The following is a 72,089-nucleotide window of genomic DNA, read 5'->3' on the forward strand; positions in this document are numbered from 1 at the left end:
ATGTATACATATATCACCATATCCCCTCCATCTTGTGTATCCCTCCCACCCTCCCTATCCCATCCATCTAGATGTTCACAAAAGCACTGAGTTGATCTCCCTGCGCTATGCAGCTGCTTCCCACTAGCTATTTTACATTTGGTAGCATATATATGTCAATGCTAATCTCTCACTTCCTCCCAGTTTACCCTTCCCCCTCCCTGTGACCTCAAGTCCATTCTCTATGTTTTCATCTTTATTCCTGTCCTGCCCCTAGGTTCATCAGAACGATTTTTCTTTTTTTTAGATTTTATATATATATATATGTGTGTGTGTGTGTGTGTGTGTGTGTGTGTGTGTGTGTGTGTGTTAGCAAAAGGTATTTGTTTCTCTCTTTCTGACTTACTTCACTCTGCATGACAGAATCTAGGTCCATGCACCTCACTCCAAATACCTCAATGTCGTTTCTTTTAATGGCTGACAAATGTTCCATTGTATATATGTGCCACATCTTTATCCATTCATCTGTTGATGGACACTTAGATTGCTTCCATGTCCTTGCTACTGTAAATAGTGCTGCAATGAACATTGTGGTACATGACTCTTTTCGAATTATGGTTTTCTCAGCATATATGCCCAGGAGTGGGATTGCTGGGTCATAGATAGTTCTATTTTTAGTTTTTTAAGGAACCTCCATATTGTTCTCCATAATGGCCGCATCAATTTACACTCCCACCAACAGTGAAAGAGGGTTCCCTTTTCTCCACACCCTCTCTAGCATTTATTGTTTGTAGATTTTTTGATCATGGATATTCTGAGCGGTGTGACTTGATGCCTCATTGCAGTTTTGATTAGCATTTCTCTAATGATTAGTGATGTTGAGCGTTCTTTCATGTGTTTGTTGGCAATCAGTATATCTTCTTTGGAGAAATGTCTATGTATGTCTTCTGCCCATTTTTGGATTGGGTTGTTTCTTTTTTGGATATTGAGCTGCATGTGCTGCTTGTAACTTTTGGAGATTAATCCTTTGTCAGTTACTTCATCTTCAAATATTTTCTCCCCTTCTGAGGGTTCTCTTTTCATCTTGTTTATGGTTTCCTTTGCTGTGCAAAAGCTTTTAAGTTTCATTAGGTCCCATTTGCTTATTTTTGCTTTTATTTCCATTTCTCTAGGAGGTGGGTCGGAAAGGATCTTGCTGTGATTTATGTCAAAGCGTGTTCTTCCTATGTTTTCCTCTTAGAGTTTTATGGTGCCAGGCCTTATATTTAGGTCTTTAATCCATTTTGGGTTTATTTTTGTGTATGGTGTTAGGAAATGTTCTAATATCATTCTTTTACAAGTAGCTGTCCAGTTTCCCAGCTCCACTTATTAAAGAGGCTGTCTTTTCTCCACTGCATATTCCTGCCTACTTTATCAAAAATAAGGTGACCATATGTGCATGGGTTTATCTCTGGGCTTTCTATCCTGTTCCATTTATCTGTGGTTCTGTTTCTGTGCCAGACCATACTGTCTTGATTACTGGAGTTTGTAGTATAGTCTGCAGTCAGGGAGCCTGATTCCTCCAGCTCCATTTTTCTTTCTCAAGATTGCTTTGGCTATTCGAGGTCATTTGTGTTTCCATACAAATTGTGAATTTTTTGTTCTAGTTCTGTGAAAAATGCCAGTGGTAGTTTGATAGGGATTGCATTGAGTCCATAGATTGCTTTGGGTAGTAGAGTCATTTTCACAATATTGATTCTTCCAATCCAAGACCATGGTATATCTCTCCATCTCTTTGTATCATCTTTAATTTCTTCCATCAGTGTCTTATAGTTTTCTGCATACAGGTCTTTTATCTCCTTAGGTAGGTTTATTCCTAGGTATTTTATTATTTTTGTTGCAGTGGTAAATGGGAGTGTTTCCTTCATTTCTCTATCAGATTTTTCTTTGTTAGTGTACAGGAATGAAGGAGATTTCTGTGTATTAATTTTGTATCCTGCTCCTTTACCAAATTCATTGGTTGGCTCTAGAATTTTTCTGATAGCATCTTTTGGATTCTCTATGTATAGTATCATGTCATCTGCAAACAGTGACAGCTTTACTTCTTCTTTTCCAATTTGGATTCCTTTTATTTCTTTTTCTTCTCTGATTGCTGTGGTTAAAACTTCCAAAACTATGTTGAATAAGAGTGGTGAGAGTGGACAACTTTCTCTTGTTCCTCATCTTTAAGGAAATGGTTTTAGTTTTTCCCAATTGAGAATGATGTTAGCTATGGGTTTGTCATATATGGCTTTTATTATGTTGAGGTAACTTCCCTCTATGCCTATTTTCTGGAGAATTTTTATCATAAATGGGTGTTGAATTTTGTCAAAAGCTTTTTCTGCATCTACTGAGATTATCATATGTTTTTTATCCTTCAATTTGTTAATATGGTGTATCACATTGATTGATTTGCATATATTAAAGAATCCTTGCATTCCTGGGATAAACCCCACTTGATCATGGTATATGATTCTTTTAAGGTGCTGTTGGATTCTGTTTGCTAGAATTTTGTTTAGGATTTTTGCATCTATGTTCATCAGTGATATTGGCCTGTAGTTTTTTATTTTTGTGACATCTTGGTCTGGTTTCGGTATCAGGGTGATGATGGCCTCATAGAATTAGTTTGGGAGTGTTCCTCCCTCTGCTATAATTTTGAAGAGTTTGAGAAATATAGGTGTTAGCTCTTCTCTAAATTCTTGATTGAATTCACCTGGGAAGCCATTGGTCTGGGGCTTTTTTTTGTTGGAAGATTTTTAATCACAGTTTCAATTTCAGTGCTTGTGATTGGTCTGTTCATATTTTCTAATTCTTCCTGGTTCAGTCTCAGAAAGTTGTTCTTTTCTAAGGATTTGTCCATTTCTTCCAGGTTGTCCACTTTATTGGCATATAGTTGCTTGTCGTAATCTCTCATGATCCTTTGTATTTCTGCAGTGTCAATTGTTACGTCTCCTTTTTCATTTCCAATTCTGTTGATCTGAGTCTTCTCCCTTTTTTTCTTGATGAGTGTGGCTAATGGCTTATCAATTTTGTTTATCTTCTCAAAGAACGAGCTTTTAGTTTTATTGATCTTTGCTATAGTTTCCTTCATTTCTTTTTCATTTATTTCTGATCTGATCTTTATGATTTATTTCCTTCTGCTAACTATGTTTTTTTTTGTTGTTGTTGTTGTTCTTCTTCTTTCTCTGATGGTTATAGATGTATTTTTAGGTTTTTTATTTGAGATTTTTCTTGTTTCTTGAGGTAGGAATGGATTGCTATAAACTTCCCTCTTAGAACTGCTTTTGATGCATCCCATAGTTTTTGGGTCATCCAGTTTTAATTGTCATTTTTATCTAGGTAGTTTTTGATTTCCTCTTTTATTTCTTAGTGATCTGTTATTATTTAGTAGTGTATTGTTTAGCCTCCATGTGTTTGTATTTTTTACAGGGTTTTTTTTTCCTGTAATTGATTTGTAGTCTCATAGCTCTGTGGGCAGAAAAGGTACTTGAGATGATTTCAGTTTTCTTAAATTTACCAAGGCTTGATTTGTGAACCAAAATATGATCTATCCTGGAGAATGTTCCATGAGCATTTGAGAAGAAACTGTATTCTGTTGTTTTTGGATGAAATATCCTATAAATATCAATTAAGTCTATCATGTCTAATGTGTCATTTAAAGCTTGTGTCTCTTTATTTATTTTCATTTTGGATGATCTGTCCATTCATGAATGTAGAGTGTTAAAATCTGCTACTACTTTTGTGTTACTGTCAATCTCCCTTTTTATGGCTGTTAGAATTTGCCTTATGTACTGAGTTGCTCCTATGTTGGATGCCTAAATACTTACAATTGTTACATCTTCTTGGATTGATCCCTTGATCATTACCTAGTATCCTTCTTTGTCTCTTGTAATAGTCTTTATTTTAAAATCTATTTTGTCTGATATGAAAATTGCTACTCCAGCATTCTTTTGATTTCCATTTGCATGGAATATCTTTTTCCATCCCCTCATTTGCAGTCTGTTTATATCCCTAGGTCTTTAGTGAGTCTCTTGTAGACAGCATATATACAGGTCTTTTTTTGTTTCCTTTCAGCCAGCCTATGTCTTTTGATTGGAGCATTAATCCATTTACTTTTAAGGTAATTATCAATATGTATGGTCGTATTACCATTTTGTTAATTGTTTTGGATTTTGTTTTGTAGGTCATTTCTTTCTCTTGTGTTTCCTGCCTAGAGAAGTTCCTTTACCATTTGTTGTAAAGCTGGTTTGGTGGTGCTGAATTTCTTAGCTTTTGCTTGTCTGTAAAGGTTGTAATTTCTCCAATGAATCTGAATGAGATCTTTGCTAGGTAGACTAATCTTAGTTGTAGTTTTTTTTTCTTTCATCACTTTAAATATGTCCTGCAACTCCCTTCTGGCTTGCAGAGTTTCTGCTGAATGATCAGCTGTTAACCTTATGGGCATTCCCTTGTCTGTTATTTGTTGTTTATCCTTTGTTTCTTTTAATATTTTTTTCTTTGTATTTAACTCTTGATAGTTTGATTAACATGTGTTTTGGCATGTTTGTCCTGGGATTTATCCTGTATGGGACTCTCTATGCTTCCTGTAGTTGATTGACTATTTCCTTTCCCATATTAGGAAAATTTTCAACTATAATCTCTTCAAATATTTTTTCTTAGACCTTTTCTTTCTCTCTTCTTCTTCTGGGACCCCTATAATTTGAATGTTGGTGCAGTTAATGTTGTCCCAGAGGTCTCTGAAACTGTCCTCCTGTCTTTTCATTCTTTTTTCTTTATTCTGCTCTGTGGTAGTTATTTCCACTATTTTATCTTTCAGGTAACTTATCCATTCTTCTGCCTCAGTTATTCTGCTCCTGATTCCTTCTAGAGAATTTTTAATTTCATTTATTTTGTTGTTCATCATTGTTTGTTTGCTCTTTAGTTCTTCTAGATCCTTGTTAAAAATTTCTTGTATTTTCTCCATTCTATTTCCAAGATTTTGGATCATCTTTACTATCATTATTCTGAATTCTTTATCAGGTAGACTAAAAAGACTATTTCCTCTTCATTTGTTTGGCCTGGTGTGTTTTTACCTTGCTCCTTCATTTGCTGCATATTTCTCTGTCTTCTCATTTTGCTTAATTATTGTGTTTGGAGTCTCCTGTTCACCACCTGCTGGTTCATAGTTCCCATTGTTTTTGGTTTCTGCCCCCAGTGGGTGAGGTTGATTCAGTGGCTTGTGTAGGCTTCCCAGTGGATGGGACTGGTACCTGTTTTCTGGTGGGTGGGGCTGGGTCTTGTCTCTCTGGTGGGCAGGGCTATGTCCAGTGGTGTGCTTTGAGGTATCTGTGAACTTAGTATGATTTTAGGCAGCCTCTCCACTAATGGGCTGGGTTGTGTTTCTGTCTTACTAGTTGTTTGACATGGGACATCCAGAACTGGACCTTGCTGGCCCTTGGGTGGAGTTGGATCTTAGCACTGAGATGGAGATCTGTGGGTTAGCTCTCGCTGATTGATATTACATGGGGCCGGGAGGTCTTTGGTGGTCCAATGTTCTGATCACGGCTCTCCCACCTCAGAGGCTCAGGCTGGACACCAGACTAGAGCACCAAGAGCCTGTCATTGGCCTGGGTTTAAAACTGTGGCCATAAAACTTCCATACAATGTCATACAACTTCCATTTCCACTTACAATGTACTTTATTTAGTTTAATTTGCTCTACCATTTCATAAGCCTGAGTAGCACCTTGGAATTTAAAGATGTGCTAACTTTTTTTCCAGACTTTGTATTTATTCTTGTTATTTCAATTTCTATGTTATGTTCAGTTTATTTACTTATTTATTTATTTATTTATTTTTGGCTATGACACACAGCTTGTGGGATCTTTGTTCCCCAATCAGGAATCTAACATGGGCCCATGGCAGCAAAAGCACGGAGTCTTAATCACTGGAACACCAGGGAATTCTCTGTTCAGTTTATTTTTGTTAGTTTTTTAAAAAAATTATTCCTCATTCCATGGTAATAATTACATTTAGAATCAGCCCAGACCCACTTTTCAGTACCATTCCTCTCATGTAATTTTAGAGAATGCATGGGACCTTGCCTTGTGATGCAAATTTTGTGCTAGATTAAATCATCTTCCTGCTGCACAGAAGAGCTACTGATGTCCTGCCTAAACCTGGCTGAATCATTTTCATGTAGATTTAAGGATATATATCTTTGTATATATAATTATACATGTATCTTTGTATATGTTTGTGTGCCTAAATTGTGTGTTTAAAATATGAATATTTTACATACATTTTATATGTGTGTGTGTTTCTCATATGGGTTGTCACAGGTGGAATTTATTGTTGATTTTTCATTCTCACATACAACAGATAATGAGCCAATGTTTTAAAATTTATGGAAGAGAAATGATATAAATATGCTCCATTTTTTAACTTCAGAAGATACTAAGAGATATTATGTTTGGATGCTGCTATACATTATTAAACCAAACTTGTTGTTTTGCTACCTAATCTTTTCCTTCTTTCTTTCCATGACTCCATTTATTTTGAAGAATGAGTGAAGAAAACTGCTGCTCAGGCAGCCAGTTCAATTTATAAACTCTCAGGGAAAATTTCCTCTCAATTGTGTGAATAAGATCACAAAATGAGATTCACTATAAGCCTTATATTTATAATAATCTTAAATGGAACAGATGGCAGTTCATTCCTGTTACTTTATGTTGGGCATGTAGAATAATTTAATTTTTGTATCAGTCTTCCTATTTTAATGTAGAATCTGCTAAATTATTGATATAATTTGCCTAGTTTATTTATTTAAGTCCTCTCTTTACAATTATAAATTTGGTGTTTGAAATATAAAGCATATTTCATAATTTAAAAAATCTATTATGCTCATATATTTTCCATTAAATTTTATATGTAAAACTCAAATTCATTACCCATTGAGATAAACAACAAAATGTATTAGATTCTTCCAACCTATCATAAGTAATCATAAATGTAATCATAATGAGTCCTAATAAAAGATTGCCTGTATTAGTTCACTAATACAAATAATAAAATGAGAATCTAGATATTCCATAAAATGTATTCTTTTGGTTATATATTCACTTCTCCAAATCTATAATTTATATTATTTATATGTACAGTCATTTATATGTACAGATGTTGCAAAAGATAAATGTCAAGCAAAAGTACTGTTGAAATTAATCAAAACATCAATTTATTGCAATATTGGGTAAATTAAGTCACTTAAAGTGTTCCCAAAGGAGAATATAAGCAGGGTCAGTGAACTGTAGGAAGTATGCAGAATGAGAGAGCCTTTTTCCCCCAGGATCCAGTTATTGTTAGCCTTGTCACATCAAGAAAAGATATAGCTCTAAAATTAGGAGAAACTTCAGGTCTTTATAAACATGACTGAGAAATAGGATATTTTGTTTATGTTTCTTTCCAAGTATATCCAGCTTCCAATTGCTTCAGGCCACATACATTGCTGCCATCTGAATCTGAGCCACATCCATTGTCACTGGTATTATTGCAAAAGCCTCTCAGATTTTCCTGTCTCTTCACTTGCTCCCCTGTATGTTATTCTCATTACATAATCAGACAGATACTTTTAAAATGAAGGTCTAATCATGTCAATGCTGGGCTCAAATTTGTAAAATATTTACTCAAAGAAAAGACAGTCCTTACAGAAACCCACACTCTGTGATTCAGCCACCACTCACTCCCTCAAAGAACTTATCTCCTTATATATTTTCCTTTCACAGTGCACTACACCAATGCTGGTCCCCTCTGGGTCTTTCAGTGACCCAAACAACATCCCCACCTTATAGCATTTGCACTGGCTCTTCCCATGGTTAACTCACATATCCTAGCAATCTGCTCAAAAGTTGCCTTCACAATGAGGTCTATTTCTTTGAACTCCAATACTAAAGTTCCCGTTTCTAACTTGCCTCTTCATTGCCCTTTCCCAACTCTGTTTTATTTACATGAATAATCTTTAATGCTTGATATACTAGAAAACATATCTTATTTTTCATGTTTATTTTGTGTTCTATCTAGCTAGAATAAAACTCTGTCAGGGCAAAGATGCTTCTCATTTTTATTCATTCATCGGTCCCAAGTGCCTCAAAGAGTTTCTGGCATATAGTACGCGTATACCTCAAAATTATTGTATGTGGAAGAAATATTATAGAAAATACTTCTAAAACATGCTTTGAGAAAGTACTATATATATATATATATCTTTTAAAATAATTTAACTAGTACTGTATACAGATACAAAACTTTAATATGGAGGCAATTTGATATAGAAGCAGTTTAACACAGAGGTTATTTAATATACAGAAATGTTACAAAGTTGTTACTTTTATGTAAAAAGGAAAAGGGAGGAGTTTTTTTTTTTTTTTTTGAGAAGAAAGGAGGAACAAAAGGAATACCATGTTTATCCCAGCAGTTAAAGCAGCTGATACCCCCAGGGTGGAAGTCTCATGCCTACACTAGCTGCTGCATTTTGTATAGAGATGCAGAAGAGTTTCTATGTCAACTGAAGCTGGAATTGCCAAAATGTTGTGTTTGCTGGGCTGCTAGATTCCAGAATTACCCAACTGCTATTGCTGCTTCAGCAACTTTTAACAACTTCTAGCAACTGCCTTGATGTTTAAGGCAGAATTTGAAAGATGTTTTTTTCTATCCACCTCCCTATGTCATACTGACAGAACTGAACAGAAATTCTCTGGAAAGAGAGCTTAAAAAAGTATGATTTGTAGATTTCCTCATACAGCAGAGAAAGGTTGGCATGGAACTGAGAAATAATGGAAAATAGCCAACATAGCAACCAACTACTTTTAACAATTAAATCCAAGTCTCTTTTTTGGCACATACCAGGTCAATGAGTTATGGGGAATTTTGCATGTTAGTTATATTTTTTTCTCTGACTTTTTTTCTATTACATAAATATAAGTTGAGAAATAAATAACATGAAAAACATGGGCCGGTTTTGCCATGTGTAATGTCCAGCGTCATTTCACTGGTACCAAACAATGACTTTTCATTTTGGTTTCCTTCAATTTGTTACAAATTATAGTAGCTTTAACTAATCTCTCCATGACTACATTTTCTATTTTATAATGCTCTATTAACGTTAAATAACATGTTCCAGGCCACCAGATTTGATGATTTTTTAAAGAGATTAAATGTGTTTGATCACTTAGAATGGTTTCCAGAGATTTCATACCTTTGGTGGACACTTTTTTCTTCATGAATCACATTGTGAATTACACTTTCTAGGATAGTAAACATAGTTGGATATTTCCTGAGATGAGTAAAAGCAAGACAATTTTCTCACTAAGAAGAAGTAATATACACATGGAAACACTAACATGACAAAAATGCATACCAGAAAACAGATTTACGCATGATGAATATTTATAAACTTCATTATATGCAGTTTCCTTGCCAATCTTCTAATCCTCCCTACACAAACCAAAAACTTTCCATATTCTTTCCTTGAAAGAAATATAAAATCAAAAGTGAGAGTTGAAGATTTTGTCAAGAAATTGTCACCTTAAAAACAAAGAGATTATTAGTCAAATAATAATTCACAATCACAAAGTTCAAAGTCTTGAGCTAAACAAGGACATTTCAACAAGCAAATGTTACAATCAAGACTTTAATTTAACACTGGGCAGTCTCTCAGAAAATACAAATTTGTGAAACAGGAATCAAAACTAAATATTAAGATCATGAAGGAACTTATCAACTGTTATTATTTTTGGATATGATTCATTCTATACACTGTTGTTTTACCTTTAAAAATAGTTTAACATAACATTTTTTTAAAATTTTACAGGTAAATTGATTTGGTCACATTTAAAAATCAGTCTTAATATAAGTCTTCATGAAGAAACAAGGAAAGAAAAAATCAAAATAAAAGCAAAAAGAAAGCAGAAAAATAATGTCTTGACAAGAAAACAAAATTTCCCTAATATTCCAAGAGACAAGGCCACTTAATAGGCTTTTGCCAGAGTTATACTAACCCCGGCCTTGTTTGCCTGTTTCTGTGGTTCCCCAGGACCTGAGCTTCCTCCTGGCTTAGGCATCCATCAGGAGTTGGCTCAATCTGAATTCTTGTGACTATTTAGTAGCCAACTAAACCCCACCATGCCTAATAATATCATATCATTTGTCATCACCCAATATGTTTTCCTTCTGGCTATCCATCTCCTGTACTTCTAACCCCTGCTGTTCTGAGCCCTTTCCCCTGACCCAGATTGAAATGCTTCTTTCTGGAACACTTGATTTTCTGTGTTTGTTTAAACATTCTATATTCTAAACTATCTTTGAAGGCTTTCACCTTTAATTAAAAATGGATTGTCTTTTCATTATAACATGTCCCCTGCATCCTAGTCTATGCCCATTAACCCATATGCTATATTGTTGCATTGTTTATGTATGGGAGGAAAAGATTTTCTTCTACCCTTTTGAGTTCTTTAGCTAGTTAATAATTAAATTTACATAAAACAGATTAACAAGAGAAAAAATAATATAATTACTTATGTACAGGAGCCCCAAAGATACGGGACCCAAGGGCAATAGGGTAGCCGAAAATTATATGTTACGTTTTGCTAAGGAATGGGATGGGGACCCAGGGTTTCAAAGGGGCGAATGGTAACTCACAGGACAATAAGGAGAGCAGATGTTTGATAGTTAGATATTTGTCCTTCCATATAGGTAGGTCGTACAGATGAAAGTTATCTCTGGTAACTGCACTCTCTTGGAGCTACCCCTCTACATAAAATCTTTTAGGTAGTTAAGGGGAGGGTAAAAAGCTCTTCCTGGGTCTTCAGCTCAAAATAATCCACATGCCAAAGTGAATCATTTTGTGGGGTCTAGTTGTGAGCACCTTCACTTACCTCTTGCAAAAATACTTACGTTTTTGAAAAGTGTGGCTTTACTACTTCTCTTCCCTTTCTCTTCTCAGTTTTCTACTGACTTTTTACTGTCCCTGTTTATGTAGGAGTTAATTAGGTAGTTGTTATTTGTTTGTTTGTTTCTACTCCAAGTTATTTCAATCATCTTGATTATCCTAATTTACCTATTTACCATGTTGATAATCCAGCTATCTATTTAGATTTGTGTTATTGAAATTATGATTTCCAGTAAAAAAACTGTAATTGGTCCACAATGAGATAAGCACTGAAACTGAAAGTAAGACATTGGAGATCACAACATCCTTGCATATAATTATTTTTCTAATTTCATTTGTTTGGATTCTTTGTGAAAGCACTTCTATGTAACAAATTTGAAATTAAAAAAAAAATTCCTCTTCCTCTTTCACGGGCTTTGAAAAACACTGTTCTAGATTAATTATTTACCTCATCAATTTCAGAGACTTTAATATCAACCCTATTTCAAACTTTGAAGTCTGTGCACATCTCAAGGATTTATCAATAATTTTACAGGTTCAGCTTTTATAATATTATATTGAAATATCTTACTAATTCACTATAATCTACATTTTTGTTTCTTTCATTATAATTCCATCATTATACGTGCACTTGATGTAAAGATATCTAGTCCCTGAATCTCTTTATTTAAGCTGAGTGGCCTTCCTTACTGCTTAGCTATCTAGCTAATGTTTTCCATTCTTAATTTCAACTATTCTCTTGCAAATTTACCCCTTTGCAAAATTTTCCCTACAAGCATCTACAACTGAAAAGTTCAGCACTATCAGGAAAATAAGAAAATTTGCTAAATGATACTACTTACACTATCTTGGTTTCTAATCTGACTAGATATTGAATGATCCAAACAAATGTTTTTGTTTTTCCTTTTCTAGTCATCACTCTCTTATCTCTTCTCAGCATTACCACCCTTCTAATTCAGTGCATATCTTCACTTCCTACTTCACAAATGAATATAAAGAAATCATACTGACTTTAGAAAATGAACTGATTGTGTTGCAGGAAGGGAGATCTCTTCTAGAGCTGGAGAGTTGACTCTTGTCTAGCACTTGGAAATGAATTGTCCAGGGAGACACGTGTACTGACAAAGCAAAAAACTTTATTGGGAAGGGGCGCCTGGGCAGAGAGCAGAAAGGTAAGGGAACCCAAGAGAACTGCTCTGCTAAGTGGCTCGCAGCCTCAAGTTTTATGGTAATGGAGTTAGTTTCCGGGTAGTCTGTAGCCAATCACCTTGCTTGTCCCATATTTGGTCTGACTCACGCTCCTTCCTGGTGGTACATGCATCTTTCAGCCAATATGGATTCCAGTGTGAAGAATTTTGGGAAGTTGGGAGGACAATATTATGAGCTGGCATCTCCTTGCTCTTTCTGGCCCCCTCCCAAATGGGAACCTCTGTTGTGAAACAACTCATGCAAGTGGTTATCATCAAGCCTAGCCAAGGCAGGTGGTTTCAGTCAATCGTTCCCTAACAATCACGTTGCTGCGTTAGCATTTATTCTTTCATCTTCATTTACAATAGATTTATTTTTACTAGTTATTTCTAAACTCAATATTAATACCATTGTCTCTAATTTTATATATTTGTAGAAACTGATCCGATAAATATTCCTTCATTTTTAAAATATGGTCTACTTTGACCTAAAAACAAAACAAGGACTTCTCTGGTGGTGCAGTGGTTGAGAGTCCACCTGCCCATGCAGGGGACACGGGTTCGTGCCCCGGTCTGGGAAGATCCCATATGCCGCGGAGCAGCTGGGCCCTTGAGCCATGGCGGCTGAGCCTGCACGTCCGGAGCCTGTGCTCCGTAACGGGAGAGGCCACAGCAGTGAGAGGGCTACGTACCACAAAATAAATAAATAGATAAATAAATAAATAAAATAAACAAAACAAAACAGAAGGCAAAACCAAAAGCAGCAATATCCTGATATTCATGTTCTTCCTGTGACCACTAAATATCTACCATTTTAAATTAAATTGATAAATTAACTTAAAAGGAAATTTGTGATGATGAATAGTCCTATCTTAAGTTTTTTGCTTATTTCTATATTGTTAATTTTCATATGAATCATAATTTTATTTTATATAATAAATATGTATATATAACATTATATCTGTTCTTACATACTCTAACACACACAATTATGTATATAATATATATACACACTACATATATTTGTGTGTATGTATATTTATAGTTATATATATATATTTAAAATTTGATGTTAATGCATTTAGTAGTTGTACAACTTCATTTATTCGGTTATTTATTCTTTAACAAAAATTATTTAGCACGTGATATATTCCAGGGACACAATGGTAAAATCATATGTGGCTTCACCTATTGTGTGAATTTGTTTACAATTTATTAGTGAAAAGGCATTTGAAAAATAACCACCCAAATAACTATTCAAAGGCACATTTAATTCCTACTCTCACTGAGATTACAATCTAGGCACCAAGTTCGCTTTCCTTCTATTCCAAGTGGCAGAGTTTCCTTGTTTTTGATGATCTTAACAGTTTTGAGGAGTAATGGTCACATAAATATGGAACATCCCTAAACTGAGAGTCGTCATATTTTCTTTTTGCCATTTCTGCTTTCCTGACTGTAACTTGAATTATATATAAATTATAATTATGAATTTTGGGGAGCACAAGCATTCAGTCTATAACATAGCCTAACTTAAGACTAAAGAACCGACAGAATTAACCTACATAGAATATTTTATTCTTAATTGTAAATTAAGATCAGAAATTAATTATGTAGAAACAAATCTGAAATATAGAGAATTAAGAAAAAGACAATTTTTGGAAAGATAATTAAAGTTGACAAATCTTTAATAAGAATGCAACAGAAAAGAAGAAAATACATAAATATGCACTACAAAGAATACCAATGATATCATAAAAACAGAGAGAGCAGAGATAAATATATTTAATTATATGAATATCTATACAATACACATATCTGTCTATATCTATATCCACACATGCATACAGTCTACTCTTATAATTTATGTTCTGTAAATTGCCACAAACACTGAATTAACAAATACTTAACTCTTAGGGGAAAAAAAAACACGGTTAGGTTTCTGCAAATATCTGGTCAGAAAATTTCATCAATTGATCAGTGCAGACCCTTGCTTTACTTGTGTCTTTGTTTACAGTTTATTTAATAAATTGATATTTTGTTAATCTATGAATGTTAAATTCTTTGCCAACAGCATTATAACCCATGCCTCAACAGAGCTTATCTGACACATGTAATTTCTCCATAAGTTCCATCACACTGTTGCACTTAGAACACTAGACAACATTTCAAGCACTAAACTTGGGAGATATTTTAAAAAGTGACATCACCACCAAAAAGTACAAAACTGAACAACTTGGCACTTAATAAACCACAAAAAGGATGATTGTTTATAATAAGAGAGCTAAAACAAGAAGGCAGAGCATTGCCATGTCCAGTTTCACCTGGAGATGTGTGTATTATATCGGGCAACTCAAAATTTTAGCTCTTTGCACATGTACACAAAAGACCATGTAAGTGTCACAAATAGTTTTTAGATTCCAAACACATTTTAGCTAGTAGGTGAGTTTACAGATATGCAATCCTTGAATAATGAGGATTGATAGTATATATATATATATATATAGAGAGAGAGAGAGAGAGAGAGAGAGAGTATATATATATATATATATATATATATATATATAAAATACAGCATAAACATACCATACTTAGTGTATACACATCATATAATGATAAATATGTGTACATGTATATATATACATATGTATATACATATAGCTCAGAAAAAATGTCAATTATCAATGGTAGGATGAATTTAAGGATACATTCAGAATGTAAATAGAATAGATTGATTCCTAGGGAAGTCCTATCAGTCAATTGATACATAGCTCTAATAGCATACAAAACTATTCTAGTATATAAAAAAGTATAAAACACTACTGCAATCATTTTCCATGGCAAGCGTAACCTGAATACAAAAATGTGACAGGGATAATCTGAGAAAGGAAACTTCAGTACACTTATAGATTTTCATGCAGTGTTTTGTAGAAAATAATTTATCAACACAAATAAAGACATTTACCAATCACATTTTGTAAAACATCAGAATCGTTGGGTAAGTATTGCATTATTATCTGCAGCTTTATAAATTTATAGTCAATGTGCTGAATGATGATTGTACTTAAGCATATACATGTCTACAAATGGTAATATTAGATAAATTCCATTTTGCTCTAATAAAAATTGGAAAGACTTTTAGTGCATACCTTGATGAAATATTTAATCACAAATTCAGTAAGTAGGCTTGGTGCCTAATACAGCTCCAAGTCCAGTAGAAGAAACACTTATCATTATCTTATATTCTTATCTTTAATAAAATTAGTATTATTCAGCTTGATTATTAAACAAATAAAAATGCTATTTTGACATTTCACATATACACACAAACTTGCACTTAAAAATGCTGGTTTATTATCTTTTAAAAGGTTTCCTACATATAAATAGGTTCTGTTTTAAAGGTTTATTTTTGGCACTTGAACATTTTCTGCAAAGTCACAGTGATGACTGCTTAAGCAAATCAATAAAGCTACTTAATTTATAAGCTTAGTATAATAGTCTGTGCTTGAGATCTGTATCAGGACCAGAAGGTATTGTAAAGAGTTGAAGGAGATGGAAATGAGGAAAGTTCTTTGATTTTCTTTTTTTTCTGACACAGAATAGTTTTTTTGGGTACAAATGTCATTGAAATATTCTAACTCTGCTTTACCTTTCTCTGCATCAAAATAAGTGCTCACTGAGCTACTTTCTCTCTCTGGCCTAGCATTAAGACCTGCTCAAAAGTTCCATGCTCCAAACTGTCTTTATTTTATTCTTCCTAATCAAATATTCCATTTTTTATCAGAGCTTATTTGCTAATGAATATCAGAATTGTCACATTTAATATCAGTAAGACTATACAATTTCATTCAAATATATGATTATATGTTATATCTTTTCATGTTGAAGAACAAATTAGGTCAATATGGATAAAGGAAACATTTAAATGTTAATGGACTTAAAAAACCTTAAGTTTGAAAATACGTAGAATTCATGTGCATAACTTATCTAAAAACAGAGCAAATTTTGTAAGTATATAGGATAGAGGGGTCCCCTGGGAAAGAGAGCCGGGCATGATTTTCTTGACGTAAGAGAAGGCATTTTGGCCTAAGCCATTTTGTGATCTAAGCTTGGCCACAATGCTTGCCCTTGAGCAGGTCTCAGTAGTTCATGATCTTAAGGGAAGTGAGGGAATTCAGGAACAAAAGAAAAGCAGTCAAGAAACAAAAGTTCAGTGATAAAACAGAGTCCTAGTTGCTCCTCAAAGGATAAACATAACAATCTTTTTTTTGTTATTTTTTAATTTTTATAACTTTTTATTTTATATTGGAGTATAGCCAATTAACAATGTTGTGATAGTTTCAAATGCACAGCAAAGGGACTCAGCTATACATATGCATGTATCCATTCTCCCCCAAACTCCCCTCCAATCCAGGCTGCCACATAACATTGAGCGGAGTTCCCTGTGCTATACAGTAGGTCCTTGTTTGTTGTCCATTTTAAATATAGCAGTGCGTACATGTCAATCCCAATTTAAGTGTCAGAAGTCTAAAACAAATTGAAGTTGGGTGCTTTATGTCTAAGAATGATTTTCTTCTTATGTTACAGTGTACATTATTTTGTATGATTATGATATTTAATAAGACTGTTAAGATTCAGATAGAATTTTTTTCTACAGTAGGGCATTTAAGGTTATAAATTTTCTCACTCAACATAGGTTACTTATTTAATTGTTTTACTTGCTTAATCAATAATTTCAATAAAATATTTAAGATCACTTGAAAAGTCATTGTCTTGTGAATTTCTGTTCCTATTTTTATGGAAATCTTGAGAAACTACTGCCATTCTTTTATCTATCCTTCCTCTAATTTTTTTCTAGTTATTACTCTTCTATTCTCCACAAACAATACTGTTTAGATGAAGCAGAGTCCCAGGCATTGAGAAGCAGCACCTAGGTCTCTGCTTCATCTAAACAGTATTGTATCTCTGCTCTAACCCTTTTCACATTCCCCAGTGAGTCAGTTCCTGTCTACTTTTCCTTTATCCTTTTCCTACTTTTATTCCTATTAGTTCACCTTACCTTCTAACCAAAATGATCAAGGACTTGACTTTATCAGCTCTCCTTCTTTGATATTCTTCTGTTATGTTTTCAATCTGTCCTATTTTCCCATAAAAATAGCAGGAGTCATAATCCCAGATTGTAAGGCCTAATAACCTTGAAATTGCCAAATTGTTCTTGCATGGATAATTTTAAAGTTTTTATTCAAAAAATGGGAAATAAACGTAATCCCAAATTAGTTCTGTTTAAAGCAACTCTACAGATACTAACAAATTTACCTATCTAATATAGTTACCAGTAAATTTTAAGAATGTCCAAACCACCATGGTTTGGAAAAAAATTAAGTATAGAAACTAATTAACACTTAATTTTTCATAAAATTAAAGTTAAAAATAGTGTTTTTTTTTCTTGCAGACACTGATGTATTTCTATTATATGAATGAATGAGATAGTTCTTGGAAGTGTAAGATAACCTTTCTCCACCTTCCATTAATCTATCTCATTTCATGAAAATTAATGTTTTCTAACTATATTGGAAAATTTTGACTCAAATAAATCCCCTTCTTTGATACTCTCTAATAGTGTGCTAGGAAACTTGCAGCTTTGGGTGAGTAGTCATCTAGTGTTTAAGTTTGTATTGTTTTGAGTAATATGATTGAACATTTGACTTTCATCTCTGTGGTGTGTAGGTTTATGTTATTGTTTTATGTTTTGCTAATTGCTTGTTATTTCTCTTGTAGATTTTTATGGAAAATCTTATTTACTAAAAATTGTATTTCTGGTTGTATTCGTATGTTGCACACATGGAATAAAGTAGGAGCTTTAATTTTATTTTATTCAGAATGTGTTGTCAATTGTCCCAGTGCCATCAATAGCTTTTTATATATTAAATTCCAATATATGATCAGTTATATTACTACCGTCCTTATTATAGCTGGTCTTTTAGTCTGCTCCATTCTCTCATTATTTTTTTTGGTAATAGTAGTTTTTGAAAGAAATCTCATAAGTCTTTAGTTCTTAAAGTCTTTTTATCTTCTGGCTAAATATTATTGTAACTGAGCAGAACTTATGGGGCCTTCCTTGGACAGACACCCCCCACCCAATGTCCTCTGCCTGCCTCTTGTTTGTAGAAAAACTTAAGCCTCCTAGGCTTTCCCTGAGTTCCAAAGAATAAATTTAATCTGAGAAGTGCAGAAACAAAGGAAAACAGTCGAGCAAGCAAAAAAAAAGTTTAGCTATTAAAATCAAGGACCTTTAGTTCCTCCTCAAGAGCTGTAGATAATATTCTGAGTAATATCCTTTGAGTTATTTGCAGATACTGAAACAATCACGAGCTTGAAGTTAACTGTATGCTGTCCACAAGCATTTAGACTCCTGAACAGTTGGAATCAGAAGGTTAATGATGTTGACTCCTGGTTAGCTCACCACCAACCAATCAGAAGAATGTCTGGGAGCTGATAACACAGCCCACAACCCCCCTCCTTCACCCTGTCATTAAAAACCTTTCCTTGAAGGCCACTGGGGAGTTTGAGTATTTTAGGACTAGCTACCTGGACTCTTTGCTTGACACCTGCAATAAACTCTGAACTTTCCTTAACCACAGTATTTGGCTTTACTGTGTACAGAGGAGAAGACTCAAGTTTGGTTTGGTAATATTTTTGCAGGCTAATAAACAAGTTAAAAAGTTTATGTTTTGATTGATATTCTTTAGTTTACATAATAATTTGGCAAGAAATGAACTTCACTGAATATATTAATGTATTCTATACTTTCTCCCATACCAGGAAAATGAATTTATGTTACTATCTCCTTAGGTATTGTAGAGGAGAAAAATTGGAGATTCACAAGCTGAGATACAAGTTAGGAAACTATGACAAAGCAACACAAAAAATATAATGCTTTGGGTATTTGACATAATTTAGTAACACAAAGTAAATATTATAAAAAAATATTCTTTTTTTTTTTCTCTGATATGAATCCAAGTATAAATCTCCAGTGATGGAAATATAACTTACAAAACCATAGTCCTATGTTATTTCTCTCTTGTTGCTCTGCCATGTCCAGCAGAGGGCCCTGGTGGTTGTTTTTGGTCTCAACCTCATATCCACACTGTAGTCAGCTGGAAGGAAAAAGAAAAAGGTGGTGGTATGATCCTTTCTTTGACTGGTGAAACCTGACCATTGTAGACACAATTTCTATCCACTTATGAGGGTCAGAATCTAGACCTAAGTCTATATGTAGCTGGAAGAGAGGCTACATGTATTCAGCTGCTGAGTATGGGTCCAACCAAACTTCCATTAATAGATGTGTTTAGAATCCATATTTGTAGATAAATGGCAATTTCTGCCATAGTAATCATTGTTATATTCTAAATTTAAAAAACACATTAATTTGTAATTACCACTTAAACTAGGTTTTACTTAAGGGAGGTGGTCTGTTAGTTTTCCCTAACACTTTGTTTTTATTTCCTAGTTTTATTATATGTTGTCAGTATATTTTTTCCCTTTTGAGAATTTATTCAGAATTTCCACATGACCTAATACGTAATAAATGTATAGGTCCTTTGTGTCCTATTGGGGCTTTCATAGAAAATGCATTACCTTTTCTACAAGACACTTTTTACCTATAGCTATTATATCTGATTTTCAAAACTTCTGTATATTTTCTCTTGAATTGTTTTATGTATAAATTAAAAAATATATATTTATTTATTTATTTCACTAAGATAGTAATCATTAACCAAGAGGTAAGTTAATAATATTATCTGGAATTTGTACATAAAATTAATAAATAAATTTTAGTAAATATTGATGACTTTTTAGCAGATAAATTAATTCTGCTTCAAGAGCATAACATTTAAGCCTGCATATGCATATTTATATTCTTTGAAAACATATTTTCTTGTTATATAAGAGGAAAAAATCTATTATTTTAACTCTTCATTTTGCTTCATAAAATAGAAAGTAAATATTAAAAAAATCATAAAAGAGAAACTAAATGTGTGTGTGTGTGTGTGTGTGTGTGTGTGTGTGTGTGTGTGTGTGTGTATACAGAGAGAGAAATTCAAAAAAAACTTTAGTTCAAGGGATTTACAAAGAGATAATTCATTCAAACATGCCAGTGAGTTCTTAAAAAGAAAATCTTTTGTGTTCTAATTAAAATAGCAAACTTCACAACTTGAGTTACTCAGCTCATCTGTTTCCTGACTTCTTTATTTCAAGTTAAATACTTCCAAGGTAGGTCATATAATTCAGTGACCTTTAAAGTAAAATTGAAATATTTGATTTTACCGATTTTCTTTATCTCTTTTTCTTTCACCATGTGCAGCCTATAAATGCCAGTAGAATTAATTGCCTAATTAAAGGGAGTAAAAACATTGCCTTTTGAAAGGTTTCAAATTTGTATATCCTGCAGTGGAGATTTTGCTTGACTACCTGACCTATATAGTCTGCACTTCTTAAAGAAGGAAAATAAGAAGCCTACTTTGGAACACATTTCTGACTTGATAATGAGTGCAACAAGACTGCTCTATAATTTTATATTATTTTATATTTAAGTGCTTAATATAAGCTGTTTTACTGTTTAACATTTTACCATAACTATTATATATACTCTTTAATAAGATCCATTATATGTTTGTTTGTTTTTTTTGTTTTTTTCTGGATACAATTTAATAATATGGCACAAAAGTAGGAATAAAGAAAATACTAATCTTTGTTAGATTATAACTCAATGGCACACATTTCCCAACAAGAGGATTGGATGACTTTGATTTATAGGTTACACAAAGAAGCTGTATACCTAAACAACATACATAATTTCTTTTACCATATCACTTGAAGAAAAACAATATATATGTAGTTATATATGCTTCATATTAGTTTTACCTATTAGATAATCTTGTCTCTGAGAATCTTGGGTTTCAGGTATACATAGTATAGTCATGTCAACTTTATAAGGTCCTACTTTAAGCATTAGATAAAAAGACCTGGATATAATGGCAAGATTTCTAGGTTAAAAAGAGGTATTTTGTGACATTACAGGAAGACAGAAGCAAGAGATATTTTGTGATCAACCTGTGAAGGAAGAATGAACCTGTGACCTAAAATTTAGTTCAGATATCTAAACTGATGATGTCATGCATGAATCAAGGGGATATCAAAAGTTTTATTTCTTATATGGTGTGGATTTCTGGAGACAGTATGGCAGGCTTCCAGGCAGGTCTGAAAATGGCTTGTGAAAACCTGGAAAGATCACTAGCTTGCCTTTTATTGTAGTTACTGTTGCGGACAGGTCAAGGTTTCTTGTGAATTTGGTATAGGGTTTACATGACTTGAATTTCCAACTGGTACCAAGGTAAGGAACAAGATTGTATTATTGGCTTGACAAGATGTGGGACAGAAGAGGGAGGAGGAGTGGTGGGACATGAAAATAGTCAACAATTAAATAAAAATGCATTCAGATGCAATTACAACTTACCCCAAGGTTTGACTAAACTAAAATGTACCATGATTCATTTCATTGTGTTTGAACTTGTTAAAGTAAGCCATTATGATGTTCTGTGAGACTTTTAAGGAAGTAAGAGTTTTGATTGAATCCCTTGGTCATGGGCTGTGATGGTTAATTTCATGTATCAAGTTGATTTGGTCATGAAGTGTTTAGGTATTTGCTTAAGCATTATTCTGAGTGTTTCTAAGAGGGTGTTTGTGGATGAGATTAACATTTAAATTGGTAGATTGAGTAAGCAGACTATCCTGCTTATTGTGGGTAGGCCTCATCCAACTAGTTTCAGGTCTGAATAAAACAAAAACACTGATTTTTCCCAAATAAGGAGAATATTTTCAGCTTGATAGTCTACAAACTTGGACATTGACTTTTTTTCTTGCTTTCTAACTCAAACTGAAGCATCAGCTCTTCCTAGGGCTCGAGCCTGCTGACTTTCAGGCTGAAACTACACCATTGGCTCTTCTGATTCTTGAGCTTTTGAACTTAGACTAGAACTAAACTTTTGGCTCTGCTGGAGCTCTATCTTGCTGACTTATTCTTCAGATTTGAGACTTACCAAACTCCATAATCACCACTTATAATCATCTCTTTATATATATTATATATATAAATCTCTTTATATATATATATATATATATACATTTATATATATATATATATATATATATATATATATATATATATATATATATATATATATATATATATATACATCCTACTGGCTCTACTTCTCTGGAGAGCCCTGACAAATACATGAGTCCAGCATTGTGTATTTTGTGAAGTGAAATGAGTGTCTTGATCATTATCAATGATGTTTAGAGCTCCAAAAAGGGTAAGGAGTACCTTAATAAGAACACTTAGTGTGGCTTTGTTGTATGAAGAGGAATGTGAGAACTCGATTTATATTATGGGCATTTCTTTTGTTGGGGTTTTTTGTTTGTTTGTTTGTTTTAATTTATTGAATTTATTAATTTATTTTTTTGGCTGCACTACACAGCTTGCAGAATCTCAGATCCCCAACCAGGGATTGAACCCGGGCCGTGTCAGTGAAAGCCCGGAATGCTAACAACTACGCCACCAGGGAATCCCCTATCATGGGCATTTGTGGTTCACAAAATTCCCAGAAGTTCTTTTCCCCAAAGGGGGAAACCTTGGATATCAAAATTTTATTGTTGCTATCTGCCTGGCCAGATGACCAGATCATTGTCAGTGAACTAAGATTCTGTAAAAATATGCAGATGAAGCCAATAATTAGCTAAGACATTCAAATTTAAGATGACTGTGAAATCTGACTAGCTCAAATTCAATATCTATCAGGGACAATGGTTTGTATTTTTCTGAGTATTTTTGTCCAGCTTTGCTATCAGGGTGATGTTGGCCTTGTACAATAAGTTTAGAAGTGTTTCATCCTCTGTAATTTTTTAGAAGAGTTTGAGAATGACTGGCATTAATTTTTATTTAAATCCTTGGTAGAATTTACCTGTAAAGCCACCTGGTCCTGGGCTTTTCTTGGAAGCTTTTTGAATACTGATTCAAAATTTTTACTAGTTATAAGTCTGTTAAGATTTTTTACTTCTTTATGATTCAGCCTTGGTAGTTTGTATGTTTTTGAGAATTTATTCATCTCGTCTAGGTTATCTACTTTGTTGGTATATAATTATTCATAGTAGTCTCTTATAAACCTTTCATTTTAATTCATTTAATATTTGTAGTATTTCCTTTTTCATTGCTGATATTGAGTCATCTCTATTTTTTTTAGTTAATTTTGCCTAATGTTTATCAATTTTCTTAATCTTTTATAAAATCTAACTTATTTCATTCAATTATTAATTGTTTCCCTACCCTCTGTTTTATTTATTTCTGTTATAATGTTTATTTTCTTACCATTGCTAACTTTGGGCTTATTTCATTCTTCTTTTTCTACTTCCCTTAGGTGTACAGTTATTTTTTTGAGATTTTTTTGCTTTTTAATGTTCGCATTTATTACTACAAACTTCACTGTTAGTACTGCTTTTGCTGCATCTCACAAGTTTTGGTAAGTTGTAATTTTGTGTGTCTCAAGATATTTTCTAATTTCCCTTTTGATTTCTTCCTTGACCTATTGGTTTTTCAAGACAATATTCTTAATTTTTCATATATTTGTGAATTTTTCAGAAAAATATACTTGGTATGATTTAAATTATCCTAAATTTGTTAAGGTTTATTTTGTGATGTAACATTTGATTTATCCTGAAAGATGTTCCGATTATGCTTGACAAGACTGTGTATAGGCATACCTTAAAGATATTGTGGGTTTGGTTCCAAACCATGACAATAAAGCAAATGTCACAATAAAGCAAGTCACACAATTTTTTCTGGTTCCCCACTGCATATAAAATTTCTGTTTCTACTATACTGTAGTGTATTAAGTATGCAATAGCATTATGTCTAAAAAATGTACATACCTTAATTTAAAAAAATACTTCATTGCTAAAAATTGCTAGCAGTCATCTGAGCCTTCAGTGAGTCATAGTCTGTTTGCTGGTGGAGGGTCTTGCCTTGATGTTGATAGCTCCTGACTGAGCAAGGTGGTTGTTGCTGAAGGTTGAGGTGGCTGTGGTGATTTCATGAAATAAGACAACAATAAAATTTACTACATCAATTGACTCTTTCATGAACGATTTCTTTGTAGCAACCAGTGCTGGTTGATATATTTTATCCACAGTAGAATATTTTTTTCAAAATTGGAGTCAATTCTCTCAAATCCTGCAACTCCTTTATCAGCTCAGTTTATGTCATATTTTACATCCTTTGTTGTCATTTCAACAATCTTCACAGCATATTCACCAGTGATAGATTCCATCTCAATAAACCACTTTCTATGCTCATCCAGAAGGAACTCTTCATCCATCAAAATTTTACTATGAGATTGAAGCAGTTCAATCACATCTTCAGGCTCTACTTCTAATTCTAGTTCTCTTACTATTTCACCACATCTGCAGTAAATTCCTCCACTGAAGTCTTGAACCCCTGTAAGTCATCCATGGGGGTTGGAACAAACTTCTCCCACACTCCTTCTAATATTGAAATTTTGACTTCTTCCTATGAATCATGTTCCAAATGGCATCCAGAATGGTGAATCCTTTCTAGAGGTTTTCAGTGTACTTTGTCAGATCCATCAGAGGAATCACAATCTAGGGTAGCTTATAACCTTATGAAATGTATTTCTTAATTCATAAGACTTGAAAGTCAAAACTACTTCTTGATCCATGGACTGCAGAATGGATATTGTGTTAGCAAGTATGAAAACAACATTAGTCTCATTGTACATCTTCATCAGAGCTCTTAGTTGTCCAGGTGTATTGTCAATGAGCAGTAACATTTTGAAAGAAATTTGTTTTCTGAGTAATAGGTCTCACCAGTGGGCTTAAAGTGTTCAGTAAACCATGTTGTAAATGGATGTGCTGCCATCTAGGCTTTTTATTTTTACATTTAGAAAGCAGAGGCTGAGTAGATTTAGCACAGGATTTTTGAAAGAGTAGATGAGCTTTGGCTTCAACTTAAAGTTACCAGCTGCATTAGCTCCTAACAAGAGAGTCAGCTTATGCTATTGTGGCTTTGAAACAAGGCATTGACTTTTCATTTCTAGCTATGGTAGCCCTAGGTGACATCTTCTTCTAATATAAGACTATTTTATCTACATTGCAAATCTCTTATTCAGGGTAGCCATCTTCATTAACATCTTAGCTAAAATGTTCTGGATAACTTGCTGCAGCTTCTATATCAGCACTTGCTGCTTTACCTTGTACTTTTATATTACAGAGATGGCTTCTTTCCTTAACCTCCATGAACCAACCTCTGCTGACTCCAAACTTTTCTTCGGCAGCTTCATCACCTCTCTTAGCCTTCACGGAATTGAAGAGAGTTAGGGTCTTGCTCTAGATTAGGTGTTGGCTTAAAGGAATGTTGTGGCTGGTTTGATCTTCCATCCAGACCACTAAAACTTTTTCCATTTCAACAATAAGGCTGTCTTGCTTTCTTACCATTTGTGTTTTCACTGGAGTGGCACTTTTAATTTCCTTCAAGAACTTCTCTTTACATTCACAACTTGGTTAACTATTTGGCACAAGAGGCCTAGCTTTTGGCCTATATTGGTTTTCCACATGCCTTTCTCATTAAACTTAATCATTTCTAGATTTGATTTAAAGGGAGAGGCATGTGACTCTTCCTTTCATGTGAACACTTATATGTTTATTAATTTGCCTAGTTTCAATATTCTTGAATCTCATGGAATAGGGGGCCAGAGGAGAGTGAAAGAGATGGGGGAATAACCAGTCAGTGGAGCAGTCAAAACACACACAACATTTAAGTTTGCCTGTCTCATATGGGTGTGGTTCGTGGTATCCCAAAACAATTACAATAGTAACAACAAAGATCCCTAATCACAGATCACCATAACAAATATAGTTATAATGAAACAGTTTGAAATATTATGAGAATAACCAAAATGTGATACAGAAATACAAGGTGAACAAAAACTTTTGGAAAAATGGTGCTAATAGACTTGCTCAATGCACAAGGCTTCAATCCGTAAAACATGCAATATATGTGAACCACAGTAAAACAAAACACAATAAAATGATGTATGCCTGTATGCTTATGCTATTGAGTGGAATGTTCTATACATGGCTGTTAGGTTCATTTGGTCTATAGCTTATTCAAATTCTGTCTTTCCTTACTGATCTTCTGTCTGTCTATCCATTATTGAAGGTGGGATATTGAAACCCCCTGCTAATATTATATGCTGTTTATTTCTCCATTTAGTTCTGTCAATGTTTGCTTCATATATTTGAGTGCTGTAATGTTAGCACACATATATTTATAATTGTTATATCTTCCTGAGGTATTGACACTTTTATCATTTATATAATGTTGTCTCTTTTGACTGTTTTTGACATAAAGTCTATTTTGTCTAATATAAGTATGATCTCTTCTATTCTATTTTGGTTACCAATTTCACAGAATATCTTTTTTTTTTTTTATTCTTTCACATTCACCATATGTGTGTTCTTACATATAATGTGAATCTCATAGATAAAATCTAGTCAGATCTTTTAATCCAATTAGCCTGTCTATATCTTTTGATTGAGAAATTTAATCCATTTACATTTAAAGCAATTAAAAGTGATTTACACACAACCATTACAGTGTTACAGTATTCTGTATTTGTTTATATAGTTACTTTTACCAGTGAGCTCTATAATTTCATATGCTTTAGGATAGCTGTTTGGGACCTTTTGTTTCAATTTGAAGATTCCCCTTAATATTTCTTATACACAAATCATGATGATGAATTCTCTCAGCTTCTGTTTATCAAGTAAAGTCTTTACATTTCCTTTGCTTTGAAAAATAGTTTTACCAAATATCCTTAATTTTACCAAGTATCCTCAGTTGGCAGTTTTTTCTTTTGATATATTATACTTGTTAATTAATGTGAAGTCTAAGAAAAAAGACAATATGAAGACTTTGATATAATGACTGACTTCTAAATGCTCAAATTCTTCTTTTATTAAAAGTGATGTTTATGTAACCATGAAGATTAATGTCATGAAGTAATAAAACATTTAGAGAACTGAAATTAAGAAATATGGTTGTTAGAATAAATAGAGATAAACCATCATTTTATGAATACAAAATGCACATTAAAAAGGAAGTGTGAGATATTCTACTTGTCAAACTAGTACTCATAAAAGGTGAATTAAGTAAATTGACAAAAAAAAAGTCCTTAAACATAAAGTATTTCCTGGTTAAACAATTAGTTTGCATATATACTTTGTATGTAATTAGAAATCAGATTTGATAAGAAGTGAAAAATATTCTTCTGGAAATATCAGTGAAAATCATTATCTTCTTCTTGGCTTCTCCATTCATTTCCTCCTGTCTCTGAAAATGATCAACTAAACTTTGGCCCCTCCATGAAGCTTTGCCCATGTCTTCTGGAGATGCTGAGGTACACTGTACACTTTGAGATACTTGTAAGTGAAAACACAGTAGAATGGCATCATGTTCAGTGTTCTCTACAGAAGAGTTTAATAAGTATTTGCTAGTGATATTTTTAAAAGGAAGACAAAATGAACAAATAAGTATATAAAACTCAACTTTTAAATTGATATTACCTAAACAGGGATGGACATTCAAGATGGCGGAGGAGTAAATTGTGGAGATCACCTTCCTCCCCACAAATACATTAGAAATACATCTATATGTGGAACAACTCCTACAGAACACCTACTGAAGACTGGCAGAAGACCTCAGACTTCCCACAAGGAAAGAAAATCCCCATGTTCCTGGGTAGGGCAAAAGAAAAAAAAAAAAAAACAGAGACAAAAGAACAGGGACAGGACCTGCAACTCTGAGAGGGAGCTGTGAAGGAGGTAAAGTTTCCACACACTAGGAAACCCCTTCACTGGTGGGAGATGCGGGTAGGTGGGGGAGAAGCTTCAGAGCCACAGAGGAGAGCACAGCAACCGCGGTGCGGAGGGCAAAGCGGAGAGATTCCTGCACAGAGGATCGGTACCAACCAGCACTCACCAGCCTGAGAGGCTTGTCTGTTCACCCGCTGGGGTGGGCGGGTACTGGTAGCTGAGGCTCGGGCTTTGGAGGTCGGATCCCAGGGAGATGACTGGGGTTGACTGTATGAACACAGCCTTAAGGGGGCTAGTGCGCCACGACTAGCCGGTAGAGAGTCCGGGAAAATGTCTGGAACTGCCTAAGAAGCAAGAGACCATTGTTTCAGGGTGTGCGAGGAGAGGGGATTCCTTCACTGTCTGCCCACAGAAGGCAGAGCACCACATAAACAAGCTCCAGAGACGGGCATGAGCCACGGCTATCAGCTCAGACACCAGAGACAGGCATGAAACGTTAAAGTGCTGCTGCAGTCACCAAGAATCTTGTGTGAAAACACAGGTGACTATCCACACCCTACTTGGAAGCTTGTGCAGCACGCCACAGCCAGGGACCTGTGATCCAGGGCCAACTTCCCTGGAAGAACACACGGCGTGCCTAAGGCTGTTGCATCATCAGGCCAGCATCTCTTGTGGCAAGCTCACCCCCCATTCCAATTATAACTACTATATCACCCCCCCCACCCCCCCACCCCCGGCATGAGAGAGCAAGAGAGCCCTAATCAGCCACTGCTTTAACCCCATCCTGTCTGGGCAGGAACAGAAGCATGGCAGCAACCGACACACACAGGTGGGGCCAAGACAAAAGCTGAACCCCAGGAACTGTGTGAACAAGGAAGAGAAAGGGAAATATCTCCCAGCAGCCTCAGGAGCAGTGGATTAAATCTCCACAATCAACATGATGTACCTTGCATCTGTGGAATACCTGAATAGACAATGAATCAACCTAAAATTGAGGCAGTGGACTTTGGGAGCAACTGTAGACTTGGGGTTTGCTGTCTGCAGTTGGATTGTTCCTGATTTTTATGTTTATCTTAGTATACATTTTAGCACTTGCTGTCATTGATGGTTTGGTTTATTGATTTGGTTGCTCTCTTCCTTTCTTTTTATTACTTTTTAAATTTTTATTTTAAAAATATTTTATTTTCTATTTTAATTATATTATATTATTTTATTCAATTATTTATTTATGTTCTTTCTTTTCTTCTCCCTTCTCTTCTGAGCTGTGTGGCTGACAGGGGCTTAGTGCTCCAGCCTGATGTCAGGCCTGAGACTCTGAGGTGGAAGAGTCGAGTTCAGGACATTGGACCACCAGAGACCTCCCAGCCTCATATAATATCAATCGGTGACAGCTCTTCCAGAGATCCCCATCTCAATGCTAAGACCTAACTCCACGCAATGGCCAGCAATATCCAGTGCTGGAGGCCCCATGCCAAACAGCTAGCAAGACAGGAATAAAACCACAACCATTAGCCAAGAGCTGCCTAAAATCATACGTAGTTTACAGTCATCCCAGAACACACCTGTGAGCACTGCAATACATAAGGCAAATACTAACAGCCATAAAAGGGTAAATCGGCAGTAACACAATCATAGTAGGGGATTTCAACACCCCACTTTCACCAATGGACAGATCATCCAAACTGAAAATAAAAAAGGAAACACAAGCTTTAAATGATACATTAAACAAGATGGACTTAATTGATATTTATAGGGCATTCCATCCAAAAACAACAGAAGACACATTCTTCTCAAGCACTCATGGAACATTCTCTAGGATAGATTATATCTTGGGTCACAAATCAAGCCATGGTAAATTTAAGAAAATTGAAATTGTATCAAGTATCTTTTCTGACAACAACACTATGAGACTAGATATCAATTACAGGAAAAAATCTGTAAAAAATACAAACACATGGAGGCTAAACAACACACTACTTAATAACCGAGAGATCACTGAAGAAATCAAAGAGGAAATCAAAAACTACCTGGAAACAAATGGCAATGAAAACACAGTGACCCAAAACCTATGGGATTCAGAAAAAGCCATTCTAAGAGGGAAGTTTATAGCTATACAAGCCTACCTTAAGAAACAAGAAACATCTCAAATAAAAAACCTAACCTTGCACCTAAAGCAAATAGAGAAAGAAGAAGAACAACAACAAAAAAAAGCACCCACAAAGTTAGCAGAAGGAAAGAAATCATAAAAATCTGATCAGAAATAAATGAAAAAGAAATGAAGGAAACAATAGCAAAGATCAATAAAACTAAAAGCTGGTTCTTTGAGAAGATAAACAAAACTGATAAACGACTAGCCAGACCCATCAAGAAAATAAGGGAGAAAACTCAAATCAATGGAAGTAGAAATGAAAAAGGAGATGTAACAACTGACACTGCAGAAATACAAAGGCTCATGAGAGATTATGACAAGCAACTCTATGCCAATAAAATGGAAAACCTGGAAGGAATGGACTAATTCTTAGAAATGCACAACCTTCCGAGATTGAACCAGGAAGATATAGAAAATATGAACAGACCAATCACAAGCACTGAAATTGAAACTGTGATAAATAATCTTACAACAAACAAAAGCCCAGGACCAGATGTCTTCACAGGCAAATTCTGTCAAACATGTACAGAAGAGATAACATCTATCTTTCTCAAATGCTTCCAAAATAGAGCAGAGGGAGGACCACTCCCAAACTCATTCTACAAGGCCACCATCACCCTGATACCAAAACCAGACAAGGATGTCACAAAGAAAGAGAACTACAGGCCAATATCACTGATCAACATAGATGAAAAAATCCTCAACAAAATACTAGAAAACAGAATCCAACAGCACATTAAAAGGATCATACACCGTGATCAAGTGGGGTTTATCCAAGAAATGCAAGGATTCTTCAATATACGCAAATCAATCAATGTGATACACCATATTAACAAATTGAAGGAGAAAAACCATATGATCATCTCAATAGGTGCAGAGAAAGCTTTTGACAAAATTCAACACACATTTATGATGAAAACCCTCCACAAAGTAGGCATAGAGAGAACTTTCCTCAACATAATAAAGGCCGTATATGACAAACCCACAGCGAACATCATCCTCAATGGTGAAAAATTGAAACCATTTCCATTAAGATCAGGAACAAGAAAAGGTTGCCAACTCTCACCACTATTACTGAACATAGTTATGGAAGTTTTAGCCACAGCAATCAGAGAAGGAAAAGAAATAAAAGGAATCTAAATTGGAAAAGAAGTAAAGCTGTCACTGTTTGCAGATGACATGATACTACACATGGAGAATCCTAAAGATGCCACCACAGGGCTTCCCTGGTGGCGCAGTGGTTGGGAGTTCGCCTGCCGATGCGGGGGACACAGGTTCGTGCCCCGGTCCGGGAAGATCCCACGTGCCGCGGAGCGGCTGGGCCCGTGAGCCATTGCCGCTGAGCCGGCGCGTCCGGAGCCTGTGCTCCACAACGGGAGAGACCACAACAGTGAGAGGCCCACGTACTGCAAAAAGAAAAAAAAAAAAAAAAAAGATACCACCACAAAACTACTACAGCTAATCAATGAATTAGGAATTAGGTAAAGTAGCAGGATACAAAATTAATGCACAGAAATCTCTGGCATTCCTATACACTATTGATGAAAAATCTGAAGGTGAAATTAAGAAAACACTCCCATTTACCATTGCAACAAAAAGAATAAAATATCTAGGAATAAACCTACCTAAGGAGACAAAAGACCTGTATGCAGAAAATTATAAGACATTGATGAAAGAAATTAAAGATGATACAAATAGATAGAAAGATATACCATGTTCTTGGATTGGAAGACTCGACATTGTGAAAATGACTCTACTACCCAAAGCAATCTACAGATTTAATGCAAGCCCTATCAAACTACCACTGGCATTTTTCACAGAACTAGAACAAAAAAAAATCACAATTTGTATGGAAACACCCCTAATAGACAAAGCAATCTTGAGAGTGAAATACGGATCTGGAGGAATCAGGCTCCCTGACTCTAGACTATACTACAAAGCTACAGTAATTAAGACAGTATGGTACTGGCACAAAGGCAGAAATATACACCAATGCAACAGGATAGAAAGCCCAGAGATACACCCACACACATATGGTCACCTTATCTTTGATAAAGGAGGCAAGAATATACAATGGAGAAAAGACAGCCTCTTCAATAAGTGGTGCTAGGAAAACTGGACAGCTACATGTAAAAGAATGAAATTAAAACACTTCCTAACACCATATAGAAAACTAATCTCACAGTGGATTAAAAAGCTAAATTTAAGTCCAGATACTATATAACTTTTAGGGGAAAACTTAGGAAGAACACTCTTTGACATAAATCATATCAAGATCCTTGTTGACCCACCCCCTAGAGAATTAAAATCAAAATGAAAATAAACAAATGGGACCTTATGAAACTTAAAAGGTTTTGCACAGCAGAGGAAACCATAAGCAAAATGAAAGGACAACCCTCAGAATGGGAGAAAATATTTGCAGATGAAGCAACTTACAAAACATTAATCTCCAAAATTTACAAGCAGCTCATGCAGCTCAATATCAAAAAAAAACAAAAACAATCCAATCCAAAAATGGGCAGAAGACCCAAATAAACATTTCTCCAAAGAAGATATACAGATTACCAACAAACACATGAAAGGTGCTCAACATCACTAATTATCATAGAAATGCAAATCAAAACTACAATGAGTTATCATCTCACACTGATTAGAATTGCCATCATCAACAATCTACAACAGTAAATGTTGGAGAGGGTGTGGAGAAAAGGGAACCCTCTTGCACTGTTGGTGGGAGCGTAAATTGATACAGCCACTATGGAGAACAGTATGGAGATTCCTTAAAAACTGAAATAGAACTACCATATAACCCAGCAATCCCACTACTGGGCATATACCCTGAGAATATCATAATTCAAAAAGAGTCATGTACCACAATGTTCATTACAGCACTATTTTCAATAGCCAGGACATGGAAGTAACCTAAGTGTCCATTGACAGATGAATAGATAAAGAAGATGTGGCACATATATACAATGGAATATTACTTAACCATAAAAAGAAACGAAATTGAGTTATTTGTAGTGAAGTGGATTGACCTGGAGTCTGTCATACAGAGTGAAGTAAGTCACAAAGAGAAAAACAATACCGTATGCTAACACATATGTATGGAATCAAAAAAAAAAAAAAAAGGTTCCGATGAATCAAGGGGCAGGACAGGAATAAAGATGCAGGCATAGAGAATGGACTTGAGGACATGGGGAGGGCGATGGGGAAGCTTGGACAAAGAGAGACAGTAGCATTGACATATATACACTACAAAATAGAAAACAGACAGCTAGTGGGAAGAAGCTGCATGGCACAGGGAGATCAGCTTGGTGCTTTGTGACCACCTAGAGCCGTGGGATAGATAGTGTTGGAGGGAGATGCAAGAGGGAGGGGAAATGGGGATATATGTATACACGTAGCTGATTCATTTTGTTATACAGCAGAAACTAACACAACATTGTAAAGCAATTGTACTCCAATAAAGATTTAAAATGTAAAAAAAATAAAAACAAACAAACGAACAAAAAATAACCAAGTTACTGTTATGTGCCAGGGACAGTTCTAGATGCCAGACACACCAAATTGAACAAAATAGGAAAGATCTGTTCTTTTTTTTAATTTTTAAATATCTTTGTTATTTTTGTTGATTTTAAAGCTATTATACTCCTAAGTTCAAACAAAACAAAAATTAAAAGTGAAAATCACTCCATTATTCTTCCCCAAGATATAATTACTACTATATAATGCATACCTTTAAGGTTAGATTTTTTTCCTTTTTTTTTTTTTTTTTCCCATACGCGGGCCTCTCACTGCTGTGGCCTCTCCCGCTCGGGACACGCAGGCTCAGCGGCCATGGCCCACAGGCCCAGCCGCTCCGCGGCATGTGGGATCTTCCCGGACCGGGGCACGAACCCGTGTCCCCTGCATCGGCAGGCGGACTCTCAACCACTGTGCCACCAGGGAAGCCCAAGGTTAGATTTTTAAATGTTATAAATGAATTATATCTTACTACTTTGTAAAAGGTCTGTTCTTTTGAAGCTGGTATTTCAGTGGAAGAAGATAGATAATAAATATATAAACAAATAAAAAATTGATATTACCTAGTTTATTAGAGACATTCAGCAGAATGATTATATAAATTTCTATTTCATATTTTGCTATATTAACTCTCCATGGTTTAAGACTTTGATAATTTATTCTATGGATAATATGATTCAATACATGTTCCCTTATTGTATGTTCAAAGTATATCCATTTATTAAAGTGTTTTGGATATCTAATTTATTTCCTAAAATTAAACTCTCTAAATGACTAGGCTTAGTTAAGCATTTTATCATGTAATGTAATCTAAAGACCAAAGTTTTCCAAAAATGCCAACCCAGATATCAGATTTTTATTATAAATCATGTTCTACAAGAATTATTTTATTAAATTTTTATTGGATTAAAATAACTTTAGTTTAATTAAAATCATATGCTTCTTAATTTTTATTATATTTTTGCATACTAAATAATATATGTATAAACAACATTATATTTAAAACTTTATTCATCCTTTTTCCTAATTGTTTATTGTGTTTTGTAACTGAATTTTTAAATTCATATGTATAACATATAAGTTTTCTATAGTATTTTCATTGTTTGGAAATATTCACCATTGAGCTTAGGTTTCAATCTTTTATATTTTTAGGATGTACAGTTAGGTGTGAAGGTATAGTGTTATAGATATGGTTATGGATACATACATAGGTATAATTACAGCAGTATGATTTTACAAAAGTAATATTTTTAACATTTTATAAGCTGCACTTTGGTTATTAAACATATTAATTTTTCATGTTGATAAATATTCTTATCTGATTTCAATAATTAATTAATTTCCTAATTGTATGATTTATCATAAAAATTTAGTTCATATTATTAGATATTTAGATTATATCAAATATTTCACTGCTATAAATAATACTGTACTGGACATCTTTACGGCTAATATGTTCATAATTTCTCATTATTTTCTTAGAAATATATTTGCTGTGTTAATTTATCTTTTTAAAATGCAAACATATTGCCTAATTGTACTCTAGATAATTTATCCTCATTTACACATCCACCAGTAGTATTTGAGAGATTTAATACCCTAATAATTTGCCAATACTTCTTATTGAGTGTTTACTTTGATGTAATAAATAAATCTGTAGAAATAATATTTTCAAAGGTATTGCATAAAATTTATGTTGATAAGTATTGAAAATAACAACATAGTATTGGTATATTCTGGACTTCATAACCCATGCAAACACTATTGTAGGGAAAAGGATTGATACTAATAACTCTTGTGAAATTCCTTGCTATTCTATTTTTGTTTTTTTTGTGTTTTGATTTTTTTCTTTTTGCGGTACGTGGGCCTCTCACTGTTGTGGCCTCTCCTGTTGCAGAGCACAGGCTCTGGACACGCAGGCTCAGCGGTCATGACTCACGGGCCCAGCTGCTCTGAGGCACGTGTGATCCTCCCGGATCGGGGCACGAACCCATGTCCCCTGCATCGGCAGGCGGACTCTCAAGCACTGCGCCACCAGGGAAGCCCCCTTGTTATTCTTAAGTGAAAAATAGATTGTATTACATTGTATCTTCTCTTTTGAGAGTACTGAAATACTGGTTAACTGCTCACCAAGGGGAGCATCTAGAGAAAAGCAATTTGTTTTTGGCATAGAGGTGAGGTAGAATATCAGTGAACTATAACTTTAGTATCAAGATAATCTTCTGCTACAAAGTGGAGTTTTGTCAATCTGTAGCAATAAAAAAGTGTCTAAACTTCTCTCAAGCAGTTAAGAAACTCAGTGAGTGACATCTACATTATCCAAATAAAAATAACAAACCTGAACAATAATAACCATTATAAATATATTTAGCTGTCTTTTACAGTCTCCAATAAACCTTTACAAAATTGTCTTATAGAATATTGTTAATATGGAAATTAAGCAAAACTGCAATTGCAAACAATGTGACTTATTTGATTCATCACAATGAAAATGGATAAATTGAAATCGTAGTTTGAAATGCTATATGTTATTTGATTGAATATTAAAGGACATAGTACCAACTTGTAGTAAAAAGTGTTGATATAGAGAAAATATTTTCAATATTTCTTTCAATATGTGATTGTGTTATGGTTAAATGAGGTGTGTAGTAATTAACAAAATTGTGCATATGTTAGTTTCTTAACTGCTGCACACTTTATTCTACTTATTTTAACAGTTGAAGCCCTTTCACAAGAGGGAAATAGATATTGTTGTAGATGTGGCTCTAGGTAAAAAAAAACATATGCCAGTTTCTCCTCTCTCTGACTTCTGTTTCTGTTATTACATCTCTTCTCTGACATTGGTACTCCTGTTTTTCTCATATAAGGACTTCCCTGGTGGTCCAGTGCGCTCCCAATACAGGGGGTCCAGGTTCGATCCCTGGTCGGGGAACTAGATCTCACATGCATGTCGCAACTGGCACAGCCAAACTAGATATAATAACATAATAATAAAAAAAAGAATTATTGAGATTACATTGGGCCAAGCTGGATAATGCAGGATAATCTTAATCCTTAATCCTAAATCCTTAATCAGGTCTGCACTGTTCATTCCAGCATGTAATGAAACATATTTACTAACTATGGAAATTAGGATGTAGATACCTTTTGGAAGCAGTCATTCTGTCTACTATAATTTGCCTGAGGTTGAATCTACTATTTTTTTTCCTACTAATCCCATCTTTCTTTTATTTCTCCTCTTTTCCTGCTTTCTTTAGATTTTTTTTAATTTATAAGTCCATTTGATCTCCCTTTCTAGTATATTCTAGCTCTTTGTTACTACTTCCATGATTGCTTTAAGGTTTATAGTATACATCTTTATTTTGTCACAAAACAAGTATTTTACAACAGTATACTTCCATTTCTCCCTACAAATCTTTGTGATATTCTTGCCATACATGCTATAAACTTCAAAAAATATCAATTTTACTCTAAACTTTCAACTGAGCATAAGAAATTGAAGCTTTTTATAGTTATGTCCATGTAGTTGCCATCCATAGTACTCTTCATCCTTCACATAGATCCAGGTTTCTATCTGTGATATTTTCCTCTATTTGAAGGACTGCCTTAAAATTTGTGTAGTACATATCTGTTGGTTATGAAATTTTTAAGATTTTATATGTTGCCTTTATTTCATTTTCCTTTTGCAATATATGTTCACTGGGTAAATAAATGTAGGTTGACAGCTTTGTGTTGTTTTGGTATTTCAAAGATGTTGATCTAATTGGATGAAAGAATATTTTTGCTTTAGTTTGGTTCATTTTGATTCCTTCAAAATACTTATTTTGAAAGTATTTTAAGACTTTTCAATTAATTTTAATATTTATATTATTTCTTGGTCAATTGAGTGTATATTTTTCTTAACTATGGAATGTATTTCCCTGCATCTTTGAATGCCTGGTAATTTTTTTTTTTTCGGTACGCGGGCCTCTCACTATTGTGGCCTCTCCCGTTGCGGACCACAGGCTCTGGATGAGCAGGCCCAGCGGCCATGGCTCACGGGTCCAGCTGCTCCGCGGCATGTGGGATTTTCCCGGACCGGGGCACAAACCCGTGTCTCCTGCATCGGCAGGCGGACTGTCAACCACTGTGCCACCAGGGAAGCCCTGAATGCCTGGTAATTTTAATTGCATGCTAGATAATGTAAATCTACCCTGTTGGGTGCTGATTATTCGCATTCCTAAAAAATATTCTTTACTAGAGAATGGACTTGAGGATATGGGGAGGGGGAAGGGTAAGCTGTGACAAAGTGAGAGAGTGGCGTGGACATATATACACTACCAAACGTAAAATAGATAGCTACTGGGAAGCAGCCGCATAGCACAGGGAGATCAGCTCGGTGGTTTGTGACCACCTAGAAGGGTGGGATAAGGAGGGTGGGGGGGGGGGAGGGAGACGCAAGAGGTAATAGATATGGGAACATATGTATATGTATAACTGATTCACTTTGTTATAAAGCAGAAACTAACACACCATTGTAAAGCAATTATACTCCAATAAAGATGTTAAAAAAATATATTCTTGAGGGCTTTTTTTTTTTCCAGATGCAGTTAAGTTACTTGAAATCAATTTGATCCTCTTGGGTCTTGATTTTAAGCTTTCTTAGTGCAATATTTAATCTTGGGCTAATCATGACTACCAAAGTAAAGTCCTGTTTTGTATTCTATTCAATGTCCATGAATTATAAGATTTTCTACTTGCCCTTGTATTCTATTCAATGTCCATGAATTGTAAGATTTTCTACTTGCCCAAGTAATCATGACTACCAAAGTAAAGTCCTGTTTTGTATTCTATTCAATGTCCATGAATTATAAGATTTTCTATTTGCCTACAAGTGTTTTGGCACAGTTCCTTCTATTATTTAGATGTTAGATAGTTCTTTCTCTGGCTTCAGGTGGATTCCTCACTCATATGCCCTAATCTGTATTCAGATCTATAATTTGCAGATCTCCAAAGTTTCTCTCTGGGCAGCTCTTACTTCTCTGGCACTCTGGTACTCTGCCCTACAGACTTTATCTACCTTGACTTCCCTGGATTGTTATCTCACTTTCCTCATAGGGTGACTATGGATACTTCCTGTGTTTCTATTCCTTATGCTGTAGCCTATAAACTCTCTGGTTAGTAAACTGGGAAAATTTTACTGCTCAATAGATTTTTTTTTTCCCAGCTCTTAAAGATCATTGGATTTCCTTGCCTGTTAAGCATTGTTTTTTGAAGCATTGTTATGTATATTTAGATTAGTCTTTCAGTTGGGAATATGGTCCCTGTTATTCCACAAGAAGAACTTACTTTCACATTTTTTTCAAATTTTAAGTTTGAACAATTTAAAATTTATAGCCAATTTTCACAAACAACCTCCAACTATCTTTCATTTAGATTAATTAATTTTTAATGTTTTGCAATATTTTCTCCCTATGAATAAGTATTTAAAATTTTTGTACCATTTGAAAGAAGCTGTAGACATTATGATTTATCACCCTTTAATACTTCAGGACATATCTCTTGAGAAGAAGGAAAATCACATAAACCAAATAATGAAAGTATTCTGTTGTCCTAGTGATGTAAAAGCAAACCCCTCCTGATGTTTTTATTGATCAAACTAGAGGAAAATCAATGGTTGAGAATCAGAAGCAAAGCACTGAATTAATTTGTTCTAAGTTAGATGTTGATATCTAAGAGAGGTACTCCAACTAGAGCACCATTTGATTAATATTATGGAGGTGGTTGTGATAGAAGATGATAATGAAGCATGAAGCAAAGCCTAGACATGCAGGGCTTTATAAATTATTTGATCAAATCTATATGTTCAAGGACGTATGTAGTTAAATATCAACAGGGCTTAAACAAGGCATTTTCATATTCATAAATATGCCTATTTACTTCTTTTTAGAGAATGGATTTAAAGTTCCAGAAGGGCAAACCAAACAAGACACAGTTCATAAGCTGTAACTGTAATCTAGGGGGATTATCACAGTGATTCAATACAGGTTACTTTTCATGGGTTAGAGAAATATATAAATACTTGATTAAAGAATTACAAGAAATAAAGATCAATTTATGACTAATCAAATAGAGAGAGCAAAGGAAGGGAAGTCTCAAATACATTTGAAGAACTTCATCATTGCTGACTCCATTGACTGAGATAAAGAATATAGATTGGGTTTTCTTTTTTGAGGGTTAGGGATAATGAATGTAGGCTTTTGAGAAGGACAATTAATAATACACCTATATTAAGTATCTATTGCTTTGTAAGAAATTATCCCCAAAATGTGTGTCTTGAAAATGCAACAAACATATTTATCTCACACAATTTATTATAGTCAAGAATTTAAGGATGGTTTAACTGGACACTTCTGGCACTAAGTCTTTTGTGATGCTGCAGTCAAGACGTCGCTGGGACTGCAATGATCTGACTCATTGGCCGGGGCTGGAGGATCCACATCTGATGTAACTCACTCAAATGTTTGCAAGTTAATTCTGGTTAATGGCAGAGACCTCAGTCACTCATTTGATCACTTCCCTCCAGGGCTACTTGAAACTAACTAAAAAGTATTTCTGTAGATCAGTGTTTAGTAGGATAGTTTATATATCCTTGAGATGGGTAAATAGTTATTTAATTATTCACCACCGTATCTGGATAACAGCAGGCTTTTCTAATGAGTACAGCCCCTGACCACAAAGCAGGGAACTAACCAAAACATATTAATCCTGTGGAGAAGGAGTAAGAGGGCAAAGAGTAAGAATTTATTCTAATACTTCTAAGATAATCACCTCTAAATAGAAGGATAAGGTTAAGAAGTTTTTCCCCTAAGAACGATTTTGGGCATGGTAATCTTTACATATCTTGGAAGTATATAGATTTAGGGAAGGGATAGAGAAACTGTTTCTTTAATTGGTATTATTTTTATTTTGTATTTTATTATACCACTGGAAAAAAATTTGTTTTCAGTAATGTCAGTATCAAAAGACAGGCATTTGCTAGAGCAATCCTTTGAAATGATTAAAATAAATACACTAGTTATGAGAGTGTTGAAATACAACTTCTTATATAACACTGTGGGGAAAAATTAATTTGCTATTATGTTTAGATGATTAAAAATAATTTGATCTATTAAAAATGCTCAAGAAATAAGGAAATGTTATTCTATTTGGGGGCATCTACAGACAGCCTTAATGCACACAAGTATAGATTGCTATATTTGTTTCTAGTAGACTGTTCGTAATTTATATTTTTAGTTTATGTTTATGCTTTAATTATGCAATGTTGATATGTATTTTGAGATGATTCACTTGCAATTTATCCACATTTCTTTAGTGTGTGGGATTAAAAGCCATTAAAAACATATGACCAGTTTGATATAATACTTGCTTTTGTATTAGTTAGAACTCAGTTTTATAAATTTAAAATGATTTCCTACTTCATGTTTCCTTACAATCATCTGATTATAGACATTATGCATTAGACATTATGCAGGTTCTTTGAACCTGCATACCTCAATAAATAAACTAAATACCCCATGCCTTTTGTATGTTTTAATATTGTCTTGAATTCATTTTTTTCTCATTCAAATTTTAAATTAATTGTTATTTCTGCAGTAGCAGCACAGAGACAAAATGACTTCTAAGTTTAATTTGCAAAAAGATGTACTGTCTTGCTTAAAGAATAGTGATAAATGTTTGATACTCATTCATGTTGGTTCACATACTAATGCTCCCTGACCATCCACCAGTACATTTGAAAATTAACAGCAATGTGCAGCAATGAATTGAGACAAGTGGTCCATGGTGTTTCTCTGAGATATATCACTTCCAACAAAGTCTACTGAAATCCTCTTTAAATTAAATGCTTGTTGCTTACAATAGGTTTCACGTGGCTTCCTCAGTAATCCTGAAGTTTCTAAAGTAAATAAAAATGGACTATGCTGTACACTTGAAATTAATATAATAAGTCAAACTATACTTCAAGATAAAAAACAGGGAAAAAATGTATTAGAATTCTAAAGGTAAATTTTCCCTTAAAATTTTATTTATTTAGCCACACAGTATGGCTTGTGGGATCTTAGTTCCCCAACTAGGGATTGAACCCGGACCCTAGGTAGTAAGAGTGAGGAATCTTAACCACCAGACCACCAGGGAATTCCCACCCTTAAAATTTTAATTAAACTGACTTACTGCAGGTATAGAATACCTTGTCTCACAAATACCTAGAAAAGTGCCTACTAATCCCAAATAAGTTATTTATTAATAACAAATATTTCTCAAATAGTGATTATATTTGTAAATTTTTTCTATGTAATTCCTTAAATGTTACACTTTAGAGAATTTTTTTATATGTCTACAAGAGTGCTCTAGTATTTTATTCCTAGTCGTTGTGCAATATTATTAAATAGTATTTAAATAGTTGTTTACATATTCAAATGTATGTATATATGAAATACTGGGAAATCATAAATATATGTAATCTTAGAGAAACATTACATTATGGCTTAGAAAAATAACTCACAGCTTCAATAACTGATAACATATATAGTTGAATATAATTTTCCAAACTATTATAATCAAGAGTATAATCAAGCTTTAGTATATCATGAGTAAACAACTTGAATTTTGTAAAATTGCATCTTTATGTACCGTGCAGTGTTATCTGCTTCATTATCATTATGAAGATTGACTTGTTAAGCTGTCAAAGATACGATATGGTAATGAACAGATAATTACAAATCAATTGCAATCAATCAACAGTTCCCATAACTTCCCAGACGTTTCCTCCTTAGATTCTTAAGTTAGATGTTATAATGTTGTCACTTAATTAATTCATATCTGATGTGCCATTTTCCTAGCATAATTTTATGTCATGACGGGAATTTAAAGTGAATTTAATCAATTTGTTGCTATTTGAAATAAGAATCAATGCATTCAGTATTTTAATAAACTAAACATTACTTTTTTTTAAATTGTTATTGGAGTATAGTTGATTTACAATGTTGTGTTAGTTTCAGCAAAGTGAATCAGTTAAACATATACATATATACACTCTCTTTTAGATTATTTTCTCATATAGGTCATTATACAGTACTGAGTAGAATTCCCTGTGCTATACAGTAGGTCCTTATTAGTTATCTATTTTATATATTGTAGTGTGCATATGTCAATCCCAATCTCCCAATTTATCTCTATCCCCTCTTACCCCCCTGGTAACTATAAGTTTGTTTTCTACATCTGTAACTCTATATTTGGAATTTTAATAAATTCTTTAAATGATAATATGTAAAGAAAAAAATTGTTCACCTATATATACTGTATCACTATATTAAGGAACATACCTATGAAGAGATAATATTTTATATACAAAAATTATGTGTATGGATATTAGCAAGATCTTTATATATTTAAGGTTCATCTATGACCTACAAAATGATAACACTTAACTTATTTGGTTATTTTGAAGGTAAAGGAGATAATGCATGTAAAATAATTTACATATAAATGAATTAGCTAACTGTTCTATGCAGGCGGACAAATTTTAGGAACTCTAGTGGCTAAGAAAAGAGTTTGACCCTAACCACAAGGCAAAGCATAAAAGCTAGCTGCTGACTACAGTTAAAGGCCACGTGGAAGATCAAGGTTGCAAAGTAATGATAAAGATCGGCCAAAGCCTGATAGACATTTTCAGAAATAAAGACTTTTTCTGTAGTTATAGTAAGATTTTTTTTTTTTTTTTTTTTTTTTTTTTTGCTTCTCTGGATTTGGCTATTCAGAATTTGGTGAATTATTCACCCCATCATTCTTTGTTTTTTCTGTTCCTTTAAAACATATTATTTTTGCTAGCTTATTTATGTGTATTTTTTTAAGAATGTATATATATGTTTTAAATGTTTTTTTTTTTTAAGATTTTTTATTTATTTATTTATTTTTGGCTGTGTCAGGTCTTAGTTGCAGCACATGGGATCTCTGTGGAGGCATGCGGGATCTTTTGTTGCAGTGTGCCGTCTCCTCACTGCAGCATGCGGGCTTCTTTCCATTTGTGGAAAGAAGCATGTGGCTCTGTAGTTTGCAGCACGCAGGTTCTCTAGTTGAGACGTGCAAGCTCAGTAGTTTTGGCGTGCGGGCTTAGTTGCCCCGCAGCATGTGTGATCTTAGTTCCCTGACCAGGGATCGAACCTGTATCCCCTGCATTGGAAGACAGATTCTTTACCACTAGACTACCAGGGAAGTCCCAGAATATGTATTTAGATTGAGTTAAATGCTTATTAGATAATTTACAAAATTTAAAGAATGTACTTTCTTATAGCTTTATATGAATACTTTGCTCAAATTGGAATGATGTCTAATAAATAGGTCAACCAAATGACTTCCCTTGAGACTAAAGCTAAAGGCTGATGATAGGTTAGATTAGATGATGGAGAAAATGAAGCACATGGAGCTGAGCCACGTTAATGGTGGATACACTGTTTGATAATACTTGTTCCTAACTGCCCTTCTAGTTCTAAAACCATAAGTCTCACCCATTTTACCTCTCTCTGGAAAGCAATGAATAGATCTTTTAAATCAAATCCTTGTTTTATTTTGTCACAAGCTGAAGCAATTGAAGGAATAAGAGGTTAAATTTAATTTTATGAAAGAAAAACAAGTGCCAAGGGAGGGACATCCTGTTTTTCGTTCATAAAATTCTTTGGTATAAAAAGTTATTGAAAATAAAATTTTCTATTTCTGTATTTGAGTATCTATCTATCTATCTATATATATATAGTATAATGCTACATTCAATGAAAAAATCAGAATTTTTGGTAAAATATTTTAAATAATATTTAGAAAATAAATATATTTCTTTATAAATGTATTGTCCAATGTAATTCCCAGTAGCAAGTGAATCATTAGAATAAGGGAAAGACATTTCTCCCAGTGAATATCTGACATTAAGGAAGAATCATATTTGAAAATGAGAAAGAAAGTGGTTTGAGTAGTTTATGCAAAAGTAGGACAGTAATCTTGCACATTACTAATGCATCTTGCAATTTTAGCAGCCTTTCTTTCCCTCACAGGTGAAGATGAATTGGAAAGATGCCTTAATCATTTCCACATTTGAAAGCCTTTATTTTCCTCCACGTTGGCTGGCAGCCTATGGCAGATCCGTAAGGTCTGTGCCTGTCCAGATGCACAGAAAGTAATTGGCATGTCCATTTTATTCGTTTCTTTCTGGACTTCAACTGCTATATTCATCCATTTTCTAGTTGTGCTTTTAGTATTTGACACCAATGTCAGAAAGTGGTCATTTGCTCTTTAGTAAATAAGATAATGGTATATAAATGATGAAAGAAATAGACATCAAAATAGACAGATCAATATCAAAAGAGCTCTAATCCCCAGATAACTCTCATTCTTTCATAGATAAACCACTGCTAGATTACCAGAATTATTTTAAATAGTCAATTTTCAGAGAGTAAAACTTGTCAGTAAACATAACCAAGTTAACTGTCTCAAGATTCATTATTAATTCTGCAGAAAACGTATGTCATGGTTGTTGGGCACACACATTGGGAAGAAGGGGAAGGCAAATTGCAGAAAGTTGAAAGGTCAAGTTGGTCTTTTCTGCAAAGCATGGGTTCAAATGTACTCCATGAAAGCTGGAGAGGTGTCAGGACCAGAACAGGTGTCTACATGGCTGGGTCCAAGTGTGTGCTGCAACTTGCCCTTATTGTCTCACAAAAGCAAAATTTAGGGAATTTCACAAGTCAGTTGTTAAATATACCCATCCTTATAAGGTGAAATTTATCAACTTAAAAGTTAAAAAATTATTAAAAACAAAGGTATGAAGCACCTGAGCTTTTCATCTCTACTCCATGTTCAGTAAGATTAATTTCATAGCTTAAAATTATTATCCATGTAGATAATATTTACACCATGGAAACAAGCAAAAATACAAATTGGTACTAACACATATCAGCTTGACCCTTGACCTTAGACTTAGAGCTTAGAACTTAGATGTGAGGTTCCAATGCTGAAAAAGATCTTGCAATCTAGAACAGTAGAATCTCTGTGGTAAAAGATAGCAATTAATGACTAAAGGAATTTTACCAATGGGACTTGGAAGTGGAATTAACCAATATAAATAAATATTTAAACATTAAAGCTTAGGAAATTAATACTCTTTGAGATAAAAAAAAAATTCCAAGGCATCTTACAAAGGCCTATAATGAATACATCTTCTTTCCTCATTGAGCTAGCATCAATCAGAGACAGGCTCATGACTGTAATATATTCATTCATTTAGAAATAAATAGATAAATACATAAATAAATAAGGCTGATCTATGCTCTGGTAATGAATACTTCTATTATATTAAGCAAATCTCTTATAGCTTCTGCCCTTCTGGACTGATTATACTCTTGGGTGGAGATAAAATAAAACAAAATAACAAGCAAGTAAGTAAATAAATATGTCACAAACTGTAGAAAGAACAATGAATTAAAGAGTAGAGAGTGATATAAATGAGTATACTTAAGATGGGACTGTAAATTGAATTAAATAAAGCAATTATTGAAGGCCTCTGTTAGAAAATGATACAAATGGATGTTCTAATCACCTCCTTCCCTTTACTAAAGCGTAATATGTCACCTGAATATTTTGTTCTAACTGGAAACTTCTCAAGTGGAGGCTTTATTTTTCCCACAAGTCCCTACCCTAAACACTTAACCACAGGTAACTCTGTCTCTGAACCACAAGAAAGAGTTCCTCACAGACAACCACTATCATTTCCAAATAATTCATTTTTCCTTCCCCAGATTCTTTGGAATTCTTGCCCTGAGATTTTACCATCAGGTGCCCTTCCTTTTGCTGCCATCTGCTGGCCACCTCATCTCTGCTTCTGATTTTCAGAACACTTTAGAATCATATTCACTCTCTTCCTTTCTTCACCTACTCATGTTCCTGTTTTTGGCAATATCAACAGCTGCGAGTATTCAGCACACTGGCCTCTCATCTACTTGACCATCACTTCCATAACTCTCCATAAAACCCAATCATTCATACACTACATTACTTGAGGTTATTGGGCTGAATTGTGTACCCCAAAACTCATATGTTGAAGTTCTAAACCACAGTATATCAGAATGTGATTGTACATAGAGATAGGGCTTGTAAAGAGGTGATTAAGATAAAATGGGGTCATATGGGTGGGTGCTAATTCACTATGACTGGCGTTCTTTTTTAAAAAAAATTTTCAGCAATTATTTTTTTTTAAATTTATTTTATATAAAAGTATAGAAGATTAACAATGTTATGTTAGTGTCAGGTGTACAGTAAAATGATTCAGATATACATATACATGCATTTATTCTTTTAAAAATTGTTTTCCCTTTTAGGTAATTACAGAATATTAAGCAGAGTTCCCTTGTTGGTTACCTATTTTAAATGTAGCAGTGTGTACATGTCAATCACATACAATTAACTATGACTGGTGTTCTTTTAAGAAGAGGAACTTAGAAAAGAAGTTTGGGGACATTCAAAATGGTGAAAGAGGAAGACATGGAGATCACCTTCCTCCCCACAAATATATCAGAAATACATCTACATGTGGAACAACTCCTACAGAACACCTACTGAATGCTGGCAGAAGACCTCAGACTTCCCAAAAGGCAAGAAACTCCCCATGTACCTGGGGAGAAAAAAAGAAAAGAAAAAACAGAGACAAAAGAATAGGGACAGGACCTGCACCTCTGAGAGGGAGCTGTGAAGGAGTAAATGTTTCCACACATTAGGAAGCCGCTTCACTGGTGGAGATGTGGGGATGGGTGTGAGGGAAGTTTCAGAGCCATGGAGGAGAGCACAGCAACGGGGTGCAGAGGGCAAAGCAGAGAGATTCCCGCACAGAGGATCAGTGCCCACCAGCACTCACCAGCCTGAGAGGCTTGTCTACTCATCCGCTGGGGCAGGTGGGGGCTGGGAGCTGAGGCTCGGGCTTCGGAGATCAGATCCCAGGGAGAGGACTGGGGTTGACTACATGAACACAGCCTGAAGAAGGCTAGTGCACCACAGCTAGCTGGGAGAGAGTCCAGGAAAAAGCCTGGAACTGCCCAAGAGGCAAAAGACCATCGTTTTCAGATGAACAAGGAGAGGGGATCCAGAGCACTGCCTAAACGATGTGCAGAGATGGCGTGAGACACGGCTATCAGCGCAGACAACAGAGACGGGCATGAAATGATAAGTCTACTTCTGCAGCCACCAGGAAGCCCTGTGAAAGCACAGGTCACTGTCTACACTTCCCTTCCTGGGAGCCTGGGCAGCCCGCAACTGCCATGGTCCTGTGATCCAGGGACAAGTTCCCCTGGAGAAGACACAGCGTGCCTCAGCCTGGTGCAACTTCACGCCAGCCACAGGCTCGCCCCACATTCCATAGCCTTCCCTCCCCCCGGCCTGAGTGAGCCAGAGCTCCCTAATCAGCTGCTCCTTTAACTCCATCCTGTCTGGGTGGGGAACAGACACCCTCAGGAGACCTACATGCAGAGGCAGGGCCAAATCCAAAGCTGAACTGCAGGAGCTGTGCAAACAAAGAAGAGAAAGGGAAATTTCTCCCAGCAGCCTCAGGAGCAGCAGATTAAATCTCCACAATCAACTTGATGTACCCTGTGTGTCTGGAATACCTGAATAGACAATGAATCAGCCCAATCAGACTTTGGGAGCAACTGTTGACTAGGAGTTTGCTTTCTGCATCTAATTTGTTTCTGGTTTTATGTTTGTCTTAGTTGAGTATTTAGAGCTTATTATCACCAGTAGATTTGTTTATTGATTTGGTTGCTCTCTTCCTTTTTTATTTTTATTTTTTTTAGTATATATATATATATGTATTTTCTTTTTTTTTTCTTTTTTTCTTTTTGTCAGTGTGTATGTATATGCTTCTTTGTGTGATTTTGTCTGTATAGTTTTGCTTTTACCATTGGTCTTAGAGTTCTGTCTGTCCAATTTTTTTTTTTTTGGCAGTACACGGACCTCTCACTGTTGTGGCCACTCCCGTTGCAGAGCACAGGCTCTGGATGTGCAGGCTCAGCGGCCATGGCTCATGGGTCCAGCCACTCCACGGCATGTGGGATCTTCCTAGACCAGGTCACGAACCCGTGTCCCCTGCATCGGCAGGTGGACGCTTAACAACTGCACCACCAGGGAAGCCCTTTTTTTTTTAAGTATAATTTTTAGTGCTTGTTATCATTGGTGGATTTGTTTTTTGGTTTGGTTCCTCTCTCCTTTCTTTCTTTTTCTTTTTTTTTAATTACTTTTCTTCTTTTTTTAATTTTTAATAATAGTTTTTATTTTAATAACTTTTTATTTATTTTAATAACTACCACAAAGCAGAATAAAGAAAAAAGAATGAAAAGAATTGAGGATAGTCTCAGAGATCTCTGGACAATATTAGACACACCAACATTTGAATTATATGGGTCCCAGAAGAAAAGAAAAAGAAAGGGTCTGAGAAAATACTTGAAGAGATTATAGTTAAAAACTTCCCTAATATGGGAAGGAAATAGTCAATCAAGTCCAGGAAGTGCAGACGGTCCCATACAGGATAAATCCCAAGAGAAACATGCCAAGACACATATTAATCAAACTATCAAAAATTAAATACAAAGAACAAATATTAAAAGCAGCAAGGGAAAAACAACAAATAACATACAAGGGAATCCCCATAAGGTTAACAGCTGATGTTTCAGCAGAAACAATGCAAGCTAGAAGGGAGTGGCAGGACGTATTTAAAGTGATGAAAGGGAAAAACCTACAACTTGCTCTACCCAGCAAGGATCCCATTCATATCCGATGGAGAAATTAAACCTTTACAGATAAGCAAAAGCTAAGAGAAGTAAGCACCACCAAACCAGCTTTACAACAAATGCTAAAGGAACTTCTCTAGGCAGGAAACACAACAGAAGGAAAAGACCTATGATAACAAACCCAAAACTATTAAGAAAAAATTAATAGGAGCATACATATCAATAACTACCTTAAATGTTAATGGATTAAATGCTCCTACCAAAAGACATAGACTGGTGGAATGGATACAAAAACAAGACCTGTATATATGCTGTCTACAAGAGACCCAATTCAGCCCTAGGGACACATATAGACTGAAAGTGAGGGGATGGAAAAAGGTATTCCATGAAAATGGAAATCAAAAGAAAGTTGGAGCAGCAATACTCATATCAGACAAAATAGATTTTAAAACAGACTATTCCAAGAGACAAAGAAGGACACTACATAATGATCAAGGGGTCATTACAAGAAGAATATTAAACAATTATAAATATTTATGCACCCAACATAAGAGCACCTAAATACATAAGGCAAATGCTAAAAGCCATAAAAGGGGAAATTGACAGTAACACAATAATATTAAGGGATTTTAGCACCCCATTTGCACCAATGGACTGATCATCCAAAATGAAAATAAATAAGGAAACACAAGCTTTAAATGATACATTAAACAAGATGGACTTAATTGATATTTATAGAACATTCTATCTAAAAACAACAGAATACACTTTCTTTCAACTGCTCATGGAACTTTCTCCAAGATAGATCATATCTTGGGTCAAAAATTAAGCTTTGGTAAATTTAAGGAAATTTAAATCATATCAAGTATCTTTTCTGACCACAATGTTATGAGACTAGATATCAGTTACAGGACACTACTAAATCACCAAGAGATCACTGAAGAAATCAAAGAGGATCTGTTGTGATGTTCCCCCTTTCATTTCTGAAATTAGTAATTTGTGTCCTCTCTCTTTTTTTCTTAGTTTTCCTGGCTCCAGGCTCATCAATGTTATTGATCTTTTCAAAGAACCAGATTTTGGTTTAATTTGTTGTCTCTATTAATTTCTTGTTTTCAATTTCATTGATTTCTGCTGTGATTTTTGTTAGTTCTTTACTTCTACTTTGAATTTAATTTGCTTTCCATTTTCTTGTTTCCTCGGGAGGAAACATAGAGTATTGAATTTAGATCTTTCTTCTTTTCTATTATATACATTAAGTCCTATAAATATTTTAGACACTGATTTTGCTGCATCCAACAAATTTTGATAAGTTGTGCTTTCAGTTTCATTCAGTTCAAAATATCTAAAAGTTTCTTTTAAGATTTCTTTTTTGACCCATATGTTTTTCAAAAGTATGTTGTTTAATCATTATGTATTTTGGATTCTAGTTTAATTCCATAGTAATATGAGAGTAGACAGAAGAGGAAGAAACACATGAGCACTCTCTCTTTTCATGCATGCACAGGGAAGAAATATCATGTGAGCACCTAGCAAGAAAGTGGCTATGTGCAAACAAGGAAGAGAGCCCTTACCAGAAAGTTAATCTGCCTGGCACTTGATCTTGGACTTCTCAGCTTCCAGAAATAAATGTTGGTTGGTAAGCCACACAGTCTATGGTATTCTGTTATAGCAACCTGAACTGATTAATTCATACAAAATGAGATTATGCATATGACTATGTTATTGAGATATTATTATCTATTGCATCTTAAAATGATATTTATATTTAATGGAATATAAGAAGTGGAATGCAGTACTCAGTGTGGGTACTAGCTATACATTTTCTATCACTATCCACTTTTTATTTCAAGCGTTTACCAATATTTACTTATATTTTCACAGAGTAAGTCAAAGATTTTTTAAATGTTTTAATTTGTTCTCAGATCTTTAATTTTAGGTGAAAATGCCTTTAATGTTTTAAATAACACTTTCAAAAATTGAACAGCTATTATTTTCACATACTATAAAGGTATGAGTTAGGTTTTTATTGATGTACATTATTCTAATACAGGCAGTCATATATGGATTCATATCATTTTTATCTTAAACAGAATTTTAAAAATAAATGTGAAAGTGCATCGGTATAATGGTAAAAGGAAAATATATATGTGTACATACATATATACATTTACATATATATAAGTAATACATGTATATACTATATATATTTATATATAAACATATATATTTCAAAAGATTGTATAACCTTTCAAAATCATATACAGGTACAATAAAATAACTTCATTGTTATTTGACTAGATATTGTTAAATGTTAAATGACTAGAAATTCAAATGCTGAAACTTCTTTGAAGATGGTTATTATGATTTGTTAAAATGGACACTTTGCTCAATGATATTATGCCTGTTTTTGTAAGTATGTTTGTTTTATTAAATTCTATTAGTTACAGTAGCAATGTTTTTATAGTGATTCTATGGACCAAGTTCTCTTCTAATTGTTGTATATATATTTACTCATTAATATTTACAATAAGCCCTATAGGGCATTTGCAATTACTGTAGCCATATTTATAGATGAAAAAACTGAAATGTAGATTGCCTAAATAACAAACCACAGTGTTTGTGACTGGCAGATCTGGTATTTAAATCCTCACTCTCTGACTCTGCACTAGCCACTACTTTATACCCCTCTTTTTACTGATTCATCTAGTAAACAAACATTTATTGATTTTTATGTATCATTTAATGAATACAATAAAACTAATCTTGATGAGGCAAGTGGGAACTTTTTGAGCTCCAGAAAAAATTAAAATTGGAAAGTTTTATTAATGTTTCAAGGAAATCCTCAAGATTATTAAAGTGTAAAGGAAAATAATCTGAGACTGAATTTTCAAGACATTCAAAATTATGCACTTGATAAGAAGCAAATTCTGAAATTTGATTTAAATCTAAAATGTCATTTTGAAGAAAAGAGTTACTGGTTCATCTTCAGGTCACTGAAAAAGAAAATGTGACTTTGAGGAGAATATAACATAACAAAACTGAACTGCACAACTTAAATTTACCCTATACTAGATCATCTCTGTGTTTAACGTTCTCTCTAAATATATGTTTAATACCATAGTTAGCTGTAAGGCATTTTTCAAATATTTCGGATCTTCAGGACATCTTTTAACTAATCTAGGTCTCACAGAACTAAATAGTCCAACTTTTATTGAAAATTGCATGTTAGATTTCAAAAATGCCTAAATATCTCCCTGGGGCTACCTTAAGTGATTAAAGAACTTGGCTCATTAGAGTATTTGTTTAAATATTTCAATTATGCTAAACACCTAAACACCAAAATGCAATCAATTTATAGAAGTTTTATTTAAAGATTCTCCTCTATCTTCCTTCTTATCTGTTTACCTAATCAGGGGAAGTATAAATATCATTTTTCTAGCAAAGAAACTATAATAATTTTGTAGATTTCTGGTGATTAATTTGAGACAGAAGTAAAGAAGCAAGGAATTTACATTTAACAATAAAAATGCTATCATCCAATTCCCGGTTTAGCTTATTTTCTTCTCTAAAATTAATGATAGAAACATTTGTATAAGATGTATAAAATAGTACAACTAATTGTTTATTATTTAAAATGAAGTAAATTAGACTCTCAAAGACAAGAGCTAAAAGATGATTAGTTTTCAATGAATACAATTTTGTGTAGATTAAGAAATTAGAGTTTCCAAGACTATACTGACTTGGAGAACATTCTGCTCAAACTAAGTTTACTTCTTGATTTAAAACACAAGTTTTAAACCAGAAACATTAATCAGGATCCATTAAGAACTCAAAATATTTTAAAATAATAATTCTATAAATAAAGATATTTCCTTCTATTCTTTTTTTTTTCTTGGAGGATGGATAAATTTTAAGTAATATATTCAAAAAATATATAATTTTGATACTTCACTAACTTCGAAAACTATTATAACAAAATGATATCTTTGTGATAATTTTCATATGACTTATTTTTGTGTATTCTATCTCTACTTCATATCATGGAAATGTCTGGTAATGTGAATATGGAGAGAAACTCAATGACATTCTGAGGAAGATGGACTTATCCTTGTCACAGTGAAGGTTTCATATATTCCCATATCTGTTGAACAACTGAAAAGCAGAGATTTTGTGCATCAAATGATGTTATCAAAAATTAAAAAGAGCCTACTGAATGAAAGAAAATATACGCCTATCATATTTCTGATAAAATTTTTAATATCCAACATATATAAAGAATTCTTACAGTAAAACAATAAAAACAAGCAAACCAATTAAAAATGGGCAAAGGACTTTAATAGTCATTTCACTAAGAATACATACAAATGGACAATAAGCACATAAGAAGATTCTAAACATTATTAGTCATTAAAATACAAATCAAATCAAAGTCACAATGAGATACCACTTCACACAAATGGCTACAATAAGAAAAAAAAGAAAATAATAAGTTTTGGTAAAGACGTGAAGAAATTGGAACACTCATATATTGCTGGTGGAAATGTAAAATCATGCATCCACTGTGGAAAACATTTTGATGGTTCCTTAAACTGTTAAATATAGAATTATTGTATGACTTAGCAATTTACTCCTAAGGACGTACCCAAAAGAATTGAAAACAGGAACTCAGACAGATATTTGTATACCAACGTTCATTGCAGCATTATTCAATATAGCCAACTGGTGGAAACAACTCAAGTGTCCATCGACAGATGAATAATAAACAAAATTTGGCAATGACATATTATTAACTATAAAAAATAATGAAATTTTGATAAATACTACAACGTGTGAAAATTGAAATCACTATGCTAAGTAAAATAAGCCAGATATAAAAAGACAAATATTGAATAATTCCACTTATATGAAATACCTGGAATGAGCAAATTCAAAAGAGAAATTATTACAGCTTACCAGGAACTAGGAGAAGGGGAGAATGGTGGTTTACTGCTCAATGTGTACAAAGTTTCTGGGTAACAAAAAAGTCATGACTGTTGTACAACATTGTGAATGTAATTAATACCACTTCATTTTACACTTAAAATGGTTAAAAAGGCAAATTTTATGTTATGTATATTTTACCATAATAAAATGTTTAAAAATATGATACATACAGAATCCAAAAATTGACTACTATAAATAAGTCCAGAGTTTCCATGCCAAAATTATATCAAGTGTAAAATGTGTAAAAATAAGTCTGGTGTGAAGATATTTTAAAAGTAAAGCAAGAAAAAGTAGCATAAGTGATGTTTTTCATTTTATGGTTTCAAGAAAATATGAATTCATATTTTTCTCTGTGGTACCTGTATCTTTCTTAAGAGAAGATATGCATGAAAGCAGGTTGCTCCACTGCACACGCAAACAGATAGATGAGACCAATTTACTAGGTGGCAAAAAATATCAGAATTTAAATGCAATGTTAAGAGCATCTAGTGTTTGACATCCTGAGTTTTCTATCACACTTGAGCATCTAGGAAGAACCTAAGTGAATATATGAGTATCTAGGTAAACAGGATACAGGGATCTAATTTATTCTCCTGGCTTCACAGCCCTTATACACCTATATGATTTACACCTATATGATTTATTTTCTCAAGATAAGGTAAACGTATATAATCTGAACCTTTTCTTTTGTAAATCTCTTTTGTACTGTTTAACTTGACTACATAAAATTTTTGCACAAGAAAAAAAAAGTTCCAAAGAAAATGTATAGGTAAATTGTAAAATATATCTTTATAACATATTTTAAGCAATGGACTAATTTACTTAATCATATTTTAATGTATCATGTGTATATGGAGCATAAAGAGGATCAGCATTAAAAAATAAAAGCTAAATAAATGTGGGGATGCTTTATGGAGGATTAGTTATCTGATATTATTAAAAGAAAGAGTTAAGGTGATGAATTGTCCTAACTCCTTAACTTTTGTTCAGTTCTTTGTAATAAGTTAATGTGTAAAATATGTTAAATAAGGATAAAAAGAAAATTGGGTAAAATTAAGGTTAAATGGCTTTCACTAAACATTTTCTGCCTTAATTTAAAGTACAAGAAAATATTTTACACATAAATAATTATGATAACCATAATTAATGCCTATTAGTAGCATAAATCCTTTATTATTAGTACTGAACCATTCTCTATTTCTTTCCAACTATCCTTGGGTCAGTTATTACATGTGTCGTGTAAAGTGACTCTTTATCACATACCCTGCCTGTTTCTCCCCTTGATCTGCACAACCTAGCAATGACTATCAGTTAAAACTTTAACACAGCACATGTTTCTTCTGTATGAGAGAAAACAGTAAGCATTATTTCAGAAAAACCTGCAGGAAGAATAAAGTAAGTCTATTGGAGAGATAGATACCACATCTCTAAAGATAAAGAAATAATATTTGCAGTTATCATTATTTATGTTTGCTAGGTGTTAAGCACTCCTTCAACACATAGCATGTTATTAATTTATTTAATTACATTTCTCTTAAAAAATTACAATGTAAGTACCCTCATAATCTTTTGTCACTTAACCTTCCTAAGTCCCAGTACATGGAGAAGCCTGGCAAATGGTCTCAAGACTGTCTATTCTTGCCTATGGAGAAAGTCCCACTAAAAATTCTGAAATAAATTTGGCATCTATTTTAATTTCACTTCCTTTATAATTAGATTATATAAGAACGATTATTTTGAGGCAACTTATTTTACACTTAGATGTTTCTGTTTTTCTAGCTTACTGTCTTGGCAGAAGTAGGATGGATAGAAGTGGGATGGTGAATAAGACGTCTGGATCCTTTTAAACCCGAGACAATGAAGAATACATATGCAGAGTAATTTAAAATAGATAAATATCCCAAGATCCTTCCTAAGAATACATTTTGTTAATCCTTCCAAATCACTATGACCTTGTCTCTTCTTATTGTGTACAAAAAGATATTTTATGGCATTAGGTTTTAATTTCATAGTATTTTTTTCTCTCTACCTTATATGAGTCATAAGCTGTGTACTGCTTTATGTAGGAAGATTATTCCTAAAGAGAAGATCAATTAATAAGTGAACTCTTTGTAGATGATTTTGGTTGAAAATATATTTCATATATCAATGTAAAATTGTTATTCTAGATTTTGAGTTCGAATATGCTACTTTCCTTTAAAATATGGAATATGTTTTAAAATAAGGAAAAGGATGAGGAAGCATAATATTGAGATGACATTATCAGTAGATTTTCACACAAATCTATAAATCACGTGTCAACTCTATGTAGTTAACACTTTCCAGTGCTCTCATTAAGTCTGAATGATGAAGCCAAATTGCATATTTCTACTGATGCATTGCTCTTTTGAAAGGAATAAATTTGAAAGAAGACTTTGATTTGCAATGCATACAATTTTATGCAAATGTATAATTTAATTATATCATATAGAATGCTTGTCAGCTGGAACAAAAATAGTTCAATATCAAGCATAAAATAACATGCTACCTTGGAAAATTATTCAAATGAAAGTGATGTGTGAGAAACTTCATGCTTTGGTAATTTATCAGAACAACAGATATATTTAAACCATACATGAATATACTTTTCACACACATCTAGCTTAGCTTGCTAAGTTTTAGCACATAAGCCAATTAATTTAAACAGTTTTCAAAGCTATCTTATATTGCTGGTATTAAATCAACTTTTCCCCAGAATAACCATTTTTTTAAGCTTTGATTACACAGTGGAAAAAACTTGAGGTAAATAACAAGATAACTGAAGACAAAACATATCAAAAACATAAAAATAAAATCCACAGGTTACTAGCTCAATTTTTATTGATTTTTAATGTACAATATACCTTTTTTGATGATGATATTATGACATTACTCAGTAACAAATGTCTTCATATAGTGAATTCAGTGATAAATATCCAGGTATCTTCAAAATTTGCTGCAATTTTTTTTTCAAAATTTTATAATGAAGGCCTCTTTATTAGTAGTAGTACAGTATGTTGATAGTAGATCCTACCAGGAAATCTTAAACTTTACTTGATTACCAAGCTAATTGCTATGATTATACTCCTTTTTATGAATAAATTCACCCAAATTCATATTGGAGGAACAAATTTTCATCATCCATTTATTCACTCATCATTCATTTGTCCAGCAAATATTAACTGGAGGTTCTCTGCATGCCAGCATTGTTCTACAAACAGCATTGTTTCTAGTGCTGAGGCAAACACACAATTGCCCCATGCCACTTACTTTTAGTAGGAATAGACAAATATTAAATTAAATAAATATTTTAACTACAAAGAAGTTTACAAATTCTATAGAACTAAAGCAAGAATGGGGAATAAATTTTCTAGAAGTCACACAGTTTACTGAGATTACACAGGGTGATAAAAGAACGTCTGGTAAGAAAATAGTTTATCAAGAATGAGGGGAGGTCTTCCCTGGTGGCACAGTGGTTGAGAGTTCGCCTGCAGAAGCAGGGGACACGGGTTCATGCTCTGGTCCGGGAAGATCCCACAAGCTGTGGAGCAGCTGGGCCCGTGAGCCATGGCCGCTGGGCCTGCGCGTCCAGAGCCTGTGCTCTGCAATGGGAGAGGCCACAACAGTGAGAGGCCTGCATACTGCAAAAAATAAAAAATAAAAAAAAAGAATGAGGGGAAAATGATAGTGATGTAGTTCTCTAGGGGAAGAGCATTCAAAGCATATGAAAAAGAAAGTGCAGAGTCCCTGAGTTGGGAGCAACCTCTCTATTAAAAAATGCTTCAGAGGAGTGGGCAAGAGTGAGGCAGTAGTATATAAAGTAAAAGAAATAATATCGGGACCTAGACATTGTACGCCACTGTATAGATTTTGTTGTTTACTTTCAGTAAGAAGGTAAGAAGGGAAACTATTGGAGGGTTTTCAACGTGATGTGACTTCTGTTTTAACCAAATAATTCTGACTGCTATGTTAAGAATAGACTATAAGAGAACAAAGTGATCAGTTATTACATTCTCTTGGATGCTGTAAACATCATGCAGCTTCTCCACAGTAATAAAGCACTGTTTTCCCAGTTCCTGAGAACGTTGGCTGCTGATGACTTCCAGGTGGGTCATGCCAGCAATCTCCCTTGGCTGTAGGAAGATGCATCACCTGAAGCTACACCTGGCACCTGAACTTCAATTCAGTACATCTCTGAAGGGTTATCCCAATCTAGAACTTCCTGGAGGATTGTTAGAGACCTCTTGCAACTGAATCACAGTTCAATTTTCTCCCTCTATCTGATCATCTTTCCAATCATTTTTCACAAGTGTTGTTCTCGAGAGTACTCCTTAATAACTGCCTAAGTCTCCATTGCAGAGTCTACTTTTAAGGTAACTCTGCCTAGTATAGATACTGTAACAATCCAGACATGTAATTATGGTGTGACTGATGACCTTTATGTTGTTAAATCCTGTGGTTAGTACTTGTCCATCAGCAGAATTTGACACTGCTGGTTTATCTCTTTTCTTTGAGTCAATTTATTCACTTCATCTTCAAATACCAAATTGATCTCTTTTCCACTTAACATATCTGTTCACACCAAACTAGTTTCTTGGTTGATTCACTTTACATTCTGGATTCTAAAAGTCACAGTGTCTCAGGGTTCCTCCTTCATCCATGTCTCCTGTGTGCCTGTTCTCACTGCGTATAAATTGATACAATTTCAAATTTCTTAGTTTTTTATAACAGATACCATATTTACTGTCTGTCATAATTCAGAAAATAGAATCTATAAAGAAAAATATAAGCTTGGAAGGTATTTTTCAACACAAGAATCCAGAGATCTTTGAGTTTTGATAAATATTGTTCGGTTGCTCAATATTTGCTGTGACAGAAAAACATCGATTTTCAAGCAATATCAAAATAAATATATGGATTAATTTTTATATTCTATCTGTATATTTTTAAAGAAAGGACTTAAATCTCATATATATGATTTCTTTTTCCTAATTGATTTGGCTGAGTGGCCTATTCTAATACTTTCTTAGGTTCACCTGGTGTTATGTCCACCACCATCTTTTGTTGGAATCAGCATAAGATTTTAGTTCAAATTAGGATCAAGAGGTAATATAGATTTATATTTATAGGTTGCCCCCAAATTTATACTTACTGTATTTTTGTTAAGAATTACCAAAAATACATATCTGTGTATATTTCTGTTAAGATTTTTACAGTCTCTTGGCCTTTTGTCATCCAAGAATGTTCATGCAAGGGGATGAGTTACTTTTTTCACAACTGAGTTATTCTCCCCAAATACCATCTGAAAAGTTAGAAAATGGGTCATTCTTGATTTTAAGGTAATATTATTGGTAAAGATATAAAAAGCATTCAATGGGCCATCTTCAGATGCATAGCTCATAGTTTTTAATTTCTTTTTGAAAATATATTTATTCTGGGAAGATGACAAAAAAACAATCATAACAAAACCTATGACTTGGTAAACAGGTGCCAACACAAACATAGACATAGTTAGAAAATGTATGTTTCAATGTTCCCAGAAACTCCTTTATTATTTATACCCTCCCTTTATTCTGAACACTGTTCTGGAACAAATGGACATATATATATATATAATTTGTTAAGAATATTGCTGTATATCTTACAATAAAAATATTCCTTAAATTTTCTATAGGGTATGCAGATACATTAAAATGAAACATGTACAAACTTATACATTTTTAAATAGAATTGATCCATATTAACTAAGTGCATTCAATTTCCATTCCCTTGCATTCTTAGAGAAGTAGTCACAGAGGGAGGAGTATTGTGTGTGTGTGTGTGTGTGTGTGTGTGTGTGGCAGTTCGCTGAACACTAGCTTCTTACATTACTAGTATTATGTCAGTCCTGGAGCTATTTTTCTGCATGGAAATTGGCTTCATATGCATTCATAATGGCGGCAGGAAGCGCAAGTGTGGCTGCTGAGATACTTGCCTCTTCACAGCAAAGAACATAATATAACCAAAGATGAGCCTTCTTGACAAAAGAAGTGCTTCATACTGAAGTTTTTAATATGTAGATTTAACTTCCGTGGGGCAACACTCTGTCTACCTAAACAGTAGAATTCCAAACTGACATAATGCAGAAATTCACTACAAGCCAAAATTTGAAAGAGGAAACATGCAGGTCCTCAGTGAGTTATATTTTGCTTTTGGTTAAAGATGAAAAGAACACCTGAATTTTCGCATAACCTTGGAAATTTGAATTCATATTAATGTCTTTGGAACAGCTGGGTATATTCTCAAATTAAGCAAAACTTTCTATTTGTATTCCTTTAAAAAATGACCTTTGGATTTTTCTAAATCTGTATTGTTTCTTAAGCTATTCAAACCCTGTATAGTAGTTTTTATGAATCCTGTTTAAATGAGGCTGTCTAATTTCTGAGCAACTTTTCTTGAATTTTCTATTCTTTCCAATCAGATATATTGTTTTTCACTGAAAAAATATATTTTATGCATTATCACAAAGTTAAACTTCATTAAAAACTGACAAATAGATGGAGAGTAAAATAAAGTGGTTTTAGAAATATTTTAAGGAAGAAATTCTAGAATACCTATGTAATGAAAATATTATTGATTTGAAATTCACTACCTATCTATGTATCATATCTAATTATGCATCTATCTGTACTTTCATCCAACTATCAAAACATCAAAGGCTTCCCTGGTGGCGCAGTGGTTGAGTCTGCCTGCCGATGCAGGGGACACGGGTTTGTGCCCCGGTCCGGGAGGATCCCACATGCCACGGAGGGGCTGGGCCCATGAGCCATGGCCGCTGAGCCTGCGCGTCCAGAGCCTGTGCTCCGCAACGGGAGATGCCACAACAGTGAGAGGCTGGCATAGCGCAAAAAAAAAAAAAAAAAAAGAAAAAAAAATCAAGAAGCATGGCTCATATATTATAATTAGTGAAAAAAGTAGAAAAAACAGTTAACGTATGCAAATTAATATTTCAAATATTTTAGAGTAAGACATTTCTTGAAAAGCATGCTGAAATATCCTTTGGATGAAGACTCCTAAGTGTTAGAGCATATATAAACTATGAAAGAAAAAAAATAATAAATGTGTACACACAGTATGTTTCCTAGCTCTCAAAGGTGGACCTGATGAAATATAAAACGATTTTTATAGCATAGATATATTTTGAGTTACCATGTTACAGAATAAACTGAAGGAGGCCATCAAATTACAGAATAAAGGTGTGCTTGTGTGTAACATTTTTTGCAATATTGATGTACTACTCTTTAACACAGAAGACAATGTCATTATCATCTCTGATACATTATAAAAACAGAAAGATGAGAAGAAATATCAAAGATAAATGAAGAATCTTGTAGATTGGACTTGTATATTTTATAAAAATTTTACTCTGTGATTTGTACACTACCAAGTTTAACGTGGTTCAGAATTATGACCTTATCAAAATGTGACTTACCAAAAACACAAAAATCTAAACAGTGAAACAAAGACAGATATAAAAACACATGAGCCAATTCAAAATGAATTAACACAGGGGTTAAAAAACAAAACAAAACTATTTGTCACAAATAAACAAAAATTAATGACATCTTCTAGTTATAAAGAAATGCCTAAAGTCTCAAAGGAGTGACAGGTACAAATATAGTAGGTTGATCACCTGAGTGCTACACGAAAGATGAAACCAGTGGATCAAAGGTCATGAAAAAGAAAAAAGTTTAGAGCCTACTCTGATATTCAATCATTTGTTGTTGTTAGTAGCCTACAGCTAAACCTATAAACAAAGAAAAATGATGACTATATTCTTGTGCCTAGTTTTCAGATATTCAGATTGTCTTCACTTATTCATCCATTCATTGAATAAATATTGAGATCTCAACATTCATCCACTGTTGTAGACATCAGGAACCTAAAACCAAATAATGCATTAGTGTCACTCAAGAAGATTAATTTTTAGTGAAAGAGACTAAAACCCTAAAAGAAAGAGACTAAAACCCTAAAAGAAAGAGACTAAAAACACTAAACCCTTGTGTTTTAGGTAAACATAGATAAATTAACACAAAAGGAATGCTGTGAAAAATACAAGAGAGTCATAGAAATTTTCATATGACAGGGGCTTTAATTGACTTTTGAAAAATAAATTAAAAGTATGGTGTGCATGGTTCATCAAGGATATAAAGGTTAAAATTTACCACATATAAGTGAACACCTAGAAGACATTCTTTATAACTCCATGTTAGGAGCTCATAGTGAAAGGTAACAGTTAATTTTGCTTAAAATCTAAATAGCTTTGGGTATCCTTTCATATGATCTAGGCAGATGCCTTGTCCATGTGCCTCAAGGCATGGATGCTAACAAGTACTTACTCTAATTTTTGTATAATAAACTCATTTTTATTGTATAATATAGGATTACACATGAAACACACACAAAAAATAGACACAAACATACAAACACTGGAAACTTGATTATTGGCCATAAAAGTCTAATCTAAATATTATTCTTTTGTTATTAGCCTATTTTTATAACATTTTTAGATACAACAGAAAAAAATGTTTATTTGAAATTAACATAATAATTTTAATTAGTATAATAATAGTATAGTAGACAAAAAAGAGAAATAATGAGGACGGAGTTAGAAAAAAATGTAAGAAGTTATTTAAAAATAGTTATTATTGAAACTAAAAGCAAAGTAAATTAAATATATGCAATTTAGAAATGCCATGTTTAAATGTGATTTTTTTTTTAAATTTGTATTAACCATGGAAGGAGGATTAGAAGTACTATCAAAAAACATTAGCTAGGATTTCTAAAAATGACAAATGACTTATTTGGCAAAAAGTTAACTGTTCTGTCATAAAGATTACAAAACCTTGTCAAAAAGTGAAAGCAATTCATGAAAGAGCTAGAGAATTCTGGAAAAAATAATTAAACACAACATTGCCATGTGAAAGTATTTCAAGATCAAATTAAAGAACCAACTTGTGTAGTATATTTAGTTAATGAGATCATAAAGGGCAGATTGCAGTGCCTGTGCTCTCCAAATTTATAGGTTAATCTGGCATCAAGAATGTCTCTTAAAGGTCAGCAGCCAGTCTTTCACTGTTGGATGCATCAGGAAAAAAAGAATGAGACCTGAAACCATTAGAGACCTTCCTCTCCCCAAATTCATATGGCCAACAATTGTTAGAGTTTAATGATATAAAAACATCTCCATTGACCTTGATATCAACCAAGGTCACAATTATATTGACTCATATTTTCTTTATCAAGATCTGTTTTGGAATGGAGTGCTGAAAATAACTGTAGTTTTTTGTCAGTCACTGTTTTTTTGTCTCTTAGATTAGTAATAAAAGACTGTTAATCACATCATCTTACTTCTGCTTTTGCTATCTGGGGAGCGACTAACCCTGGAGAAGTGGACATTTTGAGCAGGCTTAATTTCTTGATGTCAGGACTTAGCTCTGGCCAAAGCTCAGGACTGCATCTACTAGAGTCACTTCCCTTTATAACCCATACTATAATCTTTAATCCAATAGTCATTCATTGCATGCAATATATGTGGATTTACTTGTTATATTTGAAATGTTTAGAAACTGATATAATTGAATTCCATAAGTGCTTGTTTATAAGAGGTCTTTAATTGTCACATATGAGCTTGTTGTATGTAATTCACACCCTCCTCTCTTAACAACAACAAAAAAAAGACAAAGAAAAAAGCAAAGTTCAATACCATCATTTGATCTTCAGGCTGATCGGAAAAGTTAGCTAGTATAATTAATGAGAGTTTTACAGGAATTATTAGGTTAGAATTATTAAGCCATAAATCAGTTTAAAAATACTTTTCAAATACACTGTTTAATTTTGAGCTTACATTCCTAGGAGAAGACTCCTAGTATCATCAGCTCTATATGTCCACTCCATAGTAACTCAGACATCCCCATAGGAGCTCATTGCTGGGTACACTGTGCCTCTGGAAATCTCAACCCCAATCTTGATTCTGCTATTTTCTTGGCTGATATGGCCAATAATGTAGAGGTTTAATACCTCATGACAAAGCTTATCATCAACAGGTTCAGTGACCTTTACCAGGTTCAGTGGCCTTTACCAGCTCTTACCCTGTAAGAGCTTCAGCCCAGATATCCAGTTTACTGGAAACAATAGCAATGTTTAAGAGTGCCTTTGAGCCTCATTGGAGGGACATTACAGTTAACCACGAACATTTCAGTGAAATTCCAGTGAATTTATGTCTCCCAGTTAAAAAGACTTCACACACTCACCCCCCAAATTTCTAAGCTGATGGTAGATCTAAAACAAATTTCTTCAAGAGTGTCCAGAAGCAGAAGTCATCATGAAGGAAACAGCTCTCCCAAGAACCTTAGATATTAGAAGATTATTACACATGGACATTTTATGCCCCAAACTTCCTTGACTGCCACACTTTCTTTCTTATTTTTTTCTTCTTTTTTATTGAACTATAGTTAATTTACAATATTGTGTTAGTTTCAGGTGTACAGCAAAGTGATTCCATTAAGTTATACATATATATGTACATATCTATATTCTTTATTTTGATTTATTTCCATTATAGTTTATTACAAAATATTGAATATAATTCCCTGGGTTATACAGTAAACCATATATTTTATATATGGTAGTATGCATCTGTTATTCCTATATTCCCAATTTATCCCTCCGCCCCCTTCCCCATAACCATAAGTTTGTTTTCTATGCTTGTGAGTCTGTTTCTGTTTTGTAAATAAATTCATTTTTACTATTTTTTTAGATTCTACATTTAATTGATATCATATAATATTTGTCTTACTCTGTCTGACTTACTTTAAAAAGTTTCTTCTTAACCTTGTTTCTTTGTGCATCAGAAGTATAAACCTCATTATACTCAAACCTACTGATAATGAAATTGTGTTTTCTTATAGACTTGGGACTGAGATGGATTATGTTCTCTTCAATGATTTCAGGTTGGGAAGAATCTTAACTTAAAAGTATGTTCAAGATTTTCTAATAATTTTAATTTTCACCCTTGTTGTATCCCCCAGTTTCTTTTTATTCCTTCACTTTCTCCAGAGCCTTAAAATATTTTAAATAGCAACTCATTTAATAAATAATAGAAATTCAACAACAAAGAGGAATAGTCATGAGAAGCCCTCATGACAGCCATCACCAAAGAGTCAGGGAGTTCAGTTGACAAGAGTGGTATAGATTTGGAGGAATTAACAAAAATTGTCAAGTTCTGAGACTCATCTCTCCTTTGACTGAAGGAAGAAACTGTAAGATACCCTAAAGGACTGAAAAAAATCCACTTAGACTCATCATGACTTTGTCCCCTACAACTTTTTTTGCCCACCTCTGATATTTACATGACCTTAACCGCTAAATATTTCCTTTTCAACCCTCTTAGTAAGACTTTATCATAGAAACAAAGAACGGTTCAATCTAAGAAAAAATTCCTCCCTCTTCTGAGCCCTGTATTTGACCAACTATAAATGTACAAACAGAACCTACCCCACCCTATTGATATAAATTGTCTGTGTCATTGAGGTGACCTTTTCAAATGGAAGGCACCATAGCACATGAAAAATGCAGAGACCCTCTTCTTCATAATTTTCATTTTAATCTTATACTTGAAATATCATTCATTTGGACAAACATCTTCTGCTTGATTGCTGCTCTTTTACAACAAATTTTGAAGTCTAAGATCAGAACAGAAAAGCTTTTGGCTCTTCCCTGCCCACCTTCTTCTGGCTACTCAAGGGCTTTACTCTTTTATTTTAGAAACACATGTTTCAAATTCAACAGCTAAATTATTTTTTATTCAATCAGAACAATCAGGGCCCTTGAGAAACACCACTGATCATAGCATAATCTAGAAATACTCTTCAGGGGCACAGTTCTTAATCATCTAACCATATTCTGAGTCTGTCTTAAGTCATAGTAGGAGAGGAAAAACACTGGGTGTTTTAAAGATTTGTCTACTGTGTTGAATCAATGCACTCACTAACTTAAACACGCAAGTGATATTTTCATTGCTCATTAGGAATAGGATAGTTTTTGTGGGATCTTAGAAAGGAAAAAAAAAAAAGCTATTTTTTTTCTCCTAAAGTATTATTTATTCTTGGACTCTTAAGAAAGAATTAAAGCTCACTGTGTTTCTTCAAAGCTGTGGATAAGAAAAGGAAGCACAATAAGGTTTTAAAAAGTGCTTAATTTAAATCTTGTATAATTCCAAGTGACAATAAAACAAATTAATGTTATGCTGCTAGCTACTGCTGCTTTGGTTAAATGGTAAACATTTCTATTTGAGAAAGTGATTAGTGTTATAGAGGGCAGGAGGAAAGAAATAGGTCTGGCAATTCTGCAAAATGTCCTAAGAATGAGAAAGTGGCCAATTTTCAGAGGTGTCTAAGGACACACATTTTACCATTTACTATTTTGATTGGTTGCATCTATTGCTATTGATGAAAAAGGGAAGAAAAGCTAAAAATAAAATGATTGATTACTTATATTAAACTCTAGAAGACATGATTCTGTTTTGAGCTAGATTCATATTATAATATCTCAGTAGCAATAAAGAGTCCTTTAAAATATAAGCAAATGTGATTGGCATATTTAAAAATGTTTTTAATAGTTAAAATATTTTATTAGTTCACTTTTATTTGATACTTCAAATTTAGAACATGTAGAATCAGAATAAGCAAAAATGGCAAAATTTGAATAGCAGAAATGGACTACTATTAACAGAATCACCTCAACATCTGCATGAAATGGAAATCTGTATCTTGCACATTACAAAACTCTGAAACACACAGTCCTATAATAGTATTTTTCCAAAACACTATTTTGTAGTCTCAGAATACTTTTAAATTAAACTGTTCTGGATGCTTAATGGTGAGAAATATATTTTTTTCTTTCTTTACTGTTTTATTGAGATATAATTGATATATAACATTGTGTTAGAGTCTGCTATAATGATTTGATATATGTATATGTTTTAAAATGGTTAACACAATGAGAATATCTATTTCCTCACATAGTTACATTTTTTTTCTTGTGAGGAGAAATTTTAAGATCTACTCTCATATCAACTTTCAAATATGTAATTCAGTATTGTTAACTATAGTCACCATGGTGTACATTACCTCCTCAGAATTTATTCATCTCATAACTGGAAGTTTGCATATTTTGAGCACCTTCACTCATCCCCACTTCCCATCCCAGCCTCTGGCAACTACTAATCTGTTTTCTCTATCTATGAGTTCAATTTTTTTGTTTATTTTTTTTATTAGATTCCACATACCAGTGAGATTATATGGTATTTGTCTTTCTCTCTCTGATTTATTTCACTTAGCATTATGCCCTCAAGGTCTATCCATGTTGTAGCAGATGATAGGATTTCCTTCTTTTTATGGCTGAGTAATATTCCATTACACGTTTTCCTTATCAATACATCCATGAATGGACACAGGTTTTTTTTCGATTGGCTATTGTAAGTAATGTTGCAGTGAACAAAAGAATGCAGATATATCTTTGAGATAATGATTTTGTTTTGAATATATAACCAGAAGTGGAATTGCTGGATCATGTGGTACATCTATTTTTAATTTTTTGAGGAAACTCCATACAGTTTTCCATAATGGCATCAATTTAAATTCCCACCAGCAGTGCACAAATGTTCCCTTTTCTCCCCTTCCTTGCCAACACTTTTATTTCTTGTTTTTCGTTCATAACCCTTTGGTGAGAGGTGATAGCTCACTGTGGTTTTGATTACACTTCCCTGATGATTAGCATTGTTGAGAACCTTTTCATGTACCTGTTGGCCATGTGTATGTCTTCTCTGGAAAAATGTCTATTTGGTTCCTCTGCCCATTTTCAATTTTCATTTTAAAGTTTAGTAACTAATAATGTCTAATAAATTTACATTTCTTTCCATTAATATAAATCAAAAACAACTGAGAGTAAACACAAAACTATCCAGGATACTAATAACAATAGCAATTCATATTTTTACTGAGCATTTCCTGTGAGGTAGGCGCTGCACTAAATGTCTGAACATGTGATTTCTCATTTAATTACCTTGATTAGAAGTGTCACACGCTCACTTGGTTTTCACAGCTGACAATGATGACATTATGATAACTTGTCATGAGCTTGTGTTTCCAAGCCTTTTGCCTGGCATTTCAACCTGCATGTCGTATTTGTCTAATGTCATCGTATTGGTCTATATCAATATATACCAAATGCCCATCATAAAGATGTTAAAGGAAAACATAAACAGAACAAAACACTTTCATGTATATGCTCTATATTAAAGTGCACAATAATCAACATTTAGTCAAATATTATGCTCTTAAATCATATGTTTCTGAATTATTAAAATATCATGATTCATTTAAGCAAATGTCTATATACCTATACAGAGACAACCTGCAAAATTTAAGTTGCAGACAGGTACTATATGTCGAAAGTGTGTGTATTTTTTAAATACTTAAGTACTATTGCTAAACAATGTAACAAATTCAGTAACCTGAGTCTTAGTGTCAGGTACTAGAAATTATATAAAAATTACTTTTAACTTTTAAAAAAGCAGCAATGGATTTACTAATATTTTGTTTTGAAAGAATATTATAAATTTTAAAAAACAATCTGTTAAAAAGAACACTATTGTAATGTTGTAACCACACCTCTTAGGGCCACATATTACTCACCATTTATAGCTACAAGAAGCATGAGAGCATTTGCACAATAGGCTCCAAGAGAATGGAGTGGTAAATTGCAGCATCACTGAAGCATGAATGTAGCCTAATTAACAAAACTGAAGCTGCTACATTCATGCCCTCATTTCAGTAATCTTATTTCTTGCATGATACATGCTGCTGCATTCAGTGAAATGTTGTTTCTCACTGGCATACTGCAGTATTTCCTGTCCACCTGCTGCATCTTGACTGCCATCTCAGGATGCTGTAAGTGCAATTATCTTTTTGCTCAATAGCACTCTAATTAAAGTCTACTATATCACAGAACTGCTATTGAAAGCAATTAGAAATATCTCATCTCTGGAAGCACCTCTAAAAACATATTTCTTAACTCCTTGTAAGTCATACATATGGATTTAACTTACTTCAATAAAATCTCAGCTAAATTCTTATCATTTTTAATGTATATACACATTAACTTTTATTAAAGAGGGCTACATAAAGAAGAAAGCAAACGAGGCTTAGATCTCTTCATCACAAGCAAAGCTATTCCTCTTTGAATGTTTCTATCAGTTTCTCTGTCATCTTCAGAATATCCATTGATCTTTTGTTATCCCCCCATTCAGTGAAATAACTATTTTGTGTAGCTGCAATACAGTAAATCATACAAATAATATTATCTGTTTGAAGTAGTGAATCACTTGATATACATCACTTGATAGAACATCTTAAACCCCGTATTTTAAACCTTGGTGCCATAAAATGTGTAATAACAGCAAAACATTTAATGTTTCTATGGCATAGTTTCCTCACTGAATTATGAGAGAGTGATTTGATGATCTTTGGGATTTGATTGATTTCTAAATTTATTTGCTCTATTTATCTTTATTTCAAATACAACTTTATAGGTAGGAACAAATTAAAAGCATAGTATGTCTATTTGTATTAATACCATAAAGTCAAAACAAAGCATCATTAATCAGCTCTCAGTGGCATTGTCACTTGTTTTGGACACATGGTCACATTGTCCTGAACTTCAATAAAGTTAGAGAGTGATGGATCCTAAACAACTGTGTCAGGCTTGTAGAGTCAATGTGTCATGACGTCATAATGGCAAGGAACTTCTCACTGTGAAATATCTTACAACTTGTAATGATGAGCGAAATTTAATATATTCACAAAGACACACTCATATATGTTTATATGAATGTTTATTATATATGTGCACATTATATATATTCATTACACATATATATATTCATTCTCTTTTTTAACAGATGTATTGAGGTATTATGGAGGTACAGTAAAATGAATACATTTAAATTATACAATTTGATAAATTTTGACATATGCATGTACCTGTGAAATTATCATCACAGTGAAAAAAATAAACATAACATTACCCTTAAAAGTTTTCCGTGGCTCTTAAAGTCCTCTCAAGTCCTTTTCAAGGTGGTGGTCCAATGCAATTTCCTTAAAAAGAGAACATGTAATACAGAAGGGTTATTGAAATACATTTCCACTGGAAGCCATAATTGTTTTTTTTCCTTCCTCTACCACCCACTCCAATGCTACAGCTAGTCTAGGCTGCTTGGATAATTAGATAGCAAGTAAGAGCTTAATTCCTAAGGGAAATGAGCCATTGATTTCCTTGCTCAGTTAAGGTTGTGGTAACTGCAAATGCCAATTCATTGTTATCACCTGATAGAGAAGTAACACTGAAACTCCTGTTTTCTTTGACAAGCTCTACTTCATATCATAAAGTCTAACTATTCATATTAACTTTTTTATTTTCCTGTGGTTTTGCTGTTGACTTGGCACCAAGTAGCTAGCTAGTGTACTCAAGAGATTTTTCTCTGCAGAGTGCAGTTTAGATTTTATGGTTAATAATTCAGGAATTCAGCAATGGCAGTAGCCATCATGAAAAGGAAGCCATGCATCTGTGCTCCTACATCATGTTCATTCTTGACATGGAAACTGTTCATGGATGGATCATATAAACTCTATGTTGTCAAGAAGAGAGAGCAGCTGACATCCATCAGTTAGTTGTGAAATAAGTCATCTCAAATGATATTCTCCTTTTTCAGGGGCATTGACGTTAAGTTTCAAAGATTCACATACCTTGTTCCCATTAGTGCAATATGGGCCTTCTTCTCTAGACTGTTTTGTATCCAAAATTCTAGTTCTTCTTTCTACGCATCTTACTTATAAGCTAAGACATTCACCACTGTCCAGGAATCTGTACATATGTCTCCATCAGGCCACATACACAGCTATGCAAAATTAATTAGCAAGAACATGGCTTATAGTGTGGATTTTCCGTCCCTGTTAGGGTTATCATGGTTTGTTTTCTGCTCTAACATATTGAGACGAAATTTTCATGAACTACTCAGGAATGTTTATTTCCTCCATTAAATGGATATAAAAAACACACATACAAGCATAAGCACATATAAGCACACATAAGCATAAACATAATCTGAGGAGGTGGCAGATCAAGTGATGCAGGTGGGACAGGAGTCTGACCCACCTCTTTATGTAGCTTACTTACTGTGTCTTCTGGAGCTTTTGCAACTATCCAAACTATATTAATTCCATCATACGTTTGATTGCTAATATCCCTGTTGACCTAATTATTTTGTGGACCTGACAATATCCTGAGTTGTAATAACCAACTCCAGTCACTTAGGTACTTGTTATACCACTGTTCATCTCCTGACTCCATTAAGTTTCAATAACGTGTCAAAAACTCTTATTTAAATGGCAAATAGTTGCCTATGTCAGAAGACATAACCTTGCATTTATGTCTGTAGAAGATTGTAAACTCTATAATGAATTGCTTTTG

This window comes from Stenella coeruleoalba (genome assembly GCF_951394435.1).
Source record: "Stenella coeruleoalba genome assembly, chromosome: 5".
Classification (NCBI taxonomy): domain Eukaryota; kingdom Metazoa; phylum Chordata; class Mammalia; order Artiodactyla; family Delphinidae; genus Stenella; species Stenella coeruleoalba.